This window comes from Carassius auratus, chromosome 26 (genome assembly GCF_003368295.1).
Source record: "Carassius auratus strain Wakin chromosome 26, ASM336829v1, whole genome shotgun sequence".
NCBI classification, from domain to species: Eukaryota; Metazoa; Chordata; class Actinopteri; order Cypriniformes; family Cyprinidae; genus Carassius; species Carassius auratus.
The window spans coordinates 23,678,128-23,750,216 of NC_039268.1; the positions used below are offsets into that span (position 1 = coordinate 23,678,128).

The 72,089-nt window shown below is 38.2% G+C and overlaps 6 protein-coding genes and 2 long non-coding RNA genes across 10 annotated transcripts in view; 2 read left to right on the forward strand and 6 right to left on the reverse strand.

Moving 5' to 3' along the window:
- Window positions 1–2,037, forward strand: part of LOC113044684 (growth arrest-specific protein 6-like) — an 11,894-nt gene extending 9,857 nt beyond the window's left edge. Inside the window, exons 12-15 of the mRNA XM_026204860.1 lie at window positions 138–306; window positions 941–1,083; window positions 1,182–1,389; window positions 1,554–2,037. Of these exons, the coding sequence (XP_026060645.1) occupies window positions 138–306; window positions 941–1,083; window positions 1,182–1,389; window positions 1,554–1,705 (672 nt within the window). The 3' untranslated portion in view covers window positions 1,706–2,037. The remainder of the gene's footprint in view (window positions 1–137; window positions 307–940; window positions 1,084–1,181; window positions 1,390–1,553) is intronic.
- Window positions 2,038–3,140: 1,103 nt separating this feature from the next.
- On the reverse strand, window positions 3,141–11,285 carry LOC113044731 (transmembrane protein 255B-like). Its single transcript, XM_026204910.1, has 9 exons — window positions 11,261–11,285; window positions 10,243–10,403; window positions 10,053–10,115; window positions 7,283–7,372; window positions 7,111–7,188; window positions 6,807–6,892; window positions 6,552–6,711; window positions 5,928–6,077; window positions 3,141–4,045 (listed from the first exon to the last, which is right to left on the reverse strand). Exons 1-9 carry the CDS (start codon window positions 11,283–11,285, stop codon window positions 3,821–3,823), a joined length of 1,038 nt encoding a protein of 345 aa, XP_026060695.1. The 3' UTR covers window positions 3,141–3,820.
- Window positions 11,286–16,027: 4,742 nt separating this feature from the next.
- LOC113044685 (rhodopsin kinase-like) lies at window positions 16,028–24,500 on the reverse strand. Its single transcript, XM_026204861.1, has 7 exons — window positions 23,455–24,500; window positions 21,943–22,070; window positions 21,296–21,453; window positions 20,832–20,915; window positions 20,539–20,663; window positions 16,997–17,198; window positions 16,028–16,495 (listed from the first exon to the last, which is right to left on the reverse strand). Exons 1-7 carry the CDS (start codon window positions 24,154–24,156, stop codon window positions 16,203–16,205), a joined length of 1,692 nt encoding a protein of 563 aa, XP_026060646.1. The 5' UTR covers window positions 24,157–24,500; the 3' UTR covers window positions 16,028–16,202.
- A 913-nt stretch (window positions 24,501–25,413) lies between these two features.
- On the reverse strand, window positions 25,414–31,910 carry LOC113044687 (transcription factor Dp-1). Its single transcript, XM_026204863.1, has 12 exons — window positions 31,753–31,910; window positions 30,561–30,620; window positions 29,993–30,059; window positions 29,147–29,256; window positions 28,426–28,529; window positions 27,216–27,378; window positions 26,860–27,006; window positions 26,714–26,782; window positions 26,476–26,627; window positions 26,242–26,408; window positions 26,094–26,148; window positions 25,414–25,954 (listed from the first exon to the last, which is right to left on the reverse strand). Exons 2-12 carry the CDS (start codon window positions 30,570–30,572, stop codon window positions 25,840–25,842), a joined length of 1,161 nt encoding a protein of 386 aa, XP_026060648.1. The 5' UTR covers window positions 30,573–30,620; window positions 31,753–31,910; the 3' UTR covers window positions 25,414–25,839.
- Window positions 31,911–36,204: 4,294 nt separating this feature from the next.
- On the reverse strand, window positions 36,205–44,970 carry LOC113044686 (lysosome-associated membrane glycoprotein 1-like). The gene is made up of 10 exons (XM_026204862.1): window positions 44,733–44,970; window positions 42,397–42,512; window positions 41,753–41,969; window positions 41,094–41,258; window positions 40,676–40,878; window positions 40,472–40,594; window positions 39,403–39,469; window positions 38,852–39,019; window positions 37,624–37,941; window positions 36,205–37,497 (listed from the first exon to the last, which is right to left on the reverse strand). Exons 1-9 carry the CDS (start codon window positions 44,782–44,784, stop codon window positions 37,802–37,804), a joined length of 1,251 nt encoding a protein of 416 aa, XP_026060647.1. The 5' UTR covers window positions 44,785–44,970; the 3' UTR covers window positions 36,205–37,497; window positions 37,624–37,801.
- On the reverse strand, window positions 36,205–48,643 carry LOC113044688 (uncharacterized). The gene is made up of 2 exons (XR_003275900.1): window positions 47,984–48,643; window positions 36,205–37,013 (listed from the first exon to the last, which is right to left on the reverse strand). It is a non-coding gene; the product is annotated as an uncharacterized LOC113044688 (long non-coding RNA).
- A 12,134-nt stretch (window positions 48,644–60,777) lies between these two features.
- On the forward strand, window positions 60,778–63,027 carry LOC113044689 (uncharacterized). 3 transcript variants are annotated; one of them, XR_003275903.1, is made up of 4 exons: window positions 60,778–61,202; window positions 61,274–61,328; window positions 61,919–61,992; window positions 62,875–63,027. It is a non-coding gene; the product is annotated as an uncharacterized LOC113044689 (long non-coding RNA). The 3 variants fall into 3 exon arrangements; XR_003275901.1 differs by having other exon boundaries at window positions 60,778–61,328; XR_003275902.1 differs by lacking the exon at window positions 61,274–61,328.
- Window positions 63,028–67,851: 4,824 nt separating this feature from the next.
- LOC113044690 (coagulation factor X-like) overlaps window positions 67,852–72,089 on the reverse strand; it is a 7,072-nt gene continuing 2,834 nt past the window's right edge. Inside the window, exons 3-8 of the mRNA XM_026204865.1 lie at window positions 71,421–71,445; window positions 71,215–71,328; window positions 70,191–70,322; window positions 69,894–70,126; window positions 69,696–69,813; window positions 67,852–68,656 (exon numbers count right to left, since the gene is read on the reverse strand). Coding sequence (XP_026060650.1) covers window positions 68,037–68,656; window positions 69,696–69,813; window positions 69,894–70,126; window positions 70,191–70,322; window positions 71,215–71,328; window positions 71,421–71,445 — 1,242 coding nt within the window. The 3' untranslated portion in view covers window positions 67,852–68,036. The remainder of the gene's footprint in view (window positions 68,657–69,695; window positions 69,814–69,893; window positions 70,127–70,190; window positions 70,323–71,214; window positions 71,329–71,420; window positions 71,446–72,089) is intronic.

The window sequence follows — 72,089 nt, forward strand, 5'->3', positions numbered from 1 at the left end:
CCCCCCTAAAATATTCTATAGTTTGATATTCTAGAGGTTTCATAGACATGACAAATTATTAAAAAAAATGTGTGTTTATATTGATATGGGAATAATATCGTATAGACCGAAATTTTGGCTGTATCATTCAACCCTAGGTTAACCCTCGCCTGGACGGGTGTATGAAGGACTGGCGCTGGTTGACCGGTGAGGACACGTCCATTCAGGACACCGTCCAGCACAACGAGCGCATGCAGTGTTACACCGTCGAAGACCACAGCGCCTTCTACCCCGGACACGGATTCGCCTTCTTCAACCACAGCCACGGTGTGCCACCTGACATCACACACACATCACACGTCACACGTCACGTTTCACGCATGACCTGCAGCACAGAAACACTCAGCAGCACACGTGTGTTTGGAACAATAGACATCAATGCCAAAAATCATTAGGATATTAAGTAAAGATCATGCTCTGTGAAGATAATTTGTAAATTCCCTGTAGTAAATAGATCAAAACATTTCCTTTCCAAGGCAGCATTTCAAATTTTCCTTTTAGTTTTAGAAGTTTAAAGTTTATCATCTAATATTTTATTTTATTTTATTTCAGCTTTATTTCAGTTAGCAAAAAAAGAAGAGATTTTTAAGAATTTTGTTTTCATTAACAGTAACAACACTGGAATGTGTAGATGTGGTTCTATTCGGGGAGAATAAGACAAAACTAAATTTTATTGTATTTTTTATTCGTTTTTATTTTTAGTTTTTCATTTCAATAATTTTGCTGTTTTGTGTTTTTTTTAATATGCCTATTTAGTTCATATTTTGATTTCAGTTTAAGTAAATCAAGTTAAACTAAATGAGAATGAGAACTGTTGCTTGGACTAATATTTGAGTTGCTTTAAGGTTCGTTTTATTTGGAGTAGCAGTGGCTGTAGCTGTAATAACTCTGTTTCCTGCAGGAGACGCTCAGACGCTCCGTGTTCATGTGACCCTGCGTCCGGCCTCGTCTGTAGGAGTCCTGTTTGCTCTGGTTCATCACGACAGAGTCCCTTTCTCCATCTCTCTGTCAGACTATCACCCAGGGACTCTCGCCTGGTCCGAGGTGTGTGTGTGTGTGTGTGTGTGTGTGTGTACAGCACTGGTATTATCAGCAGCTAATGCAGTGGCATTCATTAAGGTCTCCTGATCTGTGTCCCGCAGCACGTGCTGGTGTCGTTCGGTGACGTGGTGGTGGCCAGTGTCCCGGTGAACCTGTGTGACGCTCAGACACACACCGTGAACGTGACGGTGTCCGGGAACCGCTCTCTGCTGGAGGTGGATGGACGGCTGGCACAGACGGAGGTGATGGAGGACACACACGCTCTGGATCTGACGTCTTCTTACAGCACCTTTATAGGAGGGATTCCAGGTAATGTCTCACAAATCAATGTCTCAATACATTAACAATACTCTAATGTTCAATATGTTCACCAGTATGATAAAACGTGTCCAGTTCTGACCTAGAATGACTTGGAGTCAGATGATCTTGAAATGTGTCTCTCCGGAGGGTGCTGATGTTGTGTGTTTGTGCAGATGTTTCTCTGGTGTCCGCTCCGGTGTCGGCCTTCTACACGGGCTGCATGGATGTGAGGGTCAACGGTCAGCTGCTGGACGTGGACGAGGCCCAACACAAGCACAACGACATCCGCTCTCACTCCTGCCCCCTGGTGGACGCGCAGAAATAACTCACGCGCATACAGCACAGAGCCATGTATTACTCCCATTAGACCAATCAAACACAAGCTACTGAGAGTGTGCTGTAAAATACTGTAACTGTACATTACCACTGTAAACTGCTTTAGAGGAGGATGACTCAAAACACACATCTACCATTAAAGGCCTCAGGCCTCGATGTAGGTGCTCATCATCATCATCATTCAGAAGCTTTTTTTTTTTTAGTCCCTCAGTTAAGTTCTTCCTTTTCATCTTGCTGAAGTTGTTTTGTATTTTGTTCATGTTTGCGAGACTGAAACGCTTGGTGAAAACTAATAAAGGCGGATGGTGTTGTTATGATGATTTCTCTGTCCTGTAGTGTTCAGCGAACTGATGATGAGTGTCACGTTGCACTGAACTGATTCACTAAAGTTCACTGGTTTTGCTTAATGTGTTTTTCATGCACTGATCACATTTGAGATTTTCAGACTGGTGGAAAGAAAACATCCAAAACACACATTTAAGTTTTTATTTTATTACACTTTTATCTGTTTGCATCTGTATATTTAAATCCTTTCAAGGTTTTTTTTCTCACACCAAACATATTTCATACAACACTTTGCTCTATTTTTGTCGACAGTATTTTCTGATTTATGGAGTAATAAAAAGAGCCGTGCAAAATCCTCTCTGGAAAAACTTTAATATGGCAATCAAATCAAACAAGACTTTGAATTTAGCTTTACCCAATGTTCTGGAACTGAACACAAACTAGTGCTTATTTAATTAGGTTATGCCACATTTGCATATTTTAAACAATGTTAAGTGCAAACTCTTTTAGAACCACATGGTTCTCTATCATTTATAGTTTAGCAGTTTAAAATAGAATTATTTCTATTTTGTGAAAATATTTTTTCAGGGTTTTATTGAAGGTAAAATGACTTTAAAATAATAAAATTAATTTTATCAGGAAAGTGATGGTCTTGTGCAGTAAACACTTTGCGTATATGCAGAATAAACAGAAAACCCTGGACAATGAAAATAACAAAACACAGAGTCACATAGGGAATAGGGTTCATTCTTATTCAGAGATATTTCTAAATCTAGGATGTTTGTTCATTGTATTTTTAAGCAGTTTAAGCATACAATGCACAACAGAGCACATTAAAATGAATGTAGCAATAAAATATTGAACTGGCAGATAAATAAAAAACGGATTCAGAGTTTAATTGAGAAGTTTCATGATTAGGCTGAAGTCTTTCTGTTATGCTTTTTAAAAAAGCCTTTAATGCAAATTAGTTACTTATGGAAATGTTCAAAAGATTTTTCTGTGCACGAGCATGAAAGGGTTAAGAACATCTTTTTTTCATATTCTATATTGTTGCCTTGTTTAATACAACAAATGAAACATTTCACTGATAAATCTTAACCATGCATTTGTCTGTTAACTCTTTAGGCAGCAAGCATTTTGTGTATTATTTTTAATATAAATCTTAGACCAGTGTTAATCATAACAGGAGAATTGACCTGCTAGATTATGAATGTAAAACCTGGCTAAGGTCTTGAATATGTAGTTAGTGTTATTTTTTTTGAAAATACCTAATACATTTATTAATCATTTATGACAAGCTGACGGTTTTAAATATGATTTTTAAGAACATTTAACAAGAAAATGAGCCAAAAGGTGGTTTTCACAGTGATGCAACAAAAATATTCTTAACTTAAACAATCGGTTTTGTTATTGAAGAAGAAAGTGGCAATAAGGAAGATTGTTTTTCTTAATATTTCGTGAATATGTCTTGTTATTAAACCAGAGGAATCTGAATAATGTCAACACTCAGCAGGATTCTCCTCAGACTCGGACAGATGTGGATCTGAACGCAGAAGACTAAAGCTGCAGTGATCTGCGTGATTTAGCTGAGGAAGTGTGTTTCAGCCTTAAATGATTCAATGAATCAAACTATGAAGATCCCACCAAAAGAAAGAGGACATTTAAAGCCAAAGTTCAGAGGTTTCGGAAACTACCAGACAACAAATAACATCGATCACATTTGCTACAAGAATAAGTGACGATTACATAGACTCTTTCTGAGGTCATTAGCAGCAGCGTGGTGGTGGTGGAGGTCACAGGGGTCAGAGGTCAGGTGTCTTCAGCAGGCGTAAGGCGGAGGCTTCTCGAAGGGCCCTAGCGAGTGAGCGTAGAGCGAGGGAGCATTAGGAGTCAGCGTGTAGCCGCTGCTGTCCTGAGATGTGGATTGAGTCGTTAGGACTGGATTGGTCCCGCTCTGAGACGCTGCTTGGGTCTCGTCAGACAGAGAGGTCGAGACCTCGGGGACAGACTGACCTGCAGCGGGAGCTGGATAACCGTTCAGATGCTGGAGAACGAGGAAATGATGAGATTAAAGCATCCATTTGATCCAGTTGATATTAAAATCTGTTTCTAGAACAAAACCTACCGATATTTAAATCTTTTAATAGAACACAACTGACTGATAATAAACCTTTAAATATGACAAAACCTACCGATATTTAAATTTCTTAATGTAACAAAACCGACATATTTAAATCACTTAATAGAACAAAACCAACTGATATTTAAACCTTATTGAACAAAATGGACCCGATGTTTAAATCTGTTTCTAGAACAAAACCTACCGATATTTAAAACTCTTAATAGAACGCAACAGACTGGTATTTAATTCTGTAATTAGAACAAAATCGACTGTTATTTAAATAATTTAATTGAACAAAACTGACTGAAATTTTAATCTGTTTCTAAAAAAAAATCAACTGATTTCTAAATGATTCTTAAAAAAACAATTATGATATTTTAATCTTTTAACAGAACAAATCAAGTTGATGTTTAAATCTGTTTCTACAACAAAACCTAAATTATATTTAAATATTTTAATAGAAAACAACTGACTGATATTTACATCTTTAATAGAACAAAACTAACCGATACTCAAATGTTACTAGAGTGAAACCAACCGATATCTAACCCTTTTAATAGAACAAAACTAAATTATATTTACATCTCTAACAGAACAAAACTAACTGATACTCAAATGTTACTAGAGTGAAACCAACCGATATCTAAACCTTTTAATAGAACAAAACTGACTGATATCTAAACATTTTAATAAAACAAAACCAACATATTTCAATCACTTAATAGAACAAAACTTACTGATATCTGCTTCTTTAACAGAACAAAACTAACCGATACTCAAATGTTACTTAAGTGAAACCAACCGATATCTAAACCTTTTTATAGAAAAAACTGACTGATATTTACATCTTTAATAGAACAAAACTGATACTCAAATGTTACTAGAGTGAAATCAACCGATATTTAACCCTTTTAATAGAACAAAACTAAATTATATTTACATCTCTAACAGAACAAAACTAACCGATACTCAAATGTTACTAGAGTGAAACCGACCGATATCTGAACCTTTTAATAGAACAAAACTGACTGATATTTACATCTTTAATAGAACAAAACTAACCGATACTCAAATGTTACTAGAGTGAAACCAACCGATATCTAACCCTTTTAATAGAACAAAACTAAATTATATTTACATCTCTAACAGAACAAAACTAACCGATACTCAAATGTTACTAGAGTGAAACCAACCGATATCTAAACCTTTTAATAGAACAAAACTGACTGATATCTAAACATTTTAATAAAACAAAACCAACATATTTCAATCACTTAATAGAACAAAACTTACTGATATCTGCTTCTTTAACAGAACAAAACTAACCGATACTCAAATGTTACTTAAGTGAAACCAACCGATATCTAAACCTTTTTATAGAAAAAACTGACTGATATTTACATCTTTAATAGAACAAAACTGATACTCAAATGTTACTAGAGTGAAATCAACCGATATTTAACCCTTTTAATAGAACAAAACTAAATTATATTTACATCTCTAACAGAACAAAACTAACCGATACTCAAATGTTACTAGAGTGAAACCGACCGATATCTGAACCTTTTAATAGAACAAAACTGGCTGATATTTACATCTTTAATAGAACAAAACTAAATCTCTTAATGGAACAAAAGTATCCAACATTTAAACCTTATAATAAAAAAACTGACTGAAATTTAAACGTCATAATAGAAAAAACATTTTCTATAGTAATATTCAGTGCTGTTGGTGTCCTGATCATCAGACTGTCATAAGTACCGTACTGCTGACAGAGGTTGGTTAGTTGGTTAGTGGTCCTCACCTGCATGGGCAGTGGGTAGTTTGGGTAGGCGGGTAGAGTTTGTCCGGAGGGGCAGAAGCCGGTGTAGGTGATCACATGTTGGGTGGGGTTGTACAGGATGTGAGGGGGCGGAGCCGGACTGGGTGTAACGTGACTGCGAGCCGCTGGAGCCTGAGCGCGCACACACACACACACATCTACATCAACTACAGACTGTGGAAGCTATGATACAGATAATGAGAATTATTGTTCTGTTAAAGCTGAAAATTTTAACTATAGATCTAAATAGATTTGTCTGCTTCTAATTTATGAGATTTTTTTAATTAGTGAAATAAGCCTTCAAAACAATGCAAAAATAATGAAATTTTTACATTTAAATACAGAATATTGCCTAAATTATTTGCCCAAAAAACTGAAAAGTTTTTTGCAAATATTAATATTAATTGCAATATTAAGAGAGCTATGATCAATCAGCGGCAAAAAGAAATAGAAAAACCTGTATTAGCCAGCATTAGGCTGTCCACTAAACATTAGATATTGGTGATTGAACTGAGAGATTGTGCATCTCTATAATCAAAACTGAACGCAGATGAAATATCTAAAACAAACTCTGTTTTCATTAGTGTCTGATGGATCCGGACTCACCAGGTCTTTGAAGGCTCCCAGTATTGCAGCGGTGATGATGCCCAGAAACACGCCGAGCACGTTAAGAGTCACACAGGACCATATCAGACGGTAGAGCTTCACCACGTCCCAGCAGCTGCTCACACCCGTGAACTCATGGTACTGCACACGATAGTCCCCGCTAACACACACACACACACACACACACACACACAGTACAACGCTCAGTAACACACAGCTGTGCTGGAAATGCTCAGTGATTGATGTGTGCTTCACCTGTCACAGTGGAACAAGTCACAGCAGTAGCAGGTGTTGCTCTTCACCTTGAGTTTACACTGATGACCGTAGGAATGGCACTGAACCTGAACACAGTAAAGCTCATGAATTAGTTTAGACTTTCAACTTGACATTATTAACTATATTGTTGCTTGTATGACAAAGTATTTTTAAGAGTGTGACTCAAAGTGCCGGAGTTATGTTCATATGTGACCAGCAGAGAGAAGCAGAGAACACGATCGTTCAGAGACTGATAACCAAAGCCATCACCAGCAGTGAGTGTGTGGATCTGAGATGAGCTCACCTCGGTGTAGTAATCGTCATAGCTGTCAGAAGAGCTGGAGTAAAACTCACAGCGGCCCTCCATCAGCGGCCTCGTGTCCTACACACACACACACACACACACACACACACACACAGTACAGTACTCTTCTCAGGACTGATGTTAGATGAGCAGCAGGTGAACAGATACTCACCATGAACTCAGCCGCGATGATGCTGTCGATGATGGAGCAGAGGAAACACGACACGACACCCAGACTGATGAAGATGATGGAGGCCACCAGCTGACACACACACACACACACACACACACGCATGAGGAGATGAGAAGAACAACATCATTATGTGCACATCACACATCTAACTAACTACCTAACTGTGTTTAGGGTCAGTGTCGGTACTAAAGCAGTACTAACAGTGTCCTGATGAGCCCAGAGCTGGAACATCATCAATCATGCGGTAATGAGCTTTTAAATGGACCTGCAGCTTTACGATCATGTCATTTTCCTGCTTAATCGTGCTAACTAAATCCTGAGTTTATTCACTGGTGATAAATGCGGCGAGGCAAACATCACGTGACCTCCATAACGAACCAATAAAACAAGTCCTCCGCGCTCATTAAAGCTGAGCTCCATCCAAACACACACTTCAGTCCCATTAAACTCAGAGATATGACGGGCTCAAGCCCAGTCTGCCACCGCATAGAAAAACAGTAAATACATTTAATTGCGTGTTTTTGTTTCGCTTTCTTTTTTTCTGGATGATATGAACTCAAAATACAAAAAAGAAAAGGTCAGAATTGTGATATTTGTTTTCTGCATTCAGTTTCCATTTTTCTTTGCTGCATATCAGTATTTTACAGTATACGCATGCTTCATTCAAATGATTTGTTTCACCTCTAACATGTTTATTTAGTTTGTTCCAGTTTCTGGCAAATACTACTGAGATGTCACTTCAGCTGGTTTCTGGTCGTTGGAGAAGTTACAGGAAGTCTACAAACCCTGAACACTGACGCTTTAAAGATGCATGTGTGAAGCTCCATGTCAGCGATCAGTAACTCAACACTGGTTCTCTGGTTACCCGTCCACACCTCAGCTTATCCCAGCTCTACTAACTAACTACATCCACAAACCAGCTGGTTAATCACCATCTCAAACAGACACACACTCAATCCAGCATGAGTTATAGAAGAGCTCGTGAATGCTCAAGGGCAGATGTTGTAGTGCTCACAGCTCATGTGTTTGAAGGGAGCGAGTGGGTCTCTGAAAGTATTTCACTTTATCCTCCGGTTTCATGTTGGCTTTAACAAAGCGTTACACAATGGATGACTCTGGGAAGATCTTGTTCTCTGAAGGCTGGAGGTGAACCCCTGAATCATCATCACCCTGACATCTCATTCCATTATGGTCATAATTCTGCAGCGTTTGACCTCGCAACTCTCTGCCAACAATGTTCTGGTCACTTCCTGCAATCTCGGAGGGGTCAGAGGTCACGGGACTGAGTCTGCAGTGATGCTCAGGAGATGGAAGCTGAAGCTGCGGTGTGATACGGGCTGTTGCACATTAATGTGTTCACCTGAGCGCTTGGATTCAGTTTACTGGCCCTCTGTGTGTGTGTGTGTGTGTGTGTGTGTGTGAGAGAGATGGGGTGTGTGCATGTAAGTTATGTGAATGAGTGTGTGTGTGTGTGTGGTGTTCATTAAATGTTAAAGGATGTACTGGGATCAGAACACAGGACACTACAGAAGCCTAAATCACACCCAGACCAACAACACGTCACCATGGTTACAGACCCACAACTTCCATTCGTCATGGTAACACCGTTTGTGTGTGTGGTTTATTACCAGGGTCTAAAATTAACAACTTACCGTTACAAACATTTTATACATTTTGCTGGTCGACTGCTCACAATATCCTAATATTAAAGCAAAATAATTACATATTTAAAAAAATAAAAACAGTTTGATGGCTGGTAAAAATATTAACAGGTGTGTCAAAACATTAATTTTGGACCCCATTTGGGACAGAAGAGTTACTAAACCAGGTTACAGCACCATCAGTACAAGATGCAGCTATCAGAACATGAGTAACACCCTAGCAACCACACCAAACACCCTAGCAACCACACCAAACACCATAGCAACCACACCAAACACCATAGCAACCACACCAAACACCGTAGCATCCACACTGAACACCCTATCAACCACACCAAACACCATAGCAACCAAACACAGTCACCTTAGCAACCACACTGAACACCCTATCAACTACACAGTCACCCTAACAACCAAACACAGACACACTAGCAACAACATGGAACACTTTTATGGTCAAATAACAACACTAACATTTCTGTCCATGGCAACTCCTTAGCAACCACACTACATACATCAGTCCATAGCAACCCTCTAGAAACCCACACTGAACAATACTGACAATAGTGTCAACTGCAGCCACACCATAGCAACCACACTAAACATCACAGTCCATAGAAGTACTCTAACAACAAGACTGAAGGCATTAGTCACGTAGCAACACCCTAGCAACCACACTGAACACATTAGACCGTAGCAACTCCCTAGCAACCACACTGAACACCATTAAAGTCACATAGCAACGCCTTTGCATCAGGTCAGTGAGTTTTGCACAGGTTTGTATCAGGCTGTGAGGTGAGATGGACTGAAGCTCCTTGAGCCCAGCGATCATCAATGCTAATCTAATTCAGCTAAAGCTCCTCCTGATCCATCAGCCAATCACTTTCAGCATCACTGACCACACGTCCAATCACACTCATCGATCTGACGGCGGATGAGCCTTGTGTTCCCTACTAAAACCAGTAATATTATCTGAAATATATTTCACAGGGACAGAAATAAACCTCACTGAAACACAATGGCTGTAATTGTATTGATTATGTCCCTCAGAGAGCCATTTCCAGATGATTTGGGCTGGTTGTACTCACCATCTGCCTGCGATTCTCCACCAGGTTCAGACCAACGATTCCCAAGAATGCTCCAAAACTCAGCTGCCATCGAGAAGAGAACAAACTTGATTTAACCTGATTATCTAGACCAGTGTTTGTCAAGTTACCAAATCAGATAGCTTTTTTTTTTTTTTTTTTACAGCAAACGTGCTGGTGTGGAGTCACTCACTATGATCCCGGGATAGTATCCAGACACGGCCACGTTATCCGTCTGCGTGGACGACAGCAGCCCGACCACCAGAACCAGAACAGAGAGTCCAAACAGAGACACGGAGAACCAGAGCGCTGTCCTTCTCCTCTTCAGGAACACATCTGGACAAACAACACACACTCACACAGATGTACCATCACCCGCCTGCTCTAGAACATCACACACACAACAGATCCAAACAGTTACATGTTTCAAAACAAGCTTTAAAATGGTTTTATGGAATGTTCCATTGTATCATTCTGGGAACGTTACGTTTGAATGTTCTCTGAACGTTATGAAACAAGGGGCAACATTTAAAAATGGAAACATTTCAGGAAAAACATTTAAATGACGTATAAGTAATACTTGTGTTCTAACGTTTTGAGAACCTAATAAAAGACCTGATAACTTTAAACAAACGTTCTGTTAATGTCACTGAAACATGTTCATAACTTGGAGAGAACCTTGACAGAACCTTCCCTCAGCTGCTTGCTCATGGGGATGTTTTCTGTTGGTTATGCAAATGGTAAAAGAAAATTCAATTTGTATTTTTTTATTTTGGATTCTGAAAGTAGTGGTCACTTTTGTCTCAACCTGACCTTCCCAGTAAACCCGTCAGAAACAGTGAGGTCCTTCTTAAACTCAGAGGACACAAGGTGAACTGCGCAGCATCTCAGAAATACAGCTTGTGATCTTATATCTCCACCCAAACACAAGACACCTTTCCTTCTTGGGTTTATCATCATTCATGCAGACTTTAAACACATTCCAGACCCAATAGAATATTCGCACTTTCTGGCCATACTTTATTCAAATGTTTAATCTACTATTGAACAGCAACTTATTCAAATGTAACAAATACAGCACACTTTTCTTAAAGACAGTAGTTTTCATGATGAATGCATGGGCGTGCTCTGATCACAGATGTGAGAATAAAGTGAGAGTCAGAATGAGATGCAGTTATGAGAGATGAGCTGATGTGATGATGATCACTCACCTCCGGGCTCCGCGTGCGTCTGCATCGCGTCTGTCTGATGCTTCACACACAACTTAATGCACAAAATAAAGTCTATAAAGAGAGTTTTCCGCCGTGTTGATAATAATCCCGAGTCAGTGACGCAGAGGAGAGACGGTAACGCGATGCGCGCGAGCTGACGCGTGAACACCGAGTAGAGTAGAGTAGAGTAGAATAGAGTAGAGCTGTAGTCAACAGCACCTGATCCGTGTCGTGTCGAATTCACTGCTTGAGAAATGGCTTATTTTAAAATCATTAAATACAGTTAGAATAATAAGACACTGAGAAGAATGATAAGAGCTGTCACCAATGAAATCGAACAGTGCTATAAAAACTAACTTTTTTATTGAATATTTTTAGAAAATGAATACATTTTTTACACCGATCTCTTGCGATATTGCTTAATTATATTTCTTTTTAGGCTATGATATAAAAAAAGATTTCATACAGTTACTTTTTTGTAATAATATCTTGAATTTTAGGGTATTTTTTATTAATTTGGTGACATTTTTTGAGACAATCTCTCATTTAAGAGAAAACTTCAAGATTTAGACTTAAAATTACTGCTATTTTTGTTTACACAATATATGTGACTGTGTATATTATGCATATACGTATAAATACATAGCTGTATGTATATACATATATATACATATATATATATATATATATATATATATGTGTGTGTGTGTGTGTGTGTGTGTGTGTGTGTGTGTGTGTGTGTGTGTGTGTGTGTGTGTGTGGTATGTTTAAATATATTTATAAATGATATATACATGTAAATATTTTCAAAATACATATTCCATAAAAACTTATTTTGGATGCACCTAATCGCGATTAATTATTTGACAGCACTACTTAAATACTTGGATACTTGGATTGACTAGGAATTCAAGATATTTCTGAGTATTTGGTTATTTTTATGGTGAATACATATTGTAATCATACTACACTCTAAAATATTTTAGAGAGTGAAGGGGGCAAATCCCAAATCCTCTTATAGTCTCTGAGTCCATTTCACTGACCATAAACTCATTTGAAAGTTGAATTGTTAAAGTCCAAGATCAATTCTCAATGGTGGCGTGACAAAGTAAAAATTAAAAAGAAGAACACTTTGCCTCTTGGTTATAAACACTATTTCAGAAGTGTTTAAAATACACTTTTCTTCGGTTATGCAAAAGTTAAGTGAATGTTTCATTGTATCATTTTTCAAATATAACAGGGATGTTACATTTGAAAAGCATTAAACATCTAAAGTGTTTGTGTGATAATGAATTAAAGACATTACCACAGATCAGATAAACTAACGTTTGCTCATAACTTTGAAAGAACATTTGCCAAAGTTCTGACAACATTCCCTCAATACAGCAAATCTCCGCTGCTTTACTGTTGGTATAACAGACATAATCCCAACAAATCTAGGATCTTTCCACTGACATCCAACACTTCAGCAGATGCTTTCCCAAAGCAGGTCAGGAATCTCTAATGAATGGGAAAACAAGCCTTTCACTATAATTTATAAAATCAAAAGACTCTTCCAAACCAAGAGGAACATGAACCACTTTAAATATCTGAGATCATTAAACAGTTCATCACTGCTCAGAAATATCTAGCGGTGTAAACCAGAGCTCACCATACCATCAGATATTGATTCTCATAAGCAGAAATACGATTTATTGATATTATGATATATAGCCATTTTAAACCATCATCTACCTTAACAACTCACAGGTATTTAACATGATCATTTATCTGAAAACATGCTACTATGAAAATCTTTACAACTGTCAAATTACAAGAAACTGCATAAAATTCTCCTCAAAAAAGTTTAATTTAATTGCAGTTAAAGTGCAATTAAAGTGTCATTCAGTGTAACAATCTTGTGAGGCATATTTACTATAAAATAAATCAATATATAACAGATGAAAAGACATTAAAGGACTTCCTTCTCCTTCAGGTGGACCCTGAGCTCCTGGAGCTGAAGATCTGAGCTTCTCTTCCTGAATCTCCTGCCACACAAACCATGGAAGCCCTTACAAACATGTCCTTTACCATCACCGATGCACTGATCACAAGATAGAAACAGAATATGTGTGACCCTGGAGCACTAAACCAGTCAAAATGTAGATTTTCACATCATCCGGAAGTTTTCCATTGCTGCATGGTTTGTTAGGAGGACAATATTTGAAAATCTAGAATCTGAGGATGCTTAAAATCAAAAGAGAAAATCACCTTTAAACAGGGAACTGCTAAACTAAATTACAGAACTTTTCAAACTAAAATCAGATCGCAATATCATTATCTTTCAAATTATAATAAACTAAAACAAATAACAAAAAACAAATAAAGTGCTGCATGCATATTAAAAAGATACTACAGCAAAGTTATCGCTTTCCTTATTAAAAGTGATTTTTTTAATAATATATGATTGACCGAGTAAAAGCTCCATCATACACAAATTATTAACGATATATATACTCAGACACTAGGGGTGTGACAATACACTAGATTTATTGAACATCACTGTTAGAATATGTAATATGCCTATAAATAATATGAACATGACCTACTTAAGCACATGATGTATTATAACAAACACCAGCAGAGGGCGCCCACGGCCTGGCCCTGCTTTACACCTTGATTCAAGGAGGTTTAAATCCATGTCATTTTAATATCTGGACACATGCAAACCCCAGGCAAGGTTTGAACTTATTTTGAAATCATGATGCACAACAAATCACAAAGGCTTAATAGAAATATACTGATGTATTCTCCTGTATTTGCATAGTTTTATAAATGATTTATATCATATCCCTGCAGTTTCTCACCAGACGCCTCAATCCCAGGAAGAACTGGTGATTCTGGGATAGATCATGAAGAGAATCCAGTTTTAAGAGATTTCCGGATGGATTTCATGTAATATTATATGTACATGTATTTAATAAAGAATAAAAGAACCCTTTTCCACAATAAGGAACCTGGCTTTAAATCAGCAGGGTAACTTTTCTCTTTGTTTATCTCAAAACACACACCCAGACTTGAGGTGTATTTATGGCAAAACGTTTATTTGAAATCATAATTATGACAGCTATCACATTATTCAAAAGGATGATTTGTACCATAATAACCAATGCAACCTAAAGACATTTACAGCTTTATACATGAATAAAAATTGGGATTTCAAAAAGTAGAGCTATGTGTCTCGGCTAGGGCACTTAGAAAGCAATTCATTCACAGAACTTCAATAAGTTCAATAAAAACCAATTATTCTGTGTTTGACGTGCTGTAGAAATCAATGAACTTGAGTTACAAACACAAATATACAAAGACATCTGTCAGATCAGAGAACCATGTCTTTATTACTCACAGATAATAGAAGCTCATTTATTTAACCCTTGTGCTGCTGACAATCCTGCACCTGATTCACAGCAGTGTTCCTCTCAGAAATTAGAAGCATTTTATTATTATTATTATTATTATTATTATTATTATTCTTGTAAATCTCTGGTTGTGCTATATTATCACCACATCCTGGATTCAATCTTTTTGCAAACTTGTTTTCTGTCAGTTAGCATAAAAGGCAATATTTGCTTTTGGAGCTGATTGATCTGAACATTATGCAAAAAAATAATTTTGTCAAAATATACTCCAAAACTGATGTTCATAAGCTCTAATAATATAGCATAACCCATGATTTATAAGCAGTTTTATGTAGGCTGGTCATTTTCGACCCGAAACAACACGTGTATAAAAAAGAAAAAGAAAAAGAAAAAAAAATTTGGGGGGGAAAATAATCAGAACACAAAACCCAAACACAACATGAGAACACTGAGAAAAAAAGAAAGAAAAAAAAGCCTTAGCTTACTTGTTATTTTTTCTAGTCAAAATATCTAGAAATTCTTACATTAAGATGCATTTAGTAAATAAGGAAAAAGACGTAAGATATTTAGTCATGTTTCTAGAAAGAAAGAAAAAAACACTAAATGAATTGCATTTTGCTTAAAACATGTAAAATGATCTGCAAGTGGAAGAAAGTAAAATACTCTTGTTTTTAAATTATTTGACTTACCCCTCTGGCAGATAATTACATACAAACAAGACGAACTATCTTACGTCATTTTGCTTATTTACTAATTACATCTTAATTTAAGAATTTATAGATATTTTTATTCGAAACAAGAGACAAATACTAAAAATACTAGAAACAGATTAGCCTTTTTTTGCAGTTTTCTTACAGTTATTACTGACTGAGCTTTATGGATGTCAAAAGAAAGACTGCAAAGCATTTCGCTCTTTATTCTTTCCTTATACTTAGAAATTCTCTCATTCGGTTCTGTTTAAAAGCCTAAATACTAAACGTGCTTGAACTGAATGGTGCTGAACTCAGTTCACTGCTCAATAAACTCAATATTAATAAGATCAATAATCACTAATATTTATACTCAGAGCAGTGCACCCTTCAGAATAAATGTGTCCCTGCAGCACAGAAGCAGTCATCAGTGTCAGACGTATATTTGTAGAAATAGACAACAATACACTGTATGAGTCACTATTATACATTTCTCTTTTATGCCAAAAATCATTAGGATATTCAGTAAAGATCATGTACCGTGAAGATATTTTGTAAATCTCCTTCAGTAAATATATCAAAACTTAATGTTTGATTAGTAATATGCATTGCGAAGAACTTAATTTGAACAACTTTAAAGATGATTTTCTCAATATTTAGATTTGTTTGCTCCCTCAGATTCCAGATTCTCAAATATTGTCCTCCGAACAAACCAGACATCACTGGAGAGATGATTATTCAGCTTCAGATGATGCATAGATCTCACTTTAAGGTTTTGTGCTGCAGGGTTCCCAGTGTCAAGCTGCTGAAAGCATCTGGAGCTGGAGTGTGTGTGTGTGTTGTGGTCTGCTGTGGTTATGAGATGCTGCAGGTGGAGGATTTGGGCGGCTGCTCCAGGATGGACTCTCGGCGCAGGTCGTTGGGCACCGTGCCGTTCGGACCCCACACGTTCAGCTCTCCGTAGATGCCCGTCTCGATCATCTCCTCCTGCCAGGGGATGGCGATGTTTCCCGACGCAAACTCATCGAAGAACGTCTTGTCATCGTCCTCCAGACAGACCCCCTTCACCGTGGAGAACGCGCCCACATCGTCCAGGTTCTTGGCGTAGACCGTCTTGGAGTCCGGGACGAAAGGAGGCGGCAGGATCCCTGCAGGACATCAGTGATGCGTCAGTGCACTCAGAAGACAAGATCTGATGGATATGCACTAAGGATTTATATTATCAAAAATACAGTAAAAAAAATAAAATAAATCTAAAAAATGCTTTCTATGTGCATCTCTGTTAAAGTGTAATTTATTTCAGAATTTAATTCAGAATTTACACCAATGTTTCTTGAGCAGTAAATCATCATATTATTCTGATTTCTGAAGATCATGTGACACTGAAGACTGGAGGAATGATGCTGAAAATACAGCGGAGCATCACAGAAATACATTACACTTTAACAGAGATTCACACAGAACACAGATGATTTACATTAGAATAATATTTCACAGTTTTCACACCATTTTTTATCAAATAAATGCAGCCTCGGTGAGCAGAATAGATTCAAAACCATTTTTTAAATCACACTGATTAGGGTAAAGATAAGTTAAATCCACGGTGTAATCATGCTTGTGTTTGCACTAAACTCTCTTCATCTTCACACCTGCGTCGAGTTTCCTCCAGTTGATTTCACTGAAGAAGGGATGTGCGCGCAGCTCATCACACGAGCCGTTCTTGAAGCCCAGTCTCTTGTCCACCTCTTTGGCCAGCAGACCCTCGCAGACGGACTTGGCTTTCTCACTGAAGGTTTCTGGGTAGGTCACCGGGTCGTTCAGGATCCTCTTCTTCACCTCTTTATTCTCCACCTGAGGCGCAAACAATCACAATGAGAGAGCCAAGAACAACAGCTGCAGATACAACAGTGTTTGTAAACAGAGTAAAAAGCAAACTGAATAAAACTGAAGAATTGTCATTAGAATAGCCATTGACTTCCATAGTATTTTTTTTTTTTTTTGCATACTATGGAGGTTGATGGTATGGAAGCCCATTTCTGCCACTGAATAAAAATAAAAAAGGTAATTACGTCTTTTTGTTCTCACTATCGCGTGATATAAACTCTCAAATCTGATTTTTTTTTTCTCGGAATTGCGTGATATAAACTCACAATTCTCTGACAAATTTTTTTTTTTGATAATTGCATGACATTAACTTGCATGATTCAGATTTTTTTGGAATTGCATGATATAAATGTGCGATTCTGACTTTTTTGGGGAATTACGTTGATATAAACTCGTGATTCTGATTTTTTTTTGTAACTGCGTGATATAAACTCGCGATTCTGACCTTTTTTGGAATTGCGTGAAATAAACTTGCGATTCTGACTTTTTTTTGGAATTGCGTGATATAAACTTAGGATTCAGATTTTTTGGAATTGCGTGATATAAACTCGTGATTCTGACTTTTTTTGGAATTGCGTGAAATAAACTTGCGATTCTGACTTTTTTTTGGAATTGCGTGATATAAACTTGGGATTCAGATTTCTTGGAATTGCGTGACATAAACTCGCGATTCTGACTTTTTTTTGGAATTCCGTGATATAAACTTAGGATTCAGATTTTTTGGAATTGCGTGATATAAACTCGTGATTCTGACTTTTTTTGGAATTGCGTGAAATAAACTTGCGATTCTGACTTTTTTTTGGATGGAATTGCGTGATATAAACTTAGGATTCAGATTTTTTGGAATTGCGTGATATAAACTCGCGATTCTGACTTTTTTTGGAATTGCGTGAAATAAACTTGCGATTCTGACTTTTTTTTGGAATTGTGTGATATAAACTTAGGATTCAGATTTTTTGGAATTGCGTGATATAAACTTAGGATTCAGATTTTTTGGAATTGCGTGATATAAACTCGCGATTCTGACTTTTTTTGGAATTGCGTGAAATAAACTTGCGATTCTGACTTTTTTTTGGAATTGCGTGATATAAACTTAGGATTCAGATTTTTTGGAATTGCGTGATATAAACTCGTGATTCTGACTTTTTTTTAATTGCATCATATAAACTTGCGATTCTGACTTTTTTTTGGAATTGCTTCATATAAACTTGCGATTCTGACTTTTTTTTGGAATTGCGTGATATAAACTTGGGATTCAGATTTTTTGGAATTGCGTGACATAAACTCGCGATTCTGACTTTTTTTTGGAATTGCGTGATATAAACTTAGGATTCAAATTTTTTGGAATTGCGTGACAAACTCGCGATTCTGACTTTTTTTTGGAATTGCGTGATATAAACTTGGGATTCAGATTTTTTGGAATTGCGTGACATAAACTCGCGATTCTGACTTTTTTTTGGAATTGCGTGATATAAACTTAGGATTCAAATTTTTTGGAATTGCGTGACATAAACTCGCGATTCTGACTTTTTTTTGGAATTGCGTGATATAAACTTAGGATTCAAATTTTTTGGAATTGCGTGATATAAACTCGTGATTCTGACTTTTTTTGGAATTGCGTGAAATAAACTTGCGATTCTGACTTTTTTTTGGAATTGCGTGATATAAACTTGGGATTCAGATTTTTTGGAATTGCGTGACATAAACTTGCGATTCTGACTTTTTTTTGGAATTGCGTGATATAAACTTGGGATTCAGATTTTTTGGAATTGCGTGACATAAACTCGCGATTCTGACTTTTTTTTGGAATTGCATGATATAAACTTAGGATTCAAATTTTTTGGAATTGCGTGATATAAACTTGTGATTCTGACTTTTTTTGGAATTGCGTGATATAAACTTAGGATTCAGATTTTTTGGAATTGCGTGATATAAACTCGCGATTCTGACTTTTTTTTGGAATTGTGTGATATAAACTTAGGATTCAGATTTTTTGGAATTGCGTAATATAAACTTAGGATTCAGATTTTTTGTAATTGCGTGATATAAACTCGCGATTCTCACTTTTTTTGGAATTGCGTGAAATAAACTTGCGATTCTGACTTTTTTTTGGAATTGCGTGATATAAACTTAGGATTCAGATTTTTTGGAATTGCGTTATATAAACTCGTGATTCTGACTTTTTTTTTAATTGCATCATATAAACTTGCAATTCTGACTTTTTTTTGGAACTGCTTGATATAAACTTGCGATTCTGACTTTTTTTTGGAATTGCGTGATATAAACTTGGGATTCAGATTTTTTGGAATTGCGTTATATAAACTCGTGATTCTGACTTTTTTTAATTGCATCATATAAACTTGCAATTCTGACTTTTTTTTGGAACTGCTTGATATAAACTTGCGATTCTGACTTTTTTTTGGAATTGCGTGATATAAACTTAGGATTCAAATTTTTTGGAATTGCGTGATATAAACTCGTGATTCTGACTTTTTTTGGAATTGCGTGAAATAAACTTGCGATTCTGACTTTTTTTTGGAATTGTGTGATATAAACTTAGGATTCAGATTTTTTGGAATTGCGTAATATAAACTTAGGATTCAGATTTTTTGTAATTGCGTGATATAAACTCGCGATTCTGACTTTTTTTGGAATTGCGTGAAATAAACTTGCGATTCTGACTTTTTTTTGGAATTGCGTGATATAAACTTAGGATTCAGATTTTTTGGAATTGCGTTATATAAACTCGTGATTCTGACTTTTTTTTAATTGCATCATATAAACTTGCAATTCTGACTTTTTTTTGGAACTGCTTGATATAAACTTGCGATTCTGACTTTTTTTTGGAATTGCGTAATATAAATTTAGGATTCAGATTTTTTGGAATTGCATGATATAAACTCGTGATTCTGACTTTTTTTTAATTGCGTGATATAAACTCGCGATTCTGACTTTTTTTTGTAATTGCTTGATATAAACTCATGATTCTGACTTTTTTCATATGGTGATTGCAGCACCATGGTCATGGGTTTGAATCCCAATGACCTTGCATGAACTGATAAAATGCATAACATGAATGCATTGCACCTAGAAGACGTTTTCCATTGCATCACGCCTCTGTTCCATAGTTTTGTGCTCAACGGATGACTTTGACCATCTCTGCATCTTGTGCATGACACACCACTCTAAAAACGCTACACTCGAATTCAAATGAGTTATTTATTCACATTCTGCGCAAGTCTCTTCTGCTGAATGCATGAATGTGATTCTACTACAAATCCACTGGAGATTGTATGTTTAAGATCACCTTCTCTCCTCGAGTCCTGAAGGGTCCTTTGGCAGCGATGAACTCGTACAGCGTGACCCCGAGAGTGAAGTAATCTACTGAGTAATCATATTCTTCTCCCTTAAGCAGCTCCGGGGCCATGAACCCTGAAAACACACACCAATGTTTATAAATTAACCATGCAGCATCAACACTCATGAGCCAATATCAACCTGCTTTAAAGTTTATATGAATGTATATGAGCATTAAGACATTCTTGATTCTACTCTAATAGATTCTTGGAGAGTGAGTTTTGATCGTGATCCTTTTTTCACCTGGAGTTCCAGCGTAGCCTTTGGTTTTGAGCTGGTCATCTGCGAGCTCCACAGCCAACCCGAGGTCAGAGATACGGACGTGACCTGAAAACACCAGCATGACGTGTGTGTGTGACCGAAACGACTCTCAACACATCAGATGTGTGTGTTCACTACCAGTCAAACGTTCTTGAACAGTATGATTTTTTACGTTTTTATAAAGAAGTCTAGTTCTGAAGGATCTTGTGACATGAGTAATGACAAAAAAATCATTAAGCTCTGAAATCACAGAATTTCAAATATATTCATGTAGGAAATTGTTATTTTAAATAGTACAAATATTTCACAATATTCCTGCTTTTGCTGTACTTTGGATCAAATAAATGCAGCTTGATGAGCAGAAGAGACTTCTTTAAAAAAACAATAAAAATCTTTCGGCCCAAAAACGTTTGACTGGTAGTGTGTGTTGACTTCAACATGTTCACCTTCATTATCTAGCAGAACGTTTTCTGGCTTCAGGTCTCTGTAGATGATTCTCTTCTGGTGAAGATGCTCCAGTCCTTGAATGATCTGAGCAGCATAATAACACGCTCTGGCTTCAGAAAACCCTGGGTTATTCTCATCCACATTATAGATGTGGTACCTGCAAAAGAATGACACAGACGCTTTAAAATATTTACAGAAATTCACGAAACAGTTAAATTAAACTATAAAATAAAATCTGAAATCAGCAATCACAGGACGAAGCAGGGCTATGACTTCATCAAAAGTGCAGTACATCACTAAGTCCAGACCTGCTGGGTCAAAGGTTACGAGGAAACTTTAAAGTCTAACATTAGACCAGTAGGTGGCGCTGTTACAAAGTTACACATTGTAAAGAACACAGCTGAAAGAACAGGCGTGAAACAAGCAATCGGCCAGGAGTTTTCATTGGGTTCAAAACACATGCTTTTCAGTTTCCAGCATCCATGTGATTTATTGTGTCAGAAAGGTTCTGAAGAATTTTTGTGACAAATTTGGTGAGGATCAGAGTAACTCTGTGTGAAGACCAGCTGAAATGGTTTGCTCTAAATCAGTTACTACAGGCCAAAGATGCATGGTCAATCTAAAGAATTGTGTGTGTGTGACTGACCTCAGGTCTCCTCCGTTCATGATGGTCATCACCAGACACAGCTCTGTCTTGGTCTGGAAGGCGTAAGCCAGCGACACGATGAATCTACTGTGAACTCGAGCCAGGATCCGTTTCTCTACCATAGCGCCCTGAGAACAAACAACACGAGTGTGACGGATGATCTTCAGCTCCACACCATCATCAGATTTGAAAAATTATGCATTTTCACTTGTGCTCTGACATTTGGACTCCACTGTATAATCAGAATATATTTTAAGAACCTCAGGATACTAACACAGAACTCTCTTTATACATGTGAACCAATGCACTTCTCTGACTGTAGTTTGTTTCATGCATTGTGACACATGCAGGATGCATTTCCCAGTTTAGAATGCCTCGCAACTGATGCATAAGAGAAGAATCACGTCATTTATGATGCGTGAGTGACTGTTAACGATCTGTCAATGAATGATGTTTTCATGCTTGTAACTGTGAATGAGGTCATTATTAACATCTAATAAATCATCTGCGGACCCGGGATCAGTACGATCAGTATCATCTCCAGTGTTCTTCCTGTCCAGGATTTCAACGACAAATCTGTTCCATAATTAAATGTGTTGAAGTTGCATTTCATAATGAGCTGAAGGCCAAAGCGCTAAAGCTTCATCGGCTCTAATGCTGCCACTGGTCCTCAGCGCTGTTCTCTCATCTGTCTGATGCTTACAGACGCTCAAACACGTGCACATCTTATCAATACTGATGAAGAGGAACATGATGCTCTGCTGCACTCAGTGTCCTTTATCATCACTGGAGGTTTCAGTCAGCAGTCCGAAACTGAACTGAATTTCATAAGTTGTGATCTAAAACAGGATTGTTGTGTTGGAGTGAAGCGCTAGTAAAGCATATTACCCCCAGTAAAGCCTTCACCTTCATCATCAATGTCACGTCTGAGCTGCTTAATCACACAAAACCAACATGTCAATCAGGATCCACATCCTGTTATCTAAGCGTGACTATAACTAGTCTTGCAATACATGTCTATTACCCTGGACATTTCCAGAATAAATTAGAAAAAGGTGCCATTGGTGCCTTAAACAAAAAACTTTTCGGTTTTGCTTTTAACTTTCAATCATCCAGTAGATTTTATTGGGTTCAAAACACATGCTTTTAAATTTCCAATATCTCTTTGATTTATTTTATCAGTAAGGTTCTAAAGACGATCTGCACCAAATTTGGTGAGGATCGGATAAACTTTGTGTGAAGAGCAGCTCAAATGGTTTTGCTCTAAGCGGCCAAAGACAAAAAAAACTAAAAAAACCATCCCATCGTATTTACCCATCAGGCCCGGAGCACCAGAGTGCCAATAGTAATTTATCCCTAAACCTATTTCGACCGCATTAACTTCACATTCCAATTATTTGAACAGAAAACTAACTCTTCATTCAATCAGTAGTAAGTCCTCTGGACGCCAGGGGCACCTTTTCTCAAGAAAACCAAACCTCCTCAACTAAAGGCATCAAGCCGCTTTCACACCTCATAGCCTTTCCTCTTCTTCAGCCTCTTCTTGTTGAGCTTCTTGCAGGCGTACAGCTTCCCTGTGGCCCTCATCTGACAGGCGGACACCTCTCCGAATCCACCCTTACCCAGAACACGGAAGTCCAGGAACCAGTCTTCGGCCACCGGCTGCATCTCCAGCCACTTCCACTGGAGGAACCGCTTAAAGTACATGGTCTCTAGATAGAAAGTGAAGGGGACCTCTTTGAGGAAGTCGAAAACGCTGGCCAGGATCTGCACAAACAGGTCATCCGCCGCCTCCTCGTGCCGCTCCTTCACCTTGGTGATGTCGTTCTCGGGTAAAAACGGGCAGAAGTGCTTGGCCGAAGGCTCCATGTACCGCTGGAGGATTTTGGCAGCTTTCTGAACCCTGTCTTTATCCTCAGCGGTGTCATACGTCTCGATGTCCTTCCAGAGGCGACAAGGGCCTTTATACTCGTTGGTGGTTTCCAGAAACTCTTGAAACAGTCGCTTACCAATGGGTTGCTCCACGCAGATGCTCTTAAACTGCAGATCCAGAGTTTCTCTCAGACCTTCGCACACCGTGATGTGGGGCAGCTTGAGTTTGGCATGGTACTTCTTGTCTCGGTTGGCCGCCGGGTTAGCCGTGCCGTCGAAACTGCCTCGGGCCGAGATGTACGCCGAGTTGGCCACCACCGTCGTCAGGCCGCCGATGTCCATGGTGAGGCGAGGGAACTGAACTGGGACTTTCGGAGTGAGAACAAGACGAGATTGAGCAGCTGTAGGGTCACAGCGAGAGCATTGGAGCTCAGCACCGTGAGACTGGTCCTCAACGGAGAAGAAGTGAGGGATTAGATCATGAGACGCAGAGGAACGGATCCAACACGACGTCTAGAGTCTGATGGCAAAGTGAAGAATAAGCCCAGCAACACACACACACACACACACACTCAGACGGATCCACCTGACTCAACATCTTTCATAAGGCTTTATCCTCTAACTCCATAATACCTTCCTCAGGTTAACACCTCTCACTGATGGAGAAACGAGAACATCTCTCATTACAATGACACTCCAAAGATCCTAGAATTCAGAGTTCAGAATTACTTCATCAAAAAACTTGAAAAATATTGGTCAGAAACAGATCTCACAGATGTGATTGCCTCGTCTGGTCAAGACGGTTGGTATGAAGTCCTACAAGCTGCTTACAGCTATAGACCAGCTTGACCACTCCAGGAACGCTGGAATCGCTGTCCCATCACAGAAGATCAGGAGGAGTGAAGGTTTTGGAAAGAAACTCTGCTTTAAGAGGCACGTTCACATTGTTTGGCAAATGTCCATGAGAGAAATCCAGGCTCTTCAAAAGAAAACCACACTTTAGGAATTTTAAGGGGCAAAGGATTTTCACATGCATTTGCCCTATTAACCAACAGAAGCTTTCATTAATGGCGATTAATAAACAAGAACCATTCAATGTGTGCAGGATTGGGTTTCATCCCCAATGAACTGATTGGAAGCTAAAATCTCTCTGTATGAAGATGTTTTCATATCAAAGATTATGAAGACAAACAATTCTCATACTGCCCTTAAGGATTATACAGACAAATAGAAATTTAATGCATTTTAAATTTTTTGCATAAGGAATGATGTTTGTTGTTGAATGAATGCAAAGAAAGTCAAATAAATTAATAAATGGTGCCTAAGAAGGAAAGCCATCTTCCTTCTGATTTTACTGAACGTATAAACAGATAAGAGATCAAATGTAGTGTTATTGCACATGAAAACCCAGTTATTATTGGATGATATGAATCATATTGTTGCTTTTTAACTTTCTTTTCTCCTTCTCTTGAATTGAAGGTCTTGCAGGTTTGATATTTTACTAATGAATGTAGACGAATTTAACCTGTCAGAAATGCATTTAAACATCTCAATCTTATTTCACATCACTCAAGACACAAAAAAACAACCACACAAGCATATAAATCATTCTTTGTTTAATTTCTATACATGAATAAGAAAAGTATATTTCCTTAGGATTTGTTACATTGTACAAAAAAAGGCTGTCTGGAATCGTAAATCTCATGTTCCTAACGTCTGCGACTGAAGAGCGGTCACATCAAACGTCCCAAAAAAAGCTCCGATATCAAAAATAGCTGCCTTTGAGAGCGAATCACGGCCAAACGGTAGAAACCAGTGCTGAACGTCCAGCGCCGGAGCTTCTTCAGAAGTGGCCCTGGAGTGAGAGCCGAAGCTGCACAAAGACGATCACTCCAGCTTATCTGCTCATAAGCCACCCAAGATAACAGACTGAGCTGGAGAATTATGGGAAGCATTTGAGGGAATCCTTACAGCAGGATCACCAGATGGAGTCTCAAACAAGAACTGGGGGAACCAAGAGACGTCCTAATAGTCCTCTTCATCATCCTCGTCCTCCTCGTCATCGTCGTCCTCCTCTTCCTCCATGTAGGACGTGGGGGTCTCCACCCTGGAGCCGTTGGAGCTGGACGCGCCGCGCTCACTACACACACACACACACACACACACACACACACACACACTCTCATTACTGACTGAATACTTCAACGCACCTGAAAACGCCAGTGTATTTCACACAACATGGATTAACACTAGAGCTGTGTATCGTATGTGATACTCACGTGGCCACATGGGACAGCTCTCCGATCAGCTGGTTAAAGGCACCCTGCGCCATTTCTACAACATCAGACAAACAAAGCAGTTGTCACCCGCTCGTGAAGCTCAGCACACGTCACATCACATCTCCACGTGACGGAGACACACACACACCTGTGACGTACGGCTGCAGGGCTTTGGGAACGAGGCTCCTGGCGATCTTCAGCTGCTCCGGACTGCAGCGGCCCGACTCCAGACCGAACGCCAAGCCCATGCGCTTCAGCACCTCCACGTCATCGTGGATCTCAAACATGTTGTCGAAGTTAAAGAGATACTGGAACCTGCGGAGACAGAAGCGCTGCGTCAGACGGGAAGAGCAGACGCAGCTGAACACACGGCGTCGCTCACTTGTCGTTGGAGATGCTGCAGTCGATGACGGTTCTCTTGCTGGTGTTGATGATGATGAAGGGCAGGTGGATGACTGTGTTTGGAGGCGGAGCTCTCTTGTTCTGATGCTCCGCCTCTCGATTCCGCTGCACCAGGCTCTTAAAGGCGATTTGCTGCAAATCACGAGAAATCAGACTTAGAGGAATCAGCAACTTGAATGAGCAGCTGTCAGTGCCAGACAGGAAGTGATGCGGTGTACCTGCAGTATGAGCTCCTGCAGCTGCGACTGCTTGTGTTTGATTCTCTCCAGTCGTCTCTTCCTCTCGGCCTGCAGGACAGAAGACAGGTTCATCAACACAGAACACCATTGGTCAAACGTTTAACTGATGTTTTTGACTGGCGCACCTCCAGATCCTGACACTCCTGCGCAGAGTTGGTGGGGAACCCGATCCACTTGATCTCCTTCTTGTCTTTGGAGATGATGTTCATAGCCATCAGGACGTTCAGAGCATCGTAGACCCGTCGCCGGATGTTCTTCTGGTCGTACACATGCTGGAGGAGAACACACACCAGATTTTAATAAACAAATATGATTCATACAAGGTATTGTTGTTCTTCTACTGTTATAATCATGTGTGTGTGCATGAGAGAAATACACACTGAACGGTCATCAGTAGCACAGGGATATTTACAGCAACAGACAACAATACACTGTATGGGTCTGACAGGAAGTGAGCGTGAGGTCAGGGTTAGGGACTGACCGCATCGTTCGGGGAGATGTTGTTGTCTCCGGAGCTCAACTCGGACACCAGCTCTTCTGCCACCTCGTTGTAGGACGTCACCACTTTCTTCTGCACCTTCTCACACACCTTCATGGAGAAATGACGCAAGCCCTTGCCGTTCTTATCGCCCTTCCTGCTGCGCCTGCCACAACACAACAGAACAAACCATTCATCTGTGAGCCTGAATGATGTCACTTCCTGTGAGCACAACCCAGCCACTTTTAAACTGAAGACTTTTTTAAGAATAAAACATGCAAAAACAGAGAATTTGGTAACAATAAAACATATGGTGAGAAAAAACTAAAACATTTCATAGGCCCTAAACATGCTTTGTGTTTGTCTTGAACACTTTGATGTGAAATTGTATAAGTTTCATGATTTTAATTGATTAGACAGGCTTTTTGATCCACAACATTTTATTTACAACTCCATTAAAAAGCAGTCCGGACAAAAATAAAAATAAGAAGCAAAATCTAGAAAAAGTTTAAAAAAAAAAAAAATAAGAAGCAAAATCTAGAAAAAGTAAAAAAAAATAAATAAAATAAGAAGCAAAATCTAGAAGAAAAAAAAAACTAAAAAAAAGAAACGGCAGCAATATCTAGAAAAAATAAATAAATAAAAAAAATCTAGAAAAATAAAATTAAAAAATACAATAAAAAAACTGAAATTTGGGGAAAAAAATAAATCTGACTTCACAGTATCTGAGCACTGGCATCGTAAAATATGAAAATATAATAATTCAGTACTGAAATGAGTGAAGTATTTATGAGTGAGCCTTTGAATCATTCGTTTCATAACTTTAATATCAAAAACTGGTGTATTAAACATATTCTATATAATATATTTTAAATAAGTTTGACACACTTCAGTACTTACACACACCAAACTTCACATTTTTATTCCTACAGTCTGAACGTTTGCACAGAGGGATCTGTTCATATATTATTTGCTTGATTATACACCACATGTTTTTTTCAGAAATGAGATCCCTCTGTAAAACACTCAACTCTAATGTGTCAGAACAAAATGTACATTTTAAAACAGACTTCATCCAGTGTGCAGATTTTTGCTCTAGAATTTATTGCATAGATAAATAATGCCTCATTTGCATATTTAACCTAAAAAAAAAATGTCTTGTAATTTTTAACTTGTAATTATAATTAAAAAAAATTCCGCAATAATCACTGACCCGCTGGAGCAGGGCGAGGCCTCGGTGAGCTGAGAGGACGGGGTGTGTGGACTGGTCAGCAGGAGACCGGCGGGGACACTGCTCCTCTGAGGAGTGCTGATCACCTGCAGAGAGACTCATCTTCATCATCATCATCATCATCACTGAGACCCTCAGCATGAAACCAGGCCAGAGACACAGTTTCACTTCCATTCATTTGCAAGCTTTATTTACATCTTCATAGACATTTTTAATAAAAATCTAAGGTAAACTCACATACACACAACATTTTTTTATTTTGTTGTTTTTCTGTATTTTTCCTACAGAAATTAACTTATAGTTTTTATGCTTTCAGGAGTTAAACACTCTGAAGGAGGGAGTTTGAAGTTTTATTTCGTTTTGTGCTCTACTTTAAACACCCAGTGTGTGGAGTGCTGGTGTTCACTGACATCATGCCTCTATGTAAACACATACAGCCTTTTCAGAAAAACAGCGTTCTGACCATGAGAACAGGGAAAACCTCCGCGAGACTCTCACATATTGATCTCAGAAGAGTGACAGGAGGATGAGAGAGTAATCCTGCTGACTCCAGCGCTCTGGGATCCGCTTACAGACTCCGGGTCACCTCACACAGTGTTAACGGAGGGCTTATTGCCGTGGAGACGGTGGGAGGAGTCTGAGTGGTCATGTGACCCGAGGGCAGATTCAGTGAACGTGTCGGAGCTGATTGTGAGCGTCTTACCACGTGTGACAGCATGTTAGCGCCCGCAGCCGTCAGAGATTTGGGCAGAATCTGTTTGACCGCAGAGACTGATGTGGGATGAACCGTCAGGAAGGACACAACACCTGCAGCTGCACACACACACACACACACACACACACCTCATTAATATTCATGAGTGCAGTGATTCTCTGCTGACTACAAGATGACGATGTATCGTTTACAGAAAATAGAAGTTATCTAAGGTGATCGAAGGAAATGAATCTATCCCTTAACTAAAAATGTGGAGGTAGTAAGATGTTTAATATTTTTAAAGAAGTCTCTCCTGCTCACAGATGATGCATTTATTTGATCAAAAATACAGTAAAATTCTGAAATATTATTCTAATGTAAATCATCTGTTTCCTGTGTGAATCTGTGTTAAAGTGTAATGTATTTCTGTGATGCTCCGCTGTATTTTCAGCATCATTCCTCCAGTCTTCAGTGTCACATGATCTTCAGAAATCAGAATAATATGATCATTTACTGCTCAAGAAACATGAAGATTATTATCAGTGTTGAACACATTAATATTTTAGAGGAAACTGTGATAGATTTTATTTTCCAGGATTCACAGATGAATAGAAAGTTCAAAAGAACAGCAGTTATCTGAAATAGGACTCTTCTGTAACGTTATAGATGTCACTTCTGATCAGTTTAATGCGTCACTGATGAATTAAAGCGTTAAAAGCATCTCTTGAGTCGAGGTGTACTTGTAACAGGAAGTGCTGGATGCAGCTAGTCTCATGTTAACAGGAATAATGATTTATGTGTGTTAAGCGTGTCATTACCCATCATGCACTGGGCTGAAGGGGAGTGTGTACTCACGTTTCCCTGGACTCAGGTTCTGGTTGATGAACAGCTTTATCTCTCCGCTGGTTTCTTTGAGTCCAGCCTGAAGAGCAGACACAACCGAAGACTTCTTTGAGATTAGAATGATCAAACACGATGAGTTCACTCTCTGGTGTAAGCATAGAAACCAGCTAAATCTGAACCCGTTTGACTGACTCTTTTAATACGTTTATTTTAATAAGTTTTGAATGACACTATGAATATACCATACGCTAATTATTCAGACCAAACCAAATACAAAATCACCAAATGTAATCTAGATCTGTAAAATATAACAGTAAACAAAGAAATAAAGGCTGTATTTAACCAGCGTTATTTCAGTTTGAGTTTGAATTTGTAAATGTTCTTTTTTCTCCTTTTTAATTTCAGTATGTTTCAGTACCGTTGCGGTTTACATAGTTTTACCTCCAACAGATAATTATTGTCTTGGCAACTAGCAAAGATAAAACGGTTTTATATTTTATTTCTGTTATCTGAAACAATAAAACCCTGCACTAAACACACGTGTGAGTGTGTGATCCTGTAATGTGTGTGTGATTCTCACATCTTTGGCCATGATGTGACCGGACGTGTGGTCAGTCTTTGGTCTGTGGCTGCAGTTCAGCTGGAAACACACATATAACATCAAACAATCTGCAAGACAAGCTTTAAAAACACAACCACACCGCATCAAAACACTATCATTTCATGTGAATTGAGATGATATTTTAGTATATAGTTTCCATAAATATGCAACCCACCTCATGAAGTTAAATGTTCTCTCCATTGTGCAATATAAATATATGCAATAACATTATATTTATGTTACCACTTATACTATTTTATCTATAGCATACATGCAATTTATTTGACAGTTTTATGTATTTATATATACTGTACATGTGTGCATTGACAGTAAAGCTCTTTCTGACTTCTGAATGACAGTGGCAATGTTTTGTTGTCAATTATTGCACAAGAAAAACACTTTTCGTGAGACCCTCAACTTTCTGAAACGACTTCCCATCCAGCTGACGTCATCAGTCCCTCCTCAGCCTTCGTATGACGTCATCAGTACCACATCATATTTAGCACACATATTCAGACGGAATCTTAATGCATTTATTTTTCTCCCTCCAATTAATTCCCAACCAATAAAACAATCGTTATTTTTTCGCTAAAACGAGTTTGACTCAATTTGAGCACTAAAATGACTTTGTGGTTTTATGAACAGGCCAAATAAAAACATTTTAAACTCTAAAAACACGGACGAATGTTTTTAGTTTCGCATGTAAACACAGGAGAGATGTTAAAACACTTCAATCACACACAAACACAAACTGATGAGAGATGACCGTGTGACCTACATCTGCTCAAAATAGAATCACCCGACCATACAAACGCACTCAGAGTCGGATATGAAGGTATATAACGCATGTTTAATAACTCAATCTCATGTTTATTAGATTAAGATGCATATTGATCAGCTCTAAGTGAATCTCTCGCGTGCTGTAAACGTAAACAAACAGAAGTCTCCGAGTTGTTTTTGTGTTCAGATGAACGGATGAACCTTCTGTCTGTGCGAATCATCCTCGCGTCGCGTTGTAGACGCGTCGTTCGCTCCTCACTGGATAACTAACGTTTTATATCGCGTTAGCTCGACGCGGCTACAGCTAAGCTAACCGAACATAGCGAGCTAACGCTTCCCACACGACACACAAACTCCATTAACACACGCTGGTCGTCGCCCCTTCTCTTACCGTAACCAGCCCGCTCACAGCTGCGTCATATCGCGCCGGTATGTACAGTTAGATGGACGAATACTGTATTTATCGCGCCAGAATCAGAACGTCTGCGCGAGACTCTTCAGCTGCTACAACACAGCAGTCAAACTGAGCTTGGCGGTGTCCCGCGAGGACGCACGCTGATTGGATACGCGCGGTGTGACGTCAGCGCGCATTCACAACTCCGCACGTAACGCATCAAAATCATCTCAACGTTTTTATTATTATTAATAATCCCAAATTACTTTATAAAGTATTTAAAACAGTGCTCTCATACGATTAATCTCATTTCTCTCATGCTTATTTCTTAATATATATGTATGCGTAGTATTGTGTACTGTGTTTGGTTTGTTTATGTGTTTGGTTTCCGCGCATGCGCAGAGGGAGATCCGCCGGAGATGAAAGCAGCGCTTAAAGATGGTAGGTGCGCAGGGGGCAGTAGTGTTGATCTGAACCCCCGGGGACAGTTAAGCACTGCAGAATAACGCTCGAGTCGCGCTGTTTGCCGAGCGTCCGTTTATAAGAGAAACGTAGAGTCAGATGAGGCTGTTTAAATTTTGACACTGAGTTCTTTAACCCTTCAGAGAAACAATACTCCACTGTAGTAATATCAAGTTAATATCATGTTGCCATATGGTAATCAATACTATGATAAACTTTAGAATACCACGGTATTATCATCACTATATTTACTGGAGCATACTTTATGATAAAGGTTTTATTTAACAATCAATTCAGGCTCTTCGTATATCATTATGTTTTATTTGTATGCATAGATGCATAGATGCATGCATTTTATTTAAAGCATGCTTTAATTTTTGTAACGTTTTCTAATATTTGATCTTAATTTCATATATACGACATGCACAAAAAATCCCTGTTTTACACATATACTATATATTACTCTGGTAAACTGATAACCACTGTCATCAAAAAAAAAAAAAAAAAAAAAAAAGATGAAACTAGATCTAATGTGAGTGTAATCAGCTGATTTCACTGTATTAACTGGTATTCTGTTATAAATATTTATTGGGTAGAAAAATTGTCTGCTTATATAAAAAACATATCTGCGAGTTTTTATTTCACAATTCTGACTTTTTTCTCACAGTTCAGAGAAAAAATTATAAGATATAAACTCAGAATTATGATTTTTATCCTTCTGCAATTCTGAGTTTACACAAATCTGACTTTTTTTTTGTTTACATCTCATAGTTCAGTTTTTTAATGAACACCACAGAACAAACAGCACTCTTTTATCTCACAATTTCAAGTTTATATCTTTCCATTCTGAGTTTGTAACATAAGCTTTGACTCAAAGGTGTTGAAACAGCACAGATGTGTTGGACTGACGCTGTTGTCGTTGTTCAGCATAAACTGAAGTGGTCTCAGAAGGAGAAGCTCCATCGGTTCACGTCCTTCCCGCGGTCCACAGAGTACTGTCTGACCCACAGTGACTGGACACTAGAGACGGTCAGCGATAACTCCTTCCAGAACTCTGTGAAGACAGCAGTGGACCACAAGAAGCTGGATCAGCTCTACAACCGCTATAAAGCTGACTGGATTACTGGACTCAAGGGCACTTCTTCAGCTTCTGTATTATTTTTCTAGAATCTTATGACTTTAACTTCACTGCATTTAAAAGTCAAACACTGTACTTTTCACTCCACTGCGTTTCTATAAGGGTCTTAAGAAGTAGAAAGTCATTACAATGTAGCAGCTTTGAAAGTCAGAGGGTGATTTTTTTCTTCTTTTCTAAAAAATGACTTGACACTCTGTCAGTAATCACTCGTGTTTGTTCCTTGTGTCTGCAGATCCACACGATGAGAGTAAGATCGGCATCGACGGGATCCAGCAGTTCTGTGATGACCTCGCGCTGGATCCGGTCAGTGTTAGTGTCCTGATCGTGGCCTGGAAGTTCAGAGCGGCGACGCAGTGTGAGTTCAGCCGCAAAGAGTTCCTGGACGGTATGTTCGAGCTGGGGTGAGATGCTCACACCACCAAAACTAGTCTGTTGTTCCTTGTTTGTCCTGAACAGTTCAACTGTTCCCTTTCCAATAATGACTGTGTGATTCTGATCTTCTAATTCAAAAGTTTTCACGCCCGGCTCCTAACGCATGGTTTTATCTCCTGGAGCATCAGCGAGGGTTTGAATCTTCTGTAATAGTTGTGTTCGAGTCCCTCAGCTGTCCTCAGTGTGAAAAGATGGATCTCAGAATCACACAGTCATTGTTGGAAAGGGTTCAAATACACCAAAATACTGCAAAACCAAAGAATGATTGGGAGCTGAAGGATTTTTCTGAAGAACAGCAGACAGTTGAACTGTTCAGGACAAACAAGGAACAACTATCACTGAACACAAACACACAGCGGTGGATCATTCAGCTCACAACACAGTGTTCAGAGTCAAGGGGATGAATACTTTTGAACAGGGTCATTTTTATAAATTCAACTACTATTTTCTAAACATCTTTTATGTGAAATATCTTCTTCAGGTCAGTACTAAAGAAACAATAACATGCATTTTACATCATCACTCTTATTTTGGTAAAATAATTACCATTTAGCAGATTCTGAAAGGGGGTTGTAAACTTTTGACCGAGCAAAGCTGAGAATGCAGTGTGTGATTCTGCTCCTCAAACACGCCTGTTCTTGTACCTGTGTGGAGATTAATTCTGAATAAGATTTTTCTGATGAACACACAGTGGTTTTGCTTCTCTTCCGTCTTGTTTCTGTAAAGGAGAATCATAAAAAATCCATCACTAAAGACACGTGGAACCTGCTGCTGGACTTCGGGAACATGATCACAGACGACATGTGCAACTACGGCGAGGAGGGTGAGTGTGAGTCATCAACTACGCTATAGATTTTTTAGAATAATATGCACTTATTAATTCTTCACAAAAACATTATATTAATGCATCTTTTATCCAGAGCGTCTTACATAACCAGTCAAAAGTTTTTTAAGATTTTTAATGTTTTTTTTTAATAATTTTCTTCTGCTCACCAAGGCTGCATTTATTTGATCTAAAATACAGCAAAAGCAGTAAAATTGTGAAATATTTTTACTATTTAAAACAGCTGTTGTCTGTGTGAATATCTGTTAAACTGTCATTTATTTCGGTGATGCGCTTCTGTATTTTCAGCATCAACTATCTATTCATTAAAGAGTAATAATGTTTCTTGAGCAGTAAATCATCATATTATTCTGATTTCTGAAGATCATGTGACACTGAAGACTGGAGGAATGATGCTGAAAATACAGCGGAGCATCACAGAAATACATTACACTTTAACACAGATTCACACAGAGAGCAGTTATTTTAAATAGTAATAATATTTCACAATTTTACTGCTTTTGCTGTATTTTAGATCAAATAAAAGCAGGCTCGAAGAGCAGAAGATAATTATTTAGATTGGTAGTGTACATATAAAGCACGACTCGTTGTTTTGTCATTCATAACATGAATTGAAAGGGTTAATTGTGATTTTATGTGCGTGTTGTTTTGTCATCGGGTGCATGGCCGGTGCTCATCGATGACTTTGTGGAGTCTCTCTGCACTGACTGTTTCAATTAAAAAAAAAGAAATGCATTTAAAATATATTATTAAACACGGAGAGAATCAGTATGTTGTGTATCCCAGAGTTTGTATGTCCCTGACTGAACTACATCAGTGTCCTGCAGCACAGAAGCAGTCATCAGTAGCACAGGGATATTTGGAGAAACAGACAACAATACATTTTATGAGTAAACAAACACACATAATATATATAAAAAAATAAATAAAAGCACAGCTGATATTTGTCTACAAAACTAATTTAAATAATTTATGCAAACACCTTTGAAAAAAATAAAAACATCATAAACTCAGTGTACAAACAGTGTTGTTATTGTTTACCGGAACTATTATTAATTCTGTTAATTAAAAAAAAAAAAAAAAATATTTTTAAAAGTTAAATAATTTAATTTTTATATAAATGTTAAAAATGCTAAAAATAAGAAAATAAATGCTTAAAATATATTAATTATATCAAATAAAATTAAAGGTTAAAATAAAATTGAATTTTTTTTATTTGGACTATTAGAATCAATTCCTTTAGCTGAAATAAAATAAATATTAGATTAAGAAACAAACAATTAGAAATGTTGATTATGGTTATTATGAATGTTGTAAATTACAAAAACAAACTAAATATATATTTCTGAAGATCATGTGACACTGAAGACTGGAGAAATGATGCTGAAAATACAGCGGAGCATCACAGAAATAAATGATTAATAAATATTAAAATAGAAAACCTATTTTTAATTGTAATAATATTTCACAATAATTATTTTTCTGAGCATAATCTGCTTCTCTACACAAATCTTACTGATCTCAAACGTTTAAACAGCAGTGTATGCATAAAAACAAACTTAAAGACATTCAGTGGAGTGGAAGTCATTTATTAATTAATCTCAAACCCTGAAGCATAAAATAACCAAACATTCACTACAAAAATATCCAGAAACCAACGTCAGTGACACAAGCATGAGACATGAGTGCTGTCATCATCATCATCATCATCATCATCATCATCATCATCATCACTTAAACACTGATCCACAGATCCACCATCATCTTCATCTTCATGCTGTGATGATGATGTCACTGGCATGCACTTTAAATGTCTTAGGAAACAAGATAGTTTCAGAATCACATTCATTCATTTCCCTTTTCACCCGAGCAACAAGCTGAACCTTCATCATCATCATCATCATCATCATCATCATCAGGGTTTAGGGTTCATGTTCACACAGAATCACTGAACTGGAGTCTCTCTGAGAGTCTCGCTGCTCAAGATCAGATCAGATCCAAACAAACGTGTTCTGTGTGAACGGCTCTTACAGCTCTCTCTGTGTGTGTGTGTGTGTGTGTGTGTGTGTGTGTGTGGAGGATCATGGGTAATTATTAACATCACGTGTCATTTAATGCCAGCATCACACACACACACATAAATGAGCTGATGTCATACACTTATTTTTACATATAGCCAGTTAAAATCAGTACAAACACTAAAACATTGAGCATTTTAGAATAAAATGAACAGAAGAAAAGAACATTAGAAGAAAAGAAAAGAGGAGTCATTTTTAGGATTACGTCTGAGAGTGAAGGTCTGTCCAGTTTGTGCTGAACATCTGGACTCAAACAATCATCATTCACACACACACACACACACACACACACACACACACACTCCTCTGACCTTACCGTGAACACAAACACACTCTCACATTAATAACCACTGCAGCTGACCCCTGACCTCACAGTTAACACTCACTCACTCACACACACACTCTCTCTCTCACACACACACACACACACTCCTCTGACCTCACTGTGAACACAAACACACTCTCACATTAATAACCACTGCAGCTGACCCCTGACCTTACAGTGAACACACACTCGCTCTCACACACACACACACTCTCTCTCTCACACACACACACACACACTCTCTCTCACACACACACACACACACTCCTCTGACCTCACCGTGAACACAAACACACTCTCACATTAATAACCACTGCAGCTGACCCCTGACCTCACAGTTAACACTCACACACTCACACACACACTGACCACTGCAGCTGACCCCTGACCTCACAGTTAACACTCACTCACTCACTCACTCACACACACACACACACACTGACCACTGCAGCTGACCCCTGACCTCACAGTTAACACTCACTCACTCACACACACACACTCTCTCTCACACACACACACACACTCCTCTGACCTCACTGTGAACACAAACACACTCTCACATTAATAACCACTGCAGCTGACCCCTGACCTCAGTTAACACTCACTCACACACACACACACACACACACTGACCACTGCAGCTGACCCCTGACCTTACAGTGAACACACACTCTCTCTCTCACACACACACACACACACACACTCCAGTGCATGTCGTTGCAGTCGATCGCAGCGCAGACAGAGGAGGAGGAGGATGATGAAGGTGATCAGATGGTCTGGTATCCGGCGTGTGTCCTCTTCCTGCCGATCAGATACGCGATGAGGACGATGAGCACCAGACCGGCCAGAGCCACACCCACGATGATGGGGATGAGCATGTTCTCCTGATCCACACGGCACTCCTCCACTGCACACACACACACACACACAGAGACAGAGACACACACACGCGTTCTTAAACCAAATCGACAGTTTTCACATTTTAAAAGGGTGATGAACGGAGAAAACAAAATTCCCTTGATCTTTTAACATAAGAGGTGACTGAACTATAAACATCCTGTAAGACTTTATCACTAGTGTAAACACAGCTTCTATTGAACCAAAACAACAGCTTGTGGAATGTGTCACTATGATGTCACCGTGTAGATCAGAGTCGCCAGCTTCAAACAGCGTCGCTGTTTAACCCCGCCCACCGATGTCACATGACTGTTTAACCCCGCCCACCGATGTCACATGACTGTTTAACCCCGCCCACCGATGTCACATGACCATTTAGCCCCACCCACCGATTCCACAAGATTGTGTGTAGCCCCGCCCACCGATTGGTCTTTTGCTCACTTCATTTTACCGCCGATTTATTTTCAAACAAGGCACAATTCAACACGGGATTTTCAGGAAGACTGGTGCTGTGTGACTTGGATCCGACAGTAATTTTCCAACACACAAGTGTGAGTAACTGAACCTTTTTTTTATTACACAATCACTATTGCTTTGTCCGTTAAACTGATATGTATTTATGCAGTTTTGACCTAAATCCCAGAGCGTCCATCTGTGAGGAATGTACTGTCAATCATACACAACTGTTAGCCAATCACAGCAGCTCGTTTACTTCTGAGTCTACCTCGCTCCATGCCGATTCAAGCCGAGCGTTCTGATGAGAATATAGCACATTACTGCTAGATGATGTTTGTGATGTTAAGATCTTAATAACCTAAGCTCAGAGAACAGTAGAACACTAACACCAAAGGCAGTTCCTGACCCTTTACTAAGAGTTTAAGATCTGTTTAAGATCTGAGTTTAAGATCAGCGGTCAGTACCTGCAGAGAAGCGTCCGGCCGTGACGTTGAAGGGCTGCAGCTGGAGTCTGAAGGTGTTTATGGAGAAGCTGGGCACGATCGAGAGCGTCTGCTCAGCGCTGCACATGTACGAGCGGCCCACGCTGCACTGCAGGAAGTTCAGAGAGACGTTTCCCTCCTCGAAGCGGTCTGCAGCAATCACACAATCACATTTATTAGTTAGTGAGGAAACACCAATCACACAGCATGATGATCAACCTTATTCCTGCAAGCCACTGCTCTTACATTTAAAATAAAGGAGCCAAGAAGTTAAACATGTTCAAATCAGTTTATAAATATTACTCAGGCATGTTTAAGAACATGTTTTAATGCAAATCGTTTAGAAAAAATCTGTAGCAAAACAGGTAAAAATGAACACTTCATGATTAAACAGAGGTTTGAGGAATGAGTTTTTCTTTCACTTTTAGGAGAACTATAACTTTAAATGTGGAAAAGTGAGTTTTCTAGATTTGAATGCTTTCTAAGGACCATGGATGTGGTGTTCGTGCAGCTGGATCTGATCCGGTCTGTACCTGTCATGTCAGGCCAGAGAGCAGAGACGTTCACAGCGCTCAGGGAATACTTCTGTGTAGTGGAGTTCTGCAGCAACACAAAACACCTTCATCATCATCATCATCATCGTACTATCATTACAGGACACTCAGACACACACTCTCACTCACGCACACTCTTGTGCACTTTGACACACTCATGGACACTTGCATTCTCTCACACTCTCACAAACTCGCACACTTGCACACTCATACACACACACATTCACTCACACTCTTGTGCACACACACTCTTGTGCACACTCACACTCTTGTGCACACTCACACATACTCTTGCACACTCTCACACACACACACACACACACACACTTGCACACTGACACACTCTCGTGCACACATGCATTCTCTCACACTCTCGCACACTCACTCACAAACTTGCACTCTCTCATACACATACACACTCGCACATACTATTGCACTCTCACACACACACTTTCTGATATACTATCGTGCACACTTGCATTCTCACACTCACAAACTTGCACTCTTACACATACACACACACACTCACACTCTTGTGCGCACACACAAACAGACTTTCTGACACACTCTTGTACTCACTTGCATTCTCTCACACACTCTTACACTCACAAACTAGCACACTCATTTGCAAACTTTCTCACACAGATCTGCATTCTCACACACCCTTGAGCACTCTTTGCACACACTATCACCTACACTCTAACACACTTGCACACTTTTTCTCACACACACACTATAGTGCACTCTCTCTTACTTACACTCACACACACACACACACTATAGTGCACTCTCTCTCACACACACACACACACAATTGTGCACTCTCTCACACACACACACACTATTTTGCACTCTCTCTCACTAACACTCTCTCACACACACACACACACTATTTTGCACTCTCTCTAACTTACACTCTCTCTCACTCACACACACACACTAAAATGCACTCTCTCTCACTTACACTCTCACACACACACACACACACACTATTGTGCACTCTCTCTAACTTACACTCTCACACACACACACACACACACACACTCACCAGTGTGAAGGTAAAGGTGAGGTTGGTGAGATCCTCCGTCAGCACCAGCGTGGCGACCGTGACCCCACACGACCCCGAGGCTGTGGTTCTGTTGGGCTGCAGGTTCACGACCTCGCTGACCATCTGCGGAGGGTCAGATCAGAGGTCAGCAGCGGTCAAACACGTGAGAGAAGCAGGAAGTGTGTGTGTGTGTGTGTGCATGACCTGGTTCAGTGCTCTGGAGCGGTGTGTGATGTTGAGCTGTAACCCCATCAGTGCCAGCAGGCAGGCGGTGCCGTTGTGGTCAGTGAGGGTGTAGTTCCCTTGCAGCGGAGCGGGCAGCGGGGTGGGAGACGGGGCGGACGTGGTTCTGGGCGACTGAGTCGGGGCAGCGGTCGTAACCGTCTGATCAGCGCTGCAAACGCTCTCTACACACACCACACATTCAGTCAGACACAGCACAATAACTGTTCAGGTCGCACAGTTCATCAAACTTAGTTCAATATCAGCTGTAACGCAGTTCTACACAAGACAGTAGAGTAGAGTCAATTCAGTGTCACTAACACAACTCACTAAACACTAACAGCACATTCATGTGTGATCAGCAAGAAGAAGTGAAAGTGAGTTAGTGTCAGGAAGCTACCGTCCGTGCTGAGGTTTGCTCCGCTCATGTAAGCCTCCATGTGCACATCAGAGAAGGTGAGGTTGACCTCGGGGCTCAGACTGAAGCTGCTGGGGCTCACACACCTGTAGGTGCTGTTCAACCTCGCCCAGATCTCCGTCACGTTCCTCACCGCCGTCAGGAGCCCTGCGAGTGAAACACACGTGAGCGGACGCTGGGACATCAGTAATGACCCGTGTGTGTGTGTGACTGTGTTAGAGAGTGTGTGTGTGTGTGTGTGAGAGAGTGTGACTGTGTGTGTGTGTGTGTGTCTCACCGGGGCTGGAGGACTGTGGGAAGGTGCTGGTGTGTGTGTGTCTGTGTGTGTGTGTGTGTGTGTTTGTGTCTCACCGCGGCTGGAGGACTGTGGGAAGGTGCTGGTGTGTGTATGTGTGTGTGTGTGTCTGTGTCTGTGTGTGTGTGTGTGTGTGTGTGTGTGTGTGTGTGTGTGTGTCTGTGTGTGTGTGTGTCTCACCGCGGCTGGAGGACTGTGGGAAGGTGCTGGTGTGTGTATGTGTGTGTGTGTGTCTGTGTCTGTGTGTGTGTGTGTGTGTGTGTCTGTGTGTGTGTGTGTCTCACCACGGCTGGAGGACTGTGGGAAGGTGCTGGTGTGTGTATGTGAGTGTGTGTGTGTGTCTCACCGCGGCTGGAGGACTGTGGGAAGGTGCTGGTGTCGCTCAGGTTGTACTGCAGGCTGATGTTGGACACACGGTAGAGGTGTGTGTCTCTGGAGAACAGGAGTGTGAGAGTGTGACCCGTGCTGAAGGACACCAGCAGCTCTGGAGGAACACCAGCTCCGCCGCAGGAACTACCTTCACCCACCGCTGCTGTGGACGGCAGCACAAACCTCGCCGCGCTCTGACAACAAACACACACACAAACACTCAGAAACATTACTATCACCCTGCAATACTGCGGACAAGAAAATTATTGTTTAAACCTTCACTAAAATACCTTCACTGTTTCTTGAACCAGAGAAAAGAGGGGAAAAACATAACAGGATGTTTTTACCAAGCCCCCAATTTCATGCTTGAGGTTGCCAGATATCATTTGTGACCCCACATTGTTTTGAAACTGAGATTTATGGGCTACATCAACATTAATGTTGATTATCAGTTTAGCCATTATAAAGCATGACTAAATTCCAATTAGTCAACTAAAAGTTTAGACAACAAGTGTGTGTGTGTGTGTGTTGTTTATGTGTATATGAGTGAGTATGTATGAGTGTTTATGTGATTATGTGTGTGTGTGTCTATATATATGCGTGTGTGTGTGTGTGTAGTACCGTTCCATTAGTGGTGTTGTAGGTGATGCTGAAGCTGATGTTGAGATCTGCTTTAATGCAGGTGGAGTTTCCATCCGTCACCTCAAACGTCACCGCGTGAGCTGCAAACACACACCCTGAAACACAACCATCATCATCAGTGTGTGTGTGCATACGTCGTGAGCATCTGTGTCCAGCAGAGAGCACCGTCACACTAACGCTGGAGCACTGACCTCTGAACCCATCCCTCATAGCCAATCAGAGCTATGCTGATGACACCTAGATTTACCAAGCCTCATCTCTAAATGACTACAGCCCGCTGACTCCATCAGCCAATGAGAACTGACTCTAGGGGTCAAACAACTAAAAATCAAGTCAGGAATCTTGGTGTGATTCTGGAGACAGACCTTAGTTTCAGTAGTCATGTCAAAGCAGTAACTAAATCAGCATACTATCATTTAAAAAACATTGCAAGAATTAGATGTTTTGTTTCCAGTCAAGACTTGTTCATGCCTTTATCACCAGCAGGGTGGACTATTGTAATGGGCTCCTCACTGGCCTTCCCAAAAAGAGCATTAGACAGCTACAGCTCATCCAGAACACTGCTGCCAGGATTCTGACTAGAACCAGAAAATCTGAGCATATCACACCAGTCCTCAGGTCCTTACACTGGCTTCCAGTTACATATAGGATTGATTTTAAAGTACTTTTACTCGTATATAAGTCACTGCATAACCTAGGACCGAAATATATTTCAGATATGTTCACTGAATATAAACCTAACAGACCACTCAGATCACTAGGATCAAGTCAGTTAGAAATACCAAGGGTTCACACAAAGCAGTTATGTTTTTAAATTCCTTGTTTAATTTTTTTTTTATTATGATTATTTAACATCATTTTATGTAAAGCACTTTGAATTACCAATGTGTATCAAATGTGCTATATAAATAACCTTACCTCACAAGTATAAACCACTACACACACACACACACACAGACAGAAGACCTCGAGCAGTGTTTGTGCAGCGTGAGCTCGATGTCTAGAGCCTGAGATCAGCTGATTCTGAGGAGCAATGATGATCTGAAGCAGCTCAGAGCAGGAGACACCTCACACTTCATAATTTTATCATAATTAATTAAACAACCCACGCAGCTACGACGAGAACCACAACATTACAAACTTTGATTTAAAGCAAAAGAGTCTTAGAAAATTGCACAGGACTGTGAACTTCAACTACAATCTCATAAAGCACTAGCAATGACATTATCCAAGCAAAAAAACAATTGTAAAGATGTTGATTATTAATAAACAATAAGGCTGTCAAATAAAAATTTTTTATTTTGAATATTTATCATTTAAAATTAAAATCCACATTCGAATGCAAAAATTTAGCAAAAGTCCAACTATACAAAAAAAAAAAAGTCTCAATAAATTAAGTTTTAGCAACTTAAAATTATATTTTAATTAAAATATTAAAATTATAAAATTCCCAGCCATTTTGACAGTGCAAATAAACAATATAGTTTGTTTATTGCAAAATATAAAATAACAAATAGCTGAAATATACGATTGCATCATTTGCAGTGTTCCACAGGAGTGTGCGGAGCTAAAGCGATTGTCAGTTATCTGATTGGTGGAATCTTGTGCAGACTCATGAATAATGTAGTTTCTTCATCAGTAATTGCTCTGTTTAACTCAATAAGACTGATGGCTTCAATAAAAGCATTAATAATCGATTAACAACCTCTGTCTTTATCAGTTTATAAGTTATTGTTGAAAAAAATAATTTATTGTATTTTAGCGCTCAGTCACATGACATCTACAGATCAGCTGATTGGTCACATGCATCCAGAGGAGCTGCTCCAGCCGAGCAACAGATGTTTAAAATGACCAGATCGATGATAAAGCAAGCCAATCATCGTGCAGTGATCAGAACACTAGCCAATCAGCGTGCAGTGTGATCAGAACACTGCTCGGAGCTGCTGCTGTAAGCGCGCTTGTTGTTCTGATCACGTGACGCTTATCTGCTGCTATCGTGACGTCAGCGCGTCCAAACAACGCAAATGAAAGCAAAAACACACACAGAAATGAAATAACATAATAACCACGTCATTTAATTCATAAAAGACGGTCTAAAACAGCACGTAACGGAAATAAAATGTAAAAAGGTGACACAAACGCGCAGTCCGACTGACTAAAATACACCAATCTGACTTAAAATAAGGAGTTTGAGCCGAAGTCAGTCAGATGGAGATTTGACGTTACGGATATTCGCGATTGACAGCGTCATGGCTTCACGTTCAGACCAGTTAATGATGTTTAATGATAACTTTGCCTGAGTTATGATGACTTACCCATCAGTAGGGTCCAGCAGACACCTGCAGCGGAGCTCCGTTTCACCGTCATGCCTCAGAAAACGCGTCAGACTCCGAGCGCAGAACACTAACGTTACGTAGTAAACTCCGCGTACCTTTCTTTAGATGATCCGCGCGGATCTGTGCTGTCTGTCAGTTATAAAGCGAGTTCGGTGTCTGTTCGGTGTCTAGCAGCAGATTCTGCGAGTCATGAGGTAGAATGTTCCAGTCATGTGATGATGACAACACTTTAGCCCCGCCCACACAGCAGTCACGTGAGTGGCGCGAACTGTGTATGACTCACGCGCTGTTTATTCGTGATATAAAGTGGAAATATGTATAAATGTTAATATTACAAAATGTCAGCTTGTGCTATTGTTATTGCTGTTCAAGCTGCAGACAATGTGACCAGTGCATGTGACCCTGAAACACAACCATTGCGTCATCTGAACAATTAATAAATCTCCTCTCCAGTGATGTATGGTTTGTTAGGAGGACAATATTAGAAAATCTGGAATCTGAGGGAGCTAAATATTGAGAAAATCATCTTTAAAGTTGTTCAAATGAACGTCTTAGCAATGCATATCACTAATCCAAAATTAAGTTTGGATATAATTACGGTAGGACATTTATAAAATATCTTCATGGTACATGATCTTTACTTAATATCCTAATGATTTTTGGCATAAAAGAGAAATGTATAATTTTGACCCATACAATGTATTGTTGTATATTTCTACAGATATATCTGTGCTAATGATGACTCTTCTGTGCTGCAGGGTCACATATTCAGTTATTAGAAAATTTATTAAAATTAAAAATTAAAATAAAATTTTATTGCATAAAAATATAGTGTATTATTTAATATATATTAATTTATATATTTACACATCAAGTAAAATAAGATGCAGTTATGAATTTAAACACATATGTAGTCATTCCTGCTGCTTGCGATTCTCAGGGAATACATCAACTAATCAAATGTATGTCTATTATTCAGTGAACATTGTTTTGAATAAAAGTATTAGCAAAATGTATGAATATAAAAGTATTTGAGGAAGTAAAGGAGCTCAGAGGAAGTTGTGCTTTGACCTCTGACCTCAGATGAGTCGGTCGTTCTCAGAGAGAAAGTAGAGAAACACTTACTCAGACTCAGACTCTACTGGATCTGGTTAGAGTTCAGTGAGCGCACAGCGTGTGTGTGTGTGTGTGTATGTGTGTGTGTGTGTGTGCGTGTGTCACGCTCTCAGCCGCTCACTGCTATAATTTGTTTCTGTAAGGAATTACTCTGTGAAATCTGCAGTAAATCACATTAGTCTTGTTTGTGTTCAGAGAGCAACAACACACAAGACATATTTCACCACTAATGCAGACCGATTAATAACTCTTGCATAGAATTAGTATCTTAATCATGGAATAAAAAATTGAATTTCTACTTTTTATTTCACAACTCTGACTTAAAACTAAATCAAAACTTAAAAATAAACTTTTTTTTATGAAAAATATTTTTTAGATTTATGCATTTATTAGATGTTTCCAAAGTGTTAAAAAAAAAAGCAATTCATCACAGAGCCAACACAGTTTGTTTGTGTGTGTGTGGTGTGTGTGTGTGTTATAGTGTGTGTTTACCTCTTTAAACTCAGTCTTCAGCACTGTGTGTCCCAGTGTGGGCTGTCACTGCAGTTTACGTCCGCTGTGTTTCCCCAGATAGAGGAGCTTAAACACCTGGAGCTTCACCATCTGAACACACACACACACACCGCTGTATGAACCACAAACACACACACACTCATGCATGCTCTCACACAAACACATACTGATCCTTCACACACACACACACACACCTCAGCGGGCTGATGGACATCCATCGGTGTGTATGAAGGCCAATGGCCCATCGTCAGGATGTTGACGGTCAGCTCCATGTTGCTGGGATCACTCTGGTTCTGAATGTACTGCACACACACACACACACACACACACACACACACACAGCATCAGGACTCTCATATGACCCACCAATCAAACACACTTCACACATCACACCACGTGTGAGGAGCTCAAACTGAGCAGGAGAGATGCAACACCTCACAGGAAATCCTGACAAACACTTACTTCAGTTGTTCCATCTGTCTACCTGTTTATCTGCATCCATCTATACTGACTAACAATAAAGAGTGTGTGTGTTTAGGAGTGTGTATCTCTCTCTCGGTCTCACACACACACACACACACACCTGCTTGAACTGGATCATGATGTCTTTGGAAAGCTCCATGTCTTTGAACATCCTCTCGAGTTTACTGGTGAACGCTGCTCCACACTCTACAACACACACACACACACACACACACACGCACACACACACACACACACACACACACACACACACACACACACACACACACACACACACACACGCACACACACACACGCACACACACACGCACACACACACGCACACACACACACACACACACACACACGCAATTCAGAGAGCAAGTACTGCTGCAGACAGATGTGCAGAAATTACAAACGGACAACAGTTAAAGATGCATTGTGTTTCTGCTCCACTGGAAGAACCAATCAGAATCATAGTCTGACCAGATCAACCAATGAGGATAGCCTGGGGGCGGAGCTACCCAATTGCAATATTTTGAATGTATATTGTTATAGTGTATATTAATAGCTTCTATTTAGTTTCTATATTCCTATTTTTGCACAATTATAAATGTTCCAGTAACATTTGCAAAACTGAGAAAAAATATTTAAAACACATTTTCCACAAATAGAAATAACTTGTTTTATAACTTAATTGGAACATTAGCAAAATGTTCTTATAACATAGTTTTGTCAGTAGGGTGCTACAAAAAATGTATTTATCCAATTAAGTCATTTTAGTCCTTAATTTTAGATGATGTTCAGTTGTGTTTGGTGGCAGAAATGACGCGCTGCAGCTTTAAGAACTAAGGTTAACTAGTCAAACTGAAACTGACAAGTGTTTTTAATGATGCGTCAGGACAAAAACAGACACTCAACCACAGCAATCTGATCACTTCCTGTTCACACGATCATGTGACCTCACTGCTGGACAACTGTCAGATGACCAATGAAAAGTCAGATGGGAAACTAACCGTGTTTGAGTTTGGACAGCATGGACTTCTCTGCATCCACAGACGCACTTTTGCCCACCAGCAGACGCTTGGCCAGATCCTTCTAGAAGGCCTCAAACACGTCCTTCCCTGCAGCACACACACACACACACACACACACACACACACACACACACCACAGAATGAGCTCAGCTTCATCTCTGTGTGACAGTCATATGACCTGAAGCTGGAGTTCAGATCACCGTGGATAAAGCGGAAGATGATCATGATCTTGTCCAGAATCTTCTCCAGCTCCTCCTCCGTGGCCTCCTTGTTTCTGGCTCGCAGTTTCCACATACTTCGCTGAGGAGACCAGACCAGGCCTGACCAGACCAGACCAGACCAGATCAGACCAGACCAGACCAGATCAGATCAGATCAGACCAGATCAGATCAGAGGGTCAGTGAGGAAGAGATTCAGACCTTTATTCATCAGGGACGCTTACGTTGATGTGAAATATTAAGGCTTATTGGGGGATTTAAACACTTGACATCTGGCAACCGTGACCATGAAAACTTGCGGAAGCTTGTTACAAATGTTAAATCCCTCAGTTTGATATATATATATATACTTACATTTGATTTTTTTAATACATTGAGTTACTTTAAAGAACAATACAATGAGAAATGTTGCACTGTAATCTAGCTGAAATAGAAAGGAGCACAAAACCCTTCATAAGGGTCAATTTTGTTTAACTGATTTTTATGCATTTCCTTAAAGCTGAATAAATCATCTCTCCAGTGATGTCTGGTTTGTTAGGAGACTATTTGAAAATCTGGAATCTGAGGGAGCAGAAAAATCCAAATATTGAGAAAACGGCCTTTAGAGTTGTTCAAGTGAAGTTCTTAGCAATGCATATTACTAATCAAAAATTAAGTTTTGATATATTTAGGGTAGGAAATCGAACATGATCTTTACTTTAATATCCTAATGATTTCTGGCACACATTTATTTTTATAATTTGGACCCATAAAATGTATTATTGTCTATTTCTACAAATATATCTGTGATACTGATGACTGCTTCTGTGCTGCAGGGACACTGATAGGTTTATTATTTCAGTTTATTTGATTTCAAGAAATGAAAAAGTTTTCTTTATGGTTTTATTTTATTTCCCATATAGGTCCTTCCAAGTATCCTTAATGTAGTCTCTCCAGGCCTGCAGCAGCGCCGTCAGCCCTTCTTTGACTTTACTGAAGAGCTCATAGAGCAGCATCAGCTCACACACACACACACACACACACACACACACACATGTCTGGTCAGCTATCCTTGTGGGGACTCTCCATAGGTGTAATGGTTTTTATACTGTACAGACCGTATTTTCTATCGCGCTACACCAACCCTACACCTAACCCTAACCCTCACAGGAAACTTTCTGCATTTTTAAATTTTCAAGAAACTTCATTCTGTGTAATTTATTCGCTTGTTTACCCGTGGGGACCTCAATTTAGGTCCCCACCGTGACAAAAGTCCCCATGAGTCTGTGTGTATTCAGGTTTAAGTCCCCACCAGAATAGAAAAACAAGTACACACACACACACACACACACACACACACACACACACACACACACACACACACACACACACACACACACACAGAATGGTGTTCATGTGTTCTCCCAGCAGTTGTTTCTCTACTGTGGCGATGAGCAGCTTCCTGTCACACACTGTTAGATCAGTGACTTTACTACATATGATTACAGTGATTACACGCCTGCAGGAGACAGCAGCACTCACACACAGCATATTTAACAACAGGGATTCAAAACCATATCTGTTCACTCACATCAAGTAATAAAGATGGATCAACAGATCTATCAGTAGCTGGATGGAAACGCCAAAATGTGCATACATCCTAAAAAGGAGCATAAGAAATGTATGCACTCAACTAAGTCGTATAAATGTAATATCCAGTAAGAAAACATGCACATAAACTACGATGGAACCACTTTAACTGAATAAATTCATTAAGAAGCATCAAAAAAGACATGCAACTTTAAGATGTGACAGCATAAAACCCCTCTAAGATAAAATGCTCAATTGAAGTACTTTTTGAGATTTTAATTTAATTTTCAATAAATTAACATCACATTCATGTTTATGGTTCTCTGATCTCTTCAGTTAATGGTCAAATGACATGCATCTAAATAAATAAAATATTTAATCTTTTTTTTTTACAGTGTTTAATTTTAATTGCTTTTATTTAATTTTTCTTATATATATATATATATATATATATATATATATATATATATATATATATATATATATATAATTTATATCTTTCTGATTTAATCCATTTTTATATTTAATTTCTTTTTAAATACGTTTATATTTGTATCATTAAATTTTTGTATTTCATTTACATTGTTTTTATTTGTTAATTATTTTTTACATTTACATTTTATCACTTAATTTTGGTTTTTCATTTTGATTGTTTAGATTAAAATAATTTACTTTAATTTACTTTATTTTTTTATTTATTATGTATCTTTTACTTTAAATTATTGATTTAAATTGTACTCTTTTCTAACTTAATTTTTTTTTTTTTTTTTTTAAGGAATTTTAAAAAATGACTTTATTTTAAGTTTTATTATTTAACAAATTTTTAGCTTTTCACCAACTCACAAACTCCAGTTTGAGGAAGCCTCCTGTAAGTCAATGACAGAATTTTTTTTCTCCCTGACATTTTTTTAGAAGGAATAAAGATAAACACAGACACAGACACACACACACTCACACACACACACACACACACACACACACACACTCACTGTGTGCTCTGATCCAAATAACTGATAATGCGGTCGTTCTCTTCCTCAGGGTTGCACAGGGTCAGCGTGTGGTCCAGTCACCTGCAGGTCAGAGAGCATGCTCAGTAAGCTCCTCAGCAGACTGTGCTCCACCGTCTCTCCGCTTCGCTCGCGCTCGATCTGCTCCAGGATTCCCTCCACCGTCCGGCTCTGAACCGCTGCGTCACTCATGATGTGAGTCCGGAACAACTCCAGCCCCGTGTCCCTGACAACACGCGTGTGTTACTATAGCAACACCAGCTCGGAGTTACTACAGTCCACTACAACTAAAGAGATCCATCAGTGTCTCATCAATGGATGCTCTGCAGTGAATGGGTGCCGTCAGAATGAGAGTCTAATAAAAACATCACAATAATCCACAGCACTCCAGTCCATCAGTGAACATCTGGAGAAGACAAAAGATGAAACACATCCAGCATTAAGATGATTTTGCCTCAAATACATAGAATCTATAATCCATAATAACACTTCCTCCAGTGAACAAGTGTTCTGGTCTGAATCAGGAGAGAAATCTGCACAGATCAAGCAGCGTTTAAACAGATCTAAACAACAACAGCAGATGCACTTTTTCACTGGGGGAACTGTACCGTTTGTCTGCAGTGGTCCTGCCAGCAGCGGTTCATCTTCTTCAGGAAGGACAGATTGTCCAGAGACTCTGTGTGACTCTGTTAAGGATTACAGCGCCCTCTAGCGACCAGCTACTGGACTTTATCTGGAAACTCGTGACTAACTTCACTGCATTTGAAAGAAAAATACTGTACCTTTCACTTTTCACTCCACTACATTTCTATCAAGATCCTCGAAGTAAAGTCGTTACTATGTAGCAGCTTTGAAAAGTCATTTTATTTTATTCACTAAAACATTCCTTTTTTCAGTATCAGTAATCACTGAAGTAGGGTTACATGAAGTGATTTCCCACACACACTCTCTCTCGCTCTGTCACACACTCATTCACACACACACACACACGCACACACTCTCTCTCTCTCTGTGTCTCACACAAACACACACACACACACCGTCTCTCTCTCTGTGTCTCACACACACACACACACACACACACACACTCTCTCTCTCTCTCTGTGTCTCACACACACACACACACACACACACACTCTCTCTCTCTCTCTGTGTCTCACACACACACACACACACACACACACTCTCTCTCTCTCTCTGTCTCACACACACACACACACACACACACACACACACACTGTCTCTCTCTCTGTGTCTCACACACACACACACACACACACACACACATGCTGATGAAGGATATTCCTGAACTGAAGGATCTGCTCCTGCACATGGTCTTCACACACTTGGCGCAGCTGCTTGTACAACAAGGACGACACAGATTCTCCACGGCCTGCACACACACACCTGAAAAATAAAATACATCACAGTTTCCACAGAAATATTAATGTGTTCAACACTGATAATAATCAGAAATGTTTCTTGAGCAGTAAATGATCATATTATTCTGATTTCTGAAGATCATGTGACACTGAAGACTGGAGGAATGATGCTGAAAATACAGCGGAGCATCACAGAAATACATTACATTTTAACACAGATTCACACAGAAAACTGATGTTTAGACTGTTATAATATTTCAGATTTGTTCTGTATTTCTGATCAAACAGCCACAGAAGAGCCTGCACTGTAAAAAGTTTAACTATTATTTACTCAATTTTTTTGGTGAAACATTTTTACACTCAAAAAAATTGAGTAAATTTTAAAGCTGTGAAATCAATGAAATGTACTGTTTAAATTGAGTAATTGTAAGTAAAAAAATTAAGTAAATCTGAATAACTGAATAACTTTATATGAGAAATTAAATTAATTAGATATAAATCAAAATTATAAAACACCACAACTGTAATTCTATGTAAAATAAACAAAAAATATTGAGTAGATATAATTGAAATATTGGATGAAATTTAACCAAACAAATGTGCTATGTTTACTACATGTAAAAGTGAATTTAACTTAATATTGGACTATAAATGATCAAAATGTTGCATTCACTTTTTTTTACACCATTTACCCTTTACAATTAATATAATAAAACCAAATAAAGAAAGAAACACATTTTTTATTAAACATTTATTTATCAATTAAACATCAGACAAAGTCTAAAATCAACCTTTGAAACATTTTATCCATTTTAATATTCCAGTAGATTGCAAAAATTAAAAACTGTAAAGCAGCCATAAGGGAAATGATTAAACCTTATGAAACATTTCATCCATCTTAGTATTCAAGTAGATTACATGTAAAATATGATAGCCGTAAGAGAAATGACATCTTACTTTGTTCCTGGTGCATACCAGCCATTTGCAGTCACACTCATTACCACTCATTAAACCATAAAAAAAAAAGCAACACTTACATCAATATTAATTATATGTTGAACACAAAAGATATTTTAATGAATGTTGGTTAACAGACAGTTGAAAGTTGCCATTGACTTCCATGGTAGAAAAAAAAAAAAAAAAGGCTACTATGCAAAGTCAATGGCAACCTTTAAATGCGTTAACCAACACTCTTTAATACTTTGCTGAATGTCACGTCACTTCACTTAAAATATCTTTTGTGTTCAACAGAAGAAAGAAACTCGTACAGGTTTGTGACAAATTGAGGGAGAGTAAATTATGACAACATCATCTTTTTGAGTGAACTATCCCTTCAACAGAATTAATCCGATAACAAAAACACTTCCATCAGGAATACCCATTCTCTGGGATGATCAAGAACCACTACTGTGCAAGAAGAAAATTTTTAAACCTCTGAACATTAACAGAGAGTTTTGGAGGATCCAGCTCAAGAAAAGTTTTTTGGAACAACTCAAGTGAGTACAGGTCCTTCTCAAAAAATTTTTATATTATGAAAAAGTTCATTATTTTCCATAATGTATTGATAAAAATTAAACTTTCATATATTTTTGATTCATTGCACAACAACTGAAATATTTCAGGTCTTTTATTGTTTTAATAGTGATGATTTTGGCATATAGCATTATAATATAGCATAAAGCAAATTTTGGATGTCATTCGGAAATCAAGGTGCCAGAGTCTGAAGGAAGACTGGGGAGAAGGAAATGCCAAAATGCCTGAAGTCCAGTGTCAAGTACCCACAGTCAGTGATGGTCTGGGGTGCCATGTCAGCTGCTGGTGTTGGTCCACTGTGTTTTATCAAGGGCAGGGTCAATGCAGCTAGCTATCAGGAGATTTTGGAGCACTTCATGTTTCCATCTGCTGAAAAGCATTATGGAGATGAAGATTTCGTTTTTTAGCACGACCTGGCACCTGCTCACAGTGCCAAAACCACTGGTAAATGGTTTACTGACCGTGGTATTACTGTGCTCAATTGGCCTGCCAACTCTCCTGACCTGAACCCCATGGAGAATCTGTGGGATATTGTGAAGAGAAAGTTGAGAGACGCAAGACCCAACACTCTGGATGAGCTTAAGGCCGCTATCGAAGCATCCTGGGCCTCCATAACACCTCAGCAGTGCCACAGGCTGATTGCCTCCATGCCACGCCGCATTGAAGCAGTCATTTCTGTGAAAGGATTCCCCACCAAGTATTGAGTGCATAACTGAACATAATTATTTGAAGGTTGATTTTTTTTTTTTTGTATTAAAAACACTTTTCTTTTATTGGTCGGATGAAATTTGCTAATGTTTTGAGAATTTGGGGTTTATGCCAAAATCATCAGTATTAAATCAATAAAAGACCTGAAATATTTCAGTTGGTGTGCAATGAATCTAAAATATATGAAAGTTTAATTTTTATCATTACATTATGGAAAATAATGAACTTTATCACAATAAGCAAATTTTTTTAGAAGGACCTGTATTTGTGGGTCTTGGGATATCTCAAATCCAATGCATACGTGACTCCCAAAAGATAGCAGCAGGCTCTGCTGAGATTCCCAAGACTGCGGAGGACAGTGATGCCCTCAATCACAACTCCTACATCGCTGACTGCCCCATCACTGTCCCGAAGGATGTAGATTTTTATGACCTCCTCTGCCAACTCTGCTTGTACGAAGACGGGTAGATCAGCTGAACCCTACAGGCAAATTTTAAAGATAACTGGTTAGAGCTAACATTCAAACCTGAATGTTACAAGAAAGCAATAAATACACAAAACAAATAGCACCTGAAGAAGCAAACATTCTGTTGGACCGTATGATAGGTAAAATCTCAAACAAAGTTTACTAGGGGGAGGAGTTGCAAAAATTAACAGCATTCTTCTTAACAAGAGGACAGGTTAATTTTCTACACAGGGACATTTATTTTTTAACAATAAACCTAAAAGAAAAATGAAAAGAGACTAACTGTGAGCTTCTATGCTTTAAATCAATGCTATAGGCTTTTATTGAAGTCCGCATTATTTCAACCAATTTCTTTATAAACATGTTTAATATTTAAGTAAAATGACTAATGGTTTTGAAACAAAAAAGCTTGTTTAATTGCACTACTTGAAAAAAAATATGCATTGCATTAACCCTCACACTCAACCTTTAACCCTCTAAATAATTCTGTGGCTTAGTAAATATTACAATAATATTTAACTTTATGAACTTAATAAAATCTCTGAATATTATAAGATTGTAAATGTGTACCTTGAAATGCAATGTAGTTGCTTTGGATAAAAGCGTCTGCCAAATACATAAATGTAAACATAATAATTGACTAAAAATACAACAGTTAATTTTATCTAAAATGTACAGTTATATTTTATCTTTTTTTTCCACTAAAACAATTTAGTATTTGACTAACAAATTGTTTATTTATAATACACATAATATATTTGTGAAATTTCTATCAAACTATTTAAGGATGGAAAATTAAACTGATCTGTTTCAGGGAACAAAAATATTACTTTAATTAAAATTAAAACAATGTACCCCTCCCCCAGCCTCCGCTGTCCTTCAATACCCACCAGGTCTGGATTTGTTTTGAAACAGCTGCGGTGACTGGAGTAATGGAATGAAAATTTGGCTTTAATGTATATATGTATGTATGTATGTATGTATGTGTATATATATATATATATATATATATGTGTGTGTGTGTGTGTGTGTGTGTGTGTGTGTGTGTGTGTGTGTGTGTGTGTGTGTGTGTATATAAATATTATATCAGTCTGGCGAGTAACCCTAAAAAAATTACCAGCCAAATAGCCATAGAGGGTAGGGGGGGGATAATAGACGGTTGTTTTTTCTGCATTATTTTTTTTTTAAATAAATGCAAGCTTAATGAGCTTAAGAAACTTATTTTAGAAACATTAAAAAGCTTACTGTTTTCAAACTTTTGACCGATATTGTATGTGATCTAGGTTTCAGTGCACTAGAATGATTTTACAATGGAGCAGGCCTTAAACTGTCCGACTCCCTATAGTGGGAGCTGATTAAAACGCACCAGTCTATGTTATGTCCACGCCATTTTAAATACTTTTGCATGGCGTATTTTAGTGGTTATTTAAGAGCTCATACTTGAGTTCATGTAGTAATTATGATGTTTTACAACAACGTGACAGCTTTTTACAAGACAGAATGTCATTTGAAAGTTCATAAATGATGTGTTCCCTTTTGACAAGCCACTGACCCCAAAGGGGAACCTGTACAAAATCGTTTTCCATTGGGCATGTGTAGTTATAGTTGCTGGACCACGGTACACTTATCGTTAGACTTTCAAATGGCGGTTAAACGGTGATCCAAATAGTACGAAAGTTAATCCACTCCAAAAAAAAACCCTAACATACATATCGCTGCCCCACTAACTAACTTAGAAAACTACACTGTTATGTACACGTACACACGGTCAATGTTTAATCAACTTTTGAATAAAGTATTGCAAATATACATCGTTATAAAATGACTACTTACAGGAAATTCGAGTAACGTTAATGCTGTTCACGTCGTTGCTGAGAAAAGCAGTCCTTCAGTGACAGGTGCCTCTTGCTTGAGCCGCGAAACTTGTTAAACTTCTTAAGATGTCGCAAAATACAAACACAATTGTTAGGAAATCCTTAATAATTAACTTCTGAATTAAACATCACAAACATATTTAGTTTAAGCTGGCTAAATTACATAACGTACCCCGATATGAGAGGAGTGAAGGTCTTGCCGTTGCTGAGGAAACTCAGGAACGCCGTCCTTCAGGTGACCTCGATTAAGCTACGAAACTTGTTGAAGATGACGTAAAATACAAAGACAATTGTTAGGAAATGCTTAATAATTATTAACTTTATAATAAAGTGTTACAAACGTAAGTAGGATTAGCTGACTAACCTTACTTACCAGGAGTTGTGAGGAGTATGGCTAGTCGACGTCTCTGCTGAGGAAAGCAGATTTTTTTTTTCCTGCGGAGCTGCACACGTGATCACTTTAGCCGCGAAATTTACTCAATTTATTTAAACCGTTTTTTATTAAGCTGGAACTTTATTTAGGAAAATTGGTAGGAAATACTTAATAATTTTAGTTTCTAAAACAGATCAGTACAAGTAAATAATTATCAAATATTTATATTAGAATTCACCAGAAATATTGAGGGTATATTAAAAATATAATTAGTTAGTTAAATACTTATTTATTTTCAGTAAATAAACTTAAATAATATATGTAAATTTTAGAGAAATTATTTGTTGGATTTTTAATTATTATTTTTAACCTGACCCACTCAAAATATCACTTAAATGATTTCAAAAGATTTTATTAAGTAAATATAGCTCTTTATTTTTGTGAAATTTACTAAGCCACTGAATTATTTTTTACAGTGTGTGTCAGGTCTGTCTCTCCAGATCTCAGGTGTTGATAGTTCACCTGGTAAAGCTCCTCCAGCTGTATCTGATGGAGCTGACGGAGTCTCTGAGCTTCGGTCTGAAAACACATCAAATACTGCTCACCAGTCCTCAATATATCAAATAAACTTTCTCACACACACACTCTCTCTCTCTCTCTCTCTCTCACACACACACACACACACCCCCTCTCTCGCACACACACACACACTCTCTCACACACACACACACACACACACACACACACACACACACACTCTCTCTCTCTCTCTCTCTCTCTCACACACACACACACACTCCCTCTCTCTTTCACACACACGAATACACACACACAGTTCTGATAGTGTTTGTGTAATAGTTCTAGTCTAATCTCACCTTTAAAGTTCTTTATGACTAGTTTCTTCGACCCTCCTGATTTGGCTGGTTTGGTGAGTCCATTAAAGTTTGATTTCTGATTGTTCTGAATATCCTCCGCCATCATGAGCTGGATCTGATCTGAATTCACTTATGAAATATAATACAATAACAGAGAGTTGAACTGTTAGCCTAACTAGAACCAGAACCATGAAAAGCGGATCCAAACCTCATGAAGTGAGTCCCGCCGCTGCTGGGGATCCACACGACACACGCCTGCACATATCCATCATATCTTCATCATCATCATCATATAAACTCATATTAACTCATAATCACTCTGACCGATCCGAACGAGATGACTGACAGCGAATCTGCCGCCGCAGGATCAGCAGATACACACGCACATCTGTAGAGCACAAATAACACAAGATAAAATAGTAGAATTATGTAAAACACCATTGAAAAAAAGAAAAGAAAATGTATTTTACTCAGTGTGACTAACTCATTACTTTACAGTTATAATACAGCATATGTTGCCGTCAACTGAAATGGCATTATTTATTATTGATAACATTACTAAAAACGTACTTAGCAGAATATTGTTATAAACCTACATTTAATGCGTCAGTTACAGCACACCGAGAGTTTTAAGTGAAAAACATGTTTATGCAAATATTCGCGTCGCTGGAACTGAGGTATTTTAATAATATTTACATTTATAGAAAGTGCAGATTGGAAACCACGGCTGCGCGATCACAGATGTAAACAAGACGGGCTGCTGTGACGTCAGCCGTGCACGCGCGAAGGGGTGTGAATTATTTTACTGTCAAAGGATGCCCTGTCTCTCCTTATCTTTTTATAATAGCAACACAATTTCTAAGTCTATATATTAAAGAAAGCCCTTTAAAGGGAATTGGGATTGAATACTCAGAGATAATTATTAGTCAATTAGCGGACGACACCGTCCTGTTTTTGGAAGACTCTCTCCAAATTCCTATAGCACTGACTGCTCTCCAGCTTTTCTCCAAAGCCTCAGGTTTACAACTCAATCTTAACAAATGTGAACTATTACCAGTTAAAAATACAATGACTTCTTCAATTGATGGTATTCCTGTCAAGGATTGTGTAACATACTTGGGCATAAAAATAACAAAAAATATGAGATGCTCTGCAAACTTCGATCCAATCATTACCAAAACAAAGAAAAGATTTAACTGTTGGCTGCAGAGAGACCTGTCTTTAAAAGGCAGAGGGTTGCTTGTGAAGGCAGAAGGTTTATCTCGCCTTATTTACGCTGCTCAGTCATTGTGTGTAGATAAATCTATCTGTAAAACAGTAGATGCATTATTTGAAGAAGTCAGTGGTAATAAATTCTCAGAACAAAGGTGGCTTAAATTTTATTGATTTTAATATTTTAAATAATTCAATTAAGATAACTTGGCTTAGTCGTTTTTTAAAAAATCCAACCTCTGTTTGGAATATTTTCCCCCAGTTAGTTTTTTCACAGCTTGGTGGAGCAAAATTTGTTTTAATGTGCAACTATGACATTCCAAAACTACCTGTCAAACTGTCACAGTTTCACCAGCAAATTCTTCTTGCATGGACACTTATTTACAAACACAACTTCTCTCCCCACCGCTGTTATATATGGAATAACAAGAATATTTTATTTAAAAGGAAATCGATATTTTACAAACACTGGTTCAGCAATGGCCTGATATTTGTTGGCCAACTTTTTGATAAAGATGGTATGCTCTTTAGATATTCAGAATTTCTGTCGACCTATAATATTCCAGTGACACCAAAGGAGTTTGCCACCGTTATGGATGCTATTCCATCTGGCCTTTGTATGCTTTTCAAAAATAATACCTTAATTTTGAGGTATGACCCATTACCTGAACCTGTTAAGACCCCAATTGGAGAGATATGTTTCACAGGAAAAAAAAGTCATTCTTATAAAGTTAGAGCCTTATTGGTTGAATCAATTGCCTGTACCCCTTCTGTTGTCTCCTATTGGAATAGTTTTTTTGACAATTTAAATTGGAAACCTATATGGTCTATGCAATATAAACTTTTTGTTACAAATAAAGTAAAAGAAATATCTTTTAAAATACTTCATAATATTTATCCTACCAAATATTTCCTTAAAAAAAGATTTGATACACATTTTGATTCTGACTGTGTTTTTTGTATAGATAAAACTGAGACCATTCTTCATTTATTCTGGATATGCAAATATACTCAGCAACTGTGGAAACATGTTGGCTTGTTTATCTCAAATGTGATCTTAAAAGGTTTCAATTTAAATTCCAAAATTGTTCTTTTTGGTTTTTTTGATGGAGATTCAGATGTTTGCCTCATTATAAACTTAATTTTGTACCTCTGTAGATTTTACATACATAAATGTAAATTTTCTGATTGTATACCAATATTTACTGTATTCTTACAAGAGATTAAGCAGTATTTAAAAACTATCTATGCCTCTGTAAATAAAAAAGCAATTAGGACATATTCAATCTGTAAAAGCTATAAGCTTATAAATGTACTCAATATGTAATTTATTTTGTGTAGTACCCTCTTTTACTTTGTTTATTTATTGACTCTATATTAATCTTTCCAAGCCTTTTTATTTATCCTTTATTTATTTTATTTATTTATTGATTTATTTTTTACTTGTAATTACTTTTTGTTTCATACCTATTTCTGCTGATATAATAATTGTATTATATATTGATATGTTTTTTTGTATTCACGGTTCTGTTATACATAAAGTTCAATAAAAAAAAAAAAAAAAAAAAAAAAAAAAAAAAAAAAAAGAATTATTTTACTGTCTATGGTGAATTCAGCTGGGTAAACAATTTGTCAATCATTTGTACATTTGTCATTTTTTATATTGTTTATAGGCTTAAACTACTTTTATTTCAGTTTTAAGTTTTAATTTTAGTTCAGTTTTAGTTTTTTTTTTTGGTTCCAGTTATTAATTTTAGTGATTTAGTGACACATATTGTATTTATTTGTCAATGTAGCATTTCTAATTGTCATGTTAGTTTTTATAGTTTTGTGATGTTAGTGAGGGGTAATAATCTGTGTCTCTCTGTGTGTGTGTGTATCTGTGTGTGTGTATGTGTGTGTGTGTGTGTGTGTGTGTGTGTGTATCTGTATGTGTCTGTGTGTGTGTTTATCTGTGTGTGTGTGTGTGTGTCTGAGATCAATAAGCTGCAGCTGTGTAAGCCGCTGATCCGTGCCATCGTCAGCTCTAACCTGAAGGACGAGTACAGCACGTACAAATACTGTGTGCGCAGGAAAGCCATGTTCAACAACGACTTCAAACAAGGTGTGTGTGGTTCCTCAGGTACATGACAGTGATGATGATGATGATGATGAAGAACACCTGTCTCTGGTCAGCTGTGTCCAGCTGAGGAGTACCTGTCCTTCTCCTTCACACTCTGCCATCGCTCCGGTCAGAAGAACAAGAGGCTCATCCTCATCTGACCACACTGATGACCTCAAACACTAACTGACCTGATAGAGTTACAAAAACTGCTGTATATGTATTTAAGTGGTAGTTAAAGATATATATATATATATGTATATATATATATATATATGTGTGTGTGTGTGTGTGTGTGTGTGTGCAATTAATTTAAATATTGTTACTATTTTAAATCTAATTATTCTTCAGTTTTCCATGAATACAGCCTTTGATGCTGTTACATTTTATTTTAGTATCACTGAGATACCATTATATTTTTGTTAATATTATGAATTATGCATTTTTGTATTTTGTTTTCATTTTAATTTTATTCTAAGTTTTAGGTATTTTGGTTGTGTATTTATTATTATTAGCTTTTTTGTTTATTAAATCAAGTTACAATAAATCAAAATAGAAGTGTTGCCTTGACAACTATCTAAAATGAAATTTGAAGTTTAAGGTTGTTTTTTTGCTTTATTTTTATTTTCAGTTATTGTTTATTGTATTTATAGTCACACAACGGTTGTTTTATGATTGTTGTTAGTGCTGGTGTGTGGTGAATGTTCTTCTGTTCTCAGGGTCACATGCCTTCACTCCAGCTGCTAAAGAAGAACGACCTCATGCAGATCACAGACATCACCAGAGCTGTGAGGTAACACACACACACACGCACGCACTCACACACACACACACACACACACACACACACACACACACACACTTGCACTCAAACACACACTTGCACTCACACACACACACACACACACACACTTGCACTCACACACACACACACACTTGCACTCACACACACACACACACGCATACATGCACACAGATGCATACACACACACACGCACACACACGTTTGTTTGTTTTTTTGTGTAAAGTGTGTTCATCCCATAGGTGTAATGGTTTTTATTCTGTAGAAACTGTATATTCTATGTCCCTTCACCAACCCTACACCTAACCCTAACCCTCACAGGAAACTTTGTGCATTTTTACTTTCTCAAAAAAACTCATTCTGTATGATTTATAAGTGTTTTGAAAAATGGGGACATGGGTTATGTCCTCATAAGTCACCCTCTCCTTGTAATACCTGTGTCATAGCCATGTCATTATACAGAGTTGTGTCCTGATATGTCACAAAAACATGCCCCCCCCCCCACACACACACACTCATACACTGGAATGATTAATTGACTCACTCAAGATGTACTTATTTCATCCCTGGATGAATCAGTGGCTTTAAATGAATCTCTTGAATGATTCAAAGACAAATAGATTTGAACTGCTGCTTCTCACCACCTAAGTAATCGATAAATCTTTATTTGAAGTGTCAAACTACTTTCAGAAGGTGATTTTACTCTATTTCGATTGCACCGTACACATCAGTGAGATGCACGTGTCACTTCCTGTCGGGCTAATGGGGCAGAACTTGATTCCAATACAAACAGGAAACTGAAGTTTGACAATGTATCATTCTGTGATAAAGATTCAGAAACAGTCCGTTGATAAGTAACATGTGTCATTTCAGACTGGATTAATCATATTTTGAATTACCTCAGCTCCCAGAATGAACCTGTTACTCCACAATCCCATCAACCTACGGTCCTCAGTGCTTCATCTTCATTTTACATTCACCCATTTTTTTTTTTATTGATGGTCAAATAAAAATCACCGTTTTGCACATATGTCATGTTTATTTCATGCTACTGTGGCTCAAAACACGTCACTATAAAAAAAACTCAAAATATCTTGAAAAAGAAAATAATATTCTGCTTAAGGAAGGGGAGGCCTGTTTCAAACACTTGTCTGCCATTGGTCAGTCAGTCAGAAAGCCCCGCCCCAAACACTGCATTTATTTGATCTAAAGTACAGCAAAAACTGTAAAATGTTTAAATATTTTTACTATTTCAAATAACCATTTTCTATGTGAATATCTTTTAAACTGTAATGTATTTCTGTGATCATTTTACTTTAAATATATATTAAAATAAAAAACAGTTACTTTAAATAGTAAAAATATTTCAACATTTTAGTTTTTGATGTACTTTGGATCAAATAAATAAAGTCTTGGTGAGCAGAAGATAATTAAGGGGGCGGGGAGCATAATTTGTGTAGCACCACCCCAAAATATTTCCTAATGATTCTTCAATTTTTTAATTTCAGGGTCACTTACATTACAAATAAAAATAATTAAAAACTAAGAAATAATAAAAGAAGAAGACTGGTTAAATGCTTGTTATGTGCTTATGTGTAGCAACGATTGTTTTGTTGGGGGAGGAGCCAGCTGCACGCGCTGTCCTTTTCATCATCAACAGCGAGTATAATCCAATAATCAAGGACGGATATTTAATATATAGAAAAGAGCTAGGACTTCAGACAAATCTCAGAAGAGAAACAGCAGACATCTGCCTCTGGTGAGTAGATACAACGTTGAGGGTTAAACTTAGGAAAGATTGTCCAAATTAAGTTCAAGGTCTTTTTCAAGGATTCTTATTAAGAGAAACAATATAGATTTAATATAAATTAATGTCCTTTGTTCACCAATTAATGGTGGTAGCTATAAGTATTTTTAGATCGTGTAAAGCAGATTTTGTGAGTTGCGCTTCATCTGCTTTCATATTTTCGCGCGTTTTTTTTAACCGCCAACTCATGTTAACTGCTCTTTAGTTCACATTAGCGGCTAAAGAAGCTGCCTCTTGCAGATTAACAAAAGAATGCGTATTTTCGCGTAAAAAAAGATGCATAAAAACAGTCACACAGCAGCATTGATTCTGTGCTTACTTGATTTATAATTTATTATTTTATGTTGTAGATTTAAGTATTAAATTAAAATCGCCAAAAAACAAAATGGAGACGAATGTTTTAACCATTTTCATTTTTGTTTAAGATAATTAAAGCAACAGTTTTGAATAACGAAAGAATATGTAAAAATATGGTATTTGAGGTAAAAAGGGCCTGTGCTGTTGGGGCTAAAGACACAGTAATTAACATGATAATTAATATCATGTTAAAGGGTGACTTTTCCATTTGTTTGACTTGGCATGGTTAGATTAGGTTTTTGGCTTGTGCGCAAAAGGCTCAATGTGAATAATGAGAGATGCAATCAGGAAGTGACGATTTTGTTCACTTTGATTTGTTGGATGGAAATGGTGCTTGTTCGCAAATGTTTTATGCAATATTTTCAATTTTTTTTCGACTTTTCAGTTGGACATTATAAAACTGTATTAATCAACGGACCGATCTCATTGCCTTGCATCTGAAATGCTAGTTCTGTCATTCTGAAATGCTTTAGCAAAGTCTGGTCAAAGTGCTTTGTTATAATTAACTCCCAGAACTGCGTTCCCAGACTCTAATAATAAGATAACATGAGTGCGTTTTGTCTGCGCACTCTGAACCCCTTTATTTATAGTGTGCGAAAATTATTATACTTTATTATTATAAATTATTAAGGCACTGTCTTCTCCTGCTGCAGCAAATGCAGTTTTTCTTCGTGATATTAAGCAAAAGTTAATCAGGAAGTGTCTTTAACTCACTGGATGGAAATGGCATTTTGGGCGAATTTTGGCGATATGCCAATTCGTTACTTTGGATGGAAACATAGCTATTAGCAGTGAATGTCCTAATCAAACTAGTTAAACAGAGCAAAACAAGGACAGGAACCATGAATCCAGAGAGTTGATCTCTTACCCATCTGTTGATCTGCGGACGACACCTGATCAACGATTACAAGCTCTCAACGACTGCTATCTGTAGCCAAACAATCAATAACATCAGTTCCTCTCTTCATCAGGATACATGCGTCTCTCTTACTGTAAATAACTACATTTAACACATTTAAGAAGTTCAGAATTTGACATTGATTTTGCGCATTGATGCTTTCAGGCTCATTAATTAAAAACAGTACACAGAGAGAGTCACGTTCGTTCATATGTTTTTCATTTATGTCTACATGGTAAATAGTGAAAATGAGATTTGAGAGACTGTGTGTGCTCAGCGCTGTGTATCTGGACTCTAGTCTGTCAACATGACCTTTGAACTCTTCATCCATGTGTTTGTGGACACCTCCACATACGGCTCGCAGCTTCATTTCTCATCAAGAAACACGTTTAACTTACAAGAATTAAGTGTCATCTTCATTAAAACTGTGAAACATCTCATTTGGATGACCACTATATGTACAAACCCGATTCTAAAAAAGTTGGGACACTGTGCAAATTGTGAATAAAAACAGAATACAATGATGTGGAAGTTCAATATTTTATTCAGAATACAACATGTTTATACTGAGATATTGTATAATTTTAAGGGTAAAATAAGTTGATTTTCAATTTCATTGCATCAATACATTTAAAAAAAGTTGGGACAAGTCCATGTTTACCACTGTGTGGCATCTCCTCTTCTTTTTCTAACAGTCTGCAAACGTCTGGGGCCTGAAGAGACAAGCTGCTCCAGTTTAGGGATAGGAAAGTTGTCCCATTCTTGTCTAATACAGGCTTCTAGTTGCTCAGCTGTCTTAGGTCTTCTTTGTTGCATCTTCCTCTTTATGATGCACCAGATGTTTTCTATGGGTGAAAGATCTGGACTGCAGGCTGGTCATTTCAGTGCCCGGATCCTTCTTCTACACAGCCATGATGCTGTAATTGATGCAGTATGTGGTCTGGGATTGTCATGTTGGAAAATGCAAGGTCTTCCCTGAAAGACACAACGTCTGGATGAGAGCATATGTTGTTCTAGAGCTTGGATATATCTTCCAGCATTGATGGAGCTCATCTTTCCAGATGTGTAAGCTGCCCATGCCACACACACTCATGCAACCCCACACCATCAGAGATGCAGCTTCTGAACTGAGCGCTGATCACAACTTGGGTTGTCCTTGTCCTCTTTAGTCCGGATGACACGGCATCCCAGTTTTCCAAAAAAAACTTCAAATTTTGATTCGTCTGACCACAGAACAGTTTTCCACATTTTGCTACAGTCCATTTTAAATGAGTCTTGGCCCAGAGAAAACGCCTGCACTTCTGGATCATGTTTAGATATAGCTTCTTTTTTGACCTATAGAGTTTTAGCCGGCAACGGTGAATGTCACGGTGGATTGTTTTCACTGACAGTGTTTTCTGGAAGTATTCCTGAGCCCATGTTGTGATCTCCATTACAATATCAGTCCTGTATGTGATGCAGTGCTGTCTAAGAGCTGAAGATCATGGGAATCCAGTATGGTTTTCCGGCCTTGACCCTTACACACAGAGATTGTTCCAGATTTTCTGAATCTTTGGATGATATTATCCACTATAGATGATGATAACTTCAAACTCTTGAAAAACTTCAAAACTCCTTTCTGATATTGCTCCAGTATTTCTCGCTGCAGCATTGGGGGGATTGGTGATCCTCTGCCCATCTTGACTTCTGATAGACACTTCCACTCTGAGAGGCTCTTTTTATACCCAATCATGTTCCCAATTAACCTAATAAGTTGCAAATTCCTCCTCCAGCTGTTCCTTATATGTACATTTAACTTTTCCGGCCTCTTATTGCTACCTGTCCCAACTTTTTTGTAATGTGTAGCTCTCATGAAATCCAAAATGAGCCAATATTTGGCAAGACATTTCAAAATGTCTCACTTTCAACATTTGATATGTTATCTATATTCTATAGTGAATAAAATATAAGTTTATGAGATTTGTAAATTATTCCATTCCTTTTTTACTCACAATTTGTACAATGTCCCAACTTTTTTGGAATCGGGTATGTATTTCAGAGTTAACTGGAAATAACATTTAATCATCAAGGATTTCATTTTGTTCAGAACTGGAGTAATTTATACTGTGTTCAAGTCCTCTGGAAACATTTGTATTTACAAGATAGTAAGTCGTAATTATGACGTCAGGTCCGTCCAAGTCACTTTAGTCAATGCACCATTTCTATATAAAATTCAGATTTTTTTACTCTGTACTTCTGAAACATGACGAAAAACATGCTTTAAGTGTGTTTTAAGTTTTCATTAAATTAAGTTTAGTAAATTCAAAATAATAATTTTACAATACAATGTAATTTTAAACATGCAAATTTAAATGACAAGAGATATAAAGTTTAAATAATTCTAATCAATACAGATACTACATCCATCGCATCATAAATATTCTCCCACTCTTAACTTAAGACTTAAAGAAAGTTTTGAGTTTCCAATGTGGTGGTGTTCAACTCCTAAAAATGATCTATCCGACATAATTTGAATGCACCATTATTATCTGTGTCCCTGCAGCACAGAAGCAGCATCAGTGTCACAGACGTATATTTGTAGAAATAGACAACAATACACTGTATGAGTCACTATTATACATTTCTCTTTTATGACAAAATCATTAGGATATTAAGTAAAGATCATGTTCCATCAAGATATTTTGTAAATTTCCTACCATAAATATATCAAAACTTAATTTTTGATTAGTAATATGCATTGCTAAGAACTTAATTTGAAAAACCTTAAAGGTGATTTTCTCAATATTTCGATTTTTTTGCTCCCTCAGATTTTCAAATATTGTCCTCCTAACAAGCCATACATCAATGGAAACATCAATTTCATATGATGCATAAATCTCAATTAAAAAAACTGGTTTACGGTCATATATGCGTAATAAAGATTATGAGAGAAAACAGAATAATGTCATTGATGAATCAGCATGAATTAATACGTCAGACTTTGCGTACGGGTGTCTTCCGCAGCAGCTCCCGCTTTGCTTTGGGTTTTATATATGCTTTCATCTCCGGCATGACTTTGGACATGGCATTATGGATCCATGTGATGTATTTGGAGACCTGCGTGTAGACTCCGTACTTGCCCTTCCGGGCGCACCCTTCGCCCCAGCTCACTATGCCTGTCACGAACCATGTGCTTTTGTAGCGTGTCACATGCGGCCCGCCGCTATCGCCCTGACACGCGTCCTTCTCCTCCTGATTGTATCCGGCACAGAACATGCGGTTGGAGATCTTAAACGTGCTGGACTCGATGCATTTGGCGCGGTCGACGTATGGCACGGTCAGCTTCTGCAGGACGGTGGACTGGAAGCCACCCTCACGCACTCGGCCGAAGCCGCTCACCATGCCGTCCTCCTGGAGCATCAGCACACGCTCGGCGAAGTCGCGCTCCGGAAGGCAAGCGGGGATGATGAATCTGTTGAATCTGATGGGCTTGCTGAGCTTGATGAGGGCGATGTCGTTGTGGTAGGTCTTAGCCATGTAGTTCATGTGAATCAGAATCTCGTCTACGTCGTGCATGACCTCACGACCCTCGTCGACCAGCGTGTTGAACTCACCTGACAGAAAGACGCAAACAGGAAGTAGATCTCTTTAACATCAATATTGTTTCTCCCAGATACACAGACTCTCCGTGAGGTTTTTCTGAGAGTAATCTCACATGTGTCTCCTCTAAAGTTTAGGACGAGATCTCAACCAGCTTAGAATGGTGGATTTGGATCATAAAAAATGGGAATAAACAAATAAATGTGAATCTGCAGCACAAAACCAGTCTAAAGTCGCTGGGGGGGGGGGTATATTTTTAGTAATAGCCAAAAAACTTCACTTCACTTAACATTTTTTGTATGGGTCAAAATTATAAATTTTTCTTTTATGCCAAAAATCATTAGGATATTAAGTAAAGATCATGTTCTATAAAAATATTTTGTTAATTTCCTACCGTAAATATATCAAAACTTCATTTTTGTAATCAAAACTTCATTAGTAATATGCATTGCTAAGAATAATTTTCGCAGTATTTAGATTTTTTTGCTCCGTCAGATTCCAAATTTTCAAATAATGTTGTCCTAACAAACCAGACATCACTGGAAAGATGATTTATTCAGCTTTCAGATGATGTATTAATCTAATTAATATGTTGCTTTACCAGTTACTTGTAAAAAGTAATATGATTACATAACTTGGTTAATTGCAATGCGTTACCCCCAACAGAGATTTCAGTAGCTATGTTTTTATCACCCTGTTTTTATGCATTTTAAAGTGTTTCGCAACAGAAACAAATAATGGAAACTACAAATATCGAATAAAAATCCCTTTATTCGCAAAAAAGGTTTAACGCTCGCTTGATGTGTTTTTTGACTAGAGCAAGAAAAGACATAATGCAAGTAATGGAAGATGGACATGCATTTTGTGAATAAATTGCTCCATGCACAAAAAAAGTAATAGTATCCAAGATGTTGTTGCAGTAATTTGACCTTTTTTTACAGCTTTTTTGTGAATAAAATTTCTGAAAATGTGCTTGAAAATATTTCACAAATGTTTAAATTTTAAATAAAGGCTGACCACAGCATTTCCTGATGTTCATATGAAATATCATACCTACAATCACCCGGGTGGAGAGCGACTGATTCATGCAGTGAGCAGCCGACAGAACGAAGTACTCGTTTAAGATGGTGCCGCCACAGAAGCCGATGTTGTCTTCGTTGATGAGAAGAGCCTTAGAAAACATTGAACACCAACATGCTCAAACTGCCATATTTAAACTCCAATGTAAAGCTTCATGCTAAAGATCTCTACCTGCCATGGACAGTCTCCAGGAAGACAGTCCGTACCGTTCACGATCCTCAGTTTTCTCACCAAGGACCGCTCAGGGAGGCCAGACGTGCTGGTTGTGTCATTGCCGGGAGGGTGGGTGACGTCTGTGACAGGTTCGGCGGTGGTCTCCTCTTCATTCTCAGTGTGGTTGATGTGTATGTTGTTTAAGGTGCTTCTGGTCTTCTGAGGATGGATGGCACCACATTTGAAAGGATCTGAAACCAGAAAGTGTTTAAATTGATGGATAAACATCTCGTTTTAAGTCAAAACATAATTTACCTTGAGACTGACACGACTTCCTGTTATTGGCCAGCTCATAGCCTGTAGCACATGAACAGACAACATTCTTCTCCTCCACGCTGCAGAAATGATCGCAGCCTCCGTTTTTGCTTTCACAGAGCACAGGAATAGCTGCAGCGAGACACACAGAAGAAAGACTGATCGACTGACCGTCTGTTGTGTGAACACCAGTGTTGGGGGTAATGCATTACAAATAACATGATCAGATTACTTTTTTTTTAAGTAACTAGTAAAGTAAAGCATTACTTATTAATTAAGGAAATATCTGAGTTACTTTTTCAAATCAGTATCTCCAGTTACTTTGTGTCCATGTGTTGAGTGACAGATGCTGTTGCCATGGTGACAGAGATCAGGAGTCAGTGCAGAGTGTTGTGTGTGAACATGATCTCACTGTACTTCTAGACTAAATATGAACATGTGTTTACTCAAAAACACATTCAGTGTTCCTCACAATCAATAAAAACAGTCTCATACAAACTCAGAATATTAGACAAACCTTCAATAATTAAATATGTTAATTAAGACAAATATAATTTATGGATTTAATCCTAGTTTATTTACCAATGTCTTTGCTTCTGACCTTTGATGATCCAAATCAACCATACTAAGCTAAACTGACACATTTCTTTTAGTTATTGCTAAATAGTATTGATCTTTCTTCTTCTGTGTCATATTCTTCATGTGATTAGTTTGAGCAGCGCCCTCTTCTGTACTGACGAGAACTTACACTTTCTCTAGCCTGAGGAGGATTCATTCCACTTTTGATGTGAAAAGGCTTTTACATGTGTAAAATAACTTTCTATATTAAAAAAAAAAAAACAAGAAAGCCCTGCCTAGATTTGAAAAGTAACGCAAAAGTAACGTAACGCATTACTTTCCATAACAAGTTACTAAGTAACATAATTAGTTACTTTTTCAGAGAGTAATGCAATATTGTAATGCATTACTTTTAAAAGTAACTTTTCCCAACACTGGTGATTACTGAACAAAATATGTCACTCACCGATCTCACAGTTGTATCCCTTATAACCTTGATGACAGAAACACGTGTACGACCCGATCGCATCTTTACACTCGCCGTCATGAAGACACGGGTGAGACAAACATGCGTCTCCATCTGAACAACACCACCGAACACACAAGCGTTCATTTAAAGACTTACTTCACCATTAAAACCAAGCTGAACTGAAGGTTAGATTGCAGACTCACCAACATATTTGTGCCAGAACTCATTCTGAGGGAAAACACAACACACATCCATCAGATGAAATGAACACACACTCAGTTCTTTTGAACTGGATTTATATTGAAGTTTGTTTTTATTGGAATAGACCTTAGACCTAATGCTTTCACATATGGTTATTTTGTTTTGTCTGCACACTGATGTAAGTGCTTCATAAATATAATTTAGGTTATTTATAATAGTTTGTATGGAACAGTTACATCAGTGTGCGGACAATATGTTTTTATTTTTGCTATAGTTTGCGCACATCCCACAAACCCTGTGTGCAACTTTTTAATATGTTGTTTATTCATATTTAAGACACTCATAAACTTTGTTTGAATTTATGTATTATTCAAACTATAAGCGGATGCATTCTTGTCACGTTGGTTTTTGTTTCTGGTTTATGTTTTCATGTGTTTTGGTATTTAGCCATGTTTCTGTTACGGGTTGCTGGTATGTGATGGAGGGCACACGAGGAAGACGATATACAAAAGGGTGCTTTTAATAATCGCAGGAGAATAAGCGCACATCCAACATAATAAAACATCAATCACGGACAAACAGGAACTCAAAAGACAGGGTATTTAAACACGAATGAGAAATCAGGTGAATGGAGACAGGTGGGGATTAATTATTTAACCAAACAAGAAAAT

Bases quoted from the DNA above. Each gene is read 5' to 3' on its own strand.
- LOC113044687 (XM_026204863.1), bottom strand. The intron at 26,628-26,713 runs GTACACCGCATC...CGTGATTTGCAG, and splicing joins TGCAGGAGCTCATACTGCAG to CAAATCGCCTTTAAGAGCCT. The intron at 26,149-26,241 runs GTGTGTGTGTGT...CTGATGTTGTAG, and splicing joins CCTGCAGCCGTACGTCACAG to AAATGGCGCAGGGTGCCTTT.
- LOC113044731 (XM_026204910.1), bottom strand. From the start codon at position 11,285: ATGCAGACGCACGCGGAGCCCGGAG. The intron at 7,189-7,282 runs GTGAGTATCTGT...GTGTGTGTGTAG, and splicing joins TCATCGCGGCTGAGTTCATG to GACACGAGGCCGCTGATGGA. The intron at 6,712-6,806 runs GTGAAGCACACA...TGTGTGTGTTAG, and splicing joins GACTTGTTCCACTGTGACAG to CGGGGACTATCGTGTGCAGT.
- LOC113044686 (XM_026204862.1), bottom strand. From the start codon at position 44,784: ATGACGGTGAAACGGAGCTCCGCTGCAGGTGTCTGCTGGACCCTACTG. The intron at 42,513-44,732 runs GTAAGTCATCAT...GTTGTGTTTCAG, and splicing joins CTGCTGGACCCTACTGATGG to GGTGTGTGTTTGCAGCTCAC. The intron at 40,879-41,093 runs GTAGCTTCCTGA...TGGTGTGTGTAG, and splicing joins AGCAAACCTCAGCACGGACG to AGAGCGTTTGCAGCGCTGAT.
- LOC113044685 (XM_026204861.1), bottom strand. From the start codon at position 24,156: ATGGACATCGGCGGCCTGACGACGGTGGTGGCCAACTCGGCGTACATC. The intron at 22,071-23,454 runs GTGTGAAAGCGG...GTTTGTTCTCAG, and splicing joins AGAAGAGGAAAGGCTATGAG to GGCGCTATGGTAGAGAAACG. The intron at 20,664-20,831 runs GTGAAAAAAGGA...GTGTGTTTTCAG, and splicing joins AGGCTACGCTGGAACTCCAG to GGTTCATGGCCCCGGAGCTG.